The sequence below is a fragment of the Schistocerca nitens genome, chromosome 3 (genome assembly GCF_023898315.1).
Source record: "Schistocerca nitens isolate TAMUIC-IGC-003100 chromosome 3, iqSchNite1.1, whole genome shotgun sequence".
NCBI lineage: Eukaryota > Metazoa > Arthropoda > Insecta > Orthoptera > Acrididae > Schistocerca > Schistocerca nitens.
The window spans coordinates 591,880,009-591,952,097 of NC_064616.1; positions in this window are offsets into that span (position 1 = coordinate 591,880,009).

The window sequence follows — 72,089 nt, forward strand, 5'->3', positions numbered from 1 at the left end:
TCTGACATTCCTACAACAAACATATCCTTACATTGGTGAATAAAGTCAATAGGGTGCAGATTTTCACCAGGAAAGCATTTCACTTGGATGTGCCCATACATTATATTTTGATTGTAAAACATTTGTTTTGAAATCAATGTATCTTCCAATTGTGTATATTTAGTGTGTATATTTTCTACTTTTGTATCTACATTAGTGGTATACAGGTTGTATTCTTGTTTAAGGTTTTCTGATGTTTTGTCTATTCTCTGATCTAACCTTTCAACTTCAGTATCTACTCTGTTGTAGATGACAGCAATGCTGCCTGTGTTAGCTTGTATGTTTTCATTTAAACTTTCAACTTTAACTTGAAATTCTTTTCTGAAGTGTATCAACTGTTCTCTAGTGTCCTTACTGAGGGTAGTTTTAATTTCTTCACACTTCTCATTGAGATGAGTATTTAATAGATAAAAATTCAAACTTAACTTATCCAGTCTATCTGTGTTTTCTTTAAGTTTCAAACTTACTTGTTCACTCGATTGTTTAAGTTGTGAGCTTATTTGAGTTGCAAATTCTGCTAGCCACTCTGTTAAGTTTAATTGTTCACCACTCCCTGGTTCAATTTTTACATTTCCTACGATCTCATCACTCTCAGGTAGAGACATGTTCATTATTAATTTTGTAAATGACAACAACAACAACAAAATACCTTGCTTTATGTAGCTATGCTATGATGTCGTGGTTGGTGTTCTTGTTGGCTTTCTTCACTTTTATTCGATTTTATCGAAGCTGAAGTCTTGATTGATGAATTCCATTGACATAATCCAGACGTTAATCTTCCGAGCGGTGTGATGATTGATTTTCGTAGTCGCACATACACACTTTTTTTTTCCACTTTGACATATTTTCACTGTGGCCACACTGCACAAATAAACTTTTTTGGAGTGCTAAGCACTTACGAAATTTATCGCTGCACTATTATCATCGATGCACTTAAAGATCCCGGACGAGCCCCCACTTTTGTAATGGTCGCCTAGTCGTAGATATATCTAATTGCTATAATCGCACTATTTCACTCCAATTTACGGAGCTTGTTAGCACTTGATGTTAGGTTGGCGCCATTAAAATGCATTGTAGTAATCGCTGCTGCTTGCTGGATCGCTGCTGTGTCTCGATGCTGATGCTGGCTCTAAATCTGGTTGTCTAGGGTAAAAACATGAGGTCCCGTGTTTTTTTATGTGCTTTTGATGATAAAGAACGAGCGAAACCAACACATGTAAACATCAAATATTTATTACTCTGGTGGCCATCTTAATTCCACTGTCCACCAAAGACCATGACAATACAAAGTAGTACTTCCTTTACATGTTCTTTGCATTGTTTATCCACCTCAAACAATAACACACAAACACACTTTACCAAAGTGATGTTCCGACTGTCTCCCGACACTTCTTGCTGCTTGTATTTATAACATTGTCAAAGAACTACTAAAAAGAGATATAGTTTATAAGTCACATGTACATCTGTTATCATAATTTGTGCAGATAAGTTATTAATTTGCATCGAGTGACATAATTTAACATGTTATTAAAATGACAGACAGATTTGTTGACTTGACAGAATAATTCTTTGTTACAAAAAGGCCGTTTTTTAGAAGTTTGTCAATTGACTTCTCTAATTTGCATAAATAAGTAAGTAACATGAATTATTAAGAATTACATTGGTTTTCGTCTAAAATAGGATTGATTACGTGAATACTGAGTGAAAACGCTCCTAGTGAACAAATAGGTTTCACTGGGTGATTTTTATTTATGGAGATCCAAAATACCTAAGTTGGCAACTATTTTTCGTACTTCATATTAATTATTTAAGATGAACTTAGTGTTTTTACATGATGAGATTTGCTGTATCAGTGGTCAAGTGATATTAACTTTTGTGTGGGTCAGTTATTCAGTATAATTCAATGGGTTGACTGTTTATGGAGACATGTTATGCAATCATTGTTAACATACACAATAACTTTTCTATAATCATAAATACTCGTTAAACTGGTTGAATTTGGAGGGTATCGCATACTTCATTAAAGTAAAGCGTTTATTATGTTCCGTTACAAACTGTAGAAGTGCAAAAAGATAGATTTGAATGCGGGATTCGAACTCATTTCTACGCAGTTTTGTTGGAATGAGACACGATTAGAGCTAAACTTATGCCTATGCCAAATGCTCCACACACTGTGAGTGCTTATTCCAGAATCGTGTGTAGTCTATCGCACACTCGCCTCAGAACTGTGTGCTACAGCAGCCAGAACAGCAATTTCGTTGTCATTGTTAGTTGCTGTGTTCGCACAATGACGCTTTCTAAGTGTCCAGCTGCCTGTTTCCATGAGACTTGTGCAGATGTTAGAAATGGTACGATATGAAGGGCGCTATCGATCTGAGTGGTGCTCAGCGTACACTGCTGTAACTGTAGTTGCATTTCTGTGACATTCGCCATAAACTGACATCATCACTGAAGACCGGCATATCGACAAGACGACCGCAGATGCCACAAGCCACACCAAAACAAGTAATACGCTGTCCAAAACGTACATGAAATGTATTACCGTGTATTTTCCTCTTGGACGCCGACAGTAGCACAGCAGAACCAAGCAATAACCAATAGTTGACTGAACGGTGTAGGTAGAACGTGCGTACTGATAGTGGTCTGTTTACAGCAGGCTGCAGGACTGTGCACGCAACCCTCGCCCTGTGCATTAAGGCACAAACAGCTGCTATTTCAACTTTTCTTTATACTTTTTAAATTTTTTTTCATTTTACAAGTACCTTTTACAATATCTTGAGCATTGTCGCCACCAGTTCATTTCAACGTTTACATCAGTGAAACCAAGTCTGCCATCACTAATTGTACCTCTAATTTTCATTTCTGTAGAAAAAATATACGTGTGCCACTTAAAAAAATTTTAACTTCGTGTTGAAAGTGGTGTTCGTTGACCTTTATGGATTACATATTCCTGCCCCTGACATAGGTGCCTGCCTGGTCAGTTGCATTTTTCACATTTTGTTTCTTTTCTGAAATATGAGGCTGCAGAGTTAAGTGGGATATCCTGTAAATATTGGTTTACCTACAAAGCTAGTTTTACAATTTTTGAAGACTTATGTACATTACTAATAGCATCAGGTGAACAAAAAACTAGTAAAAGGAAGAAAAAGTTCAATACCTCATATCACAATGAATATTTACTTTGTATTTGGTTTTTTATTTGTTTTTGTTTTCATTCAGTATATGGTATTTACGTTTTAATCACTGATTGGTTTGATCAGTCTATATACAGTACATGGAAATTGAAATTCTGTCTCAGTTATTGACAAAATCAGGAAAATCACCGAATTTCAGCTAAATTTCACGAAAAGGTCTAAAAATTCATCAAACAACACGATTTTGAAAAAGTCAATTTTAAAAACAAAAAATGTGAATTTCACTTGAACGAATAACAATAGTCATTTTTTCAAGCTTTTTAACCATTCTTCAAACATTTTCACAGGTTTTTTTAAATGTTTCATCATTTTTCAGTATTTCTTGTGTTTTCAAAAATTTTTCATCGTTTTGTAAGTATCTTTTACATGTCGCTACCAGTTTCAAATGTTCATTCCAAATACGAGGTCTGTTCAAAAATTCTGGACCCTACCCCACAAAATTTTTCTACACTTATCTTTTACTTATTGTGCATGGTTTCCTTCGAAATACTCTCCTCCGCAATTGATACACCGCTCTCAACGCCATGTCCACTTCTGGAAGCAGTCTTGGTACGCCTCTTGCTGGATCACCTGAAGCCCCTGTCTACAAATTGTCTTTTATCTCGACCATCGTTGCAAAACTTTTTCCTTTCAATGGAGTTTTCATCTTTGTAAAAAAATGTTTGCAGGGGCCAGGTCAGAAGAGTATGGAGGATGAAGCAGCACAGTGATTTCGTTTTTTGTACAATAGTCATGCACCAATGGGAATAAATGCATAGGTGCATTATCTTGATGCAAGAGCCATGGACATTTCGCCATATTTCAGGCCATTACCTTCTCACTTTTTCTCACAGGTGTGGCAGATAGTCGCAATAGTACCATTGGTTAACAGTTTGTCTATGTGGCATGCATGCATGATGTACAAATCCTTCAAAGTCACAGAAAACTATCAGCATGTCTTTGACATTTGACCTGACTTTTAACTCCCATCCTGCCATTTTTAAACCGTGAGAACCATTCGTAACACTGAGTACCGCTCAAACACTCATCACAGTAGGCTTCCTATATCATTTGGCATGTCTCTTGTCAAGGTATCCTTGAGTTTCACACAAAATTTAGTGCACACATATTTCTCCTCTAACTCTGCCATCTCGAAATTCGCAAACCGTGTGACACAATGTTACACTCAATACAGCACTGAAAAATAACTAACAGACACACAACAATGAAAACTCCAGCAGTTACACATTAAATACAGGCGTGTTCATGGATGCCAACCGCATTTCACTACAACACACCATTGACAGGAAATTACGAAAGTTCCGGAATTTTTGAACAGACCTCGTATATCTCAAAGATTTCAAGGAAAAATTCTGAAATCTGAAGCAAAAATATTCAAAAAAGTTTGCAAGCATAAAATCCAGATACAAAAGTTTGAAATCATCTCGAGATTTTCATCTCTTTTTTCCTTAAAAATGTGGATAAGGAAGTGGAAAAACTCAGTAAAACAGGAAGTAATTTTTTCATTTCACTCATTTTTTTATTAAAAATTTTATGTTAATAACATTTTTCCAATATGAATGTATCTTTTCAAAGTTTTGGAAGAGTCAGAACATTTATAACATAGAACGTATTTTAACAGAATCAAAGATGTTATTTGATAAATCTATGAAAATCTTAATTGTCACATACCCATCTATACTGTGAATAGTAAGAGATTTTTTCAGATATTAATGATGTTATGAATTCAAAAGATGATTATAATGGCTGGGAATATAGCATAGGAATCAAAGATGATATAACTGATTTATTTTTTAATGGAAAACATAAATATATTACAGGTTATTTTTATAAAAATTACTGATATTTTAAATTTTATTAAATAATTATTTCCACATGATAATGTATGTGTTTTATTAAAAAAAACATATTTTATCATTAGGGGGACTTAATGTTTTTTAATTAACCTCAACAGATTAAATTATGTGTTTCTTACTTTGTATTAAATTCATATTTCTATGTTCAATATCATTAAACAAACACTCTTTTATTTTATTTATTACAAAGTATTTCTCAATTCCTTTAGATTTTTCTCCAAAATATGACGAATTTTATAAGCTTACATTTTTTACCATAAACGAGATAAGTTCCTCCATTATTTTTTTGTTACATTCATCTTTTTTTACCAAATAACTTTTTAATTACTTGAATAATGTTGTAAATATTTTCCTTTGGGTAATAACTTGTATCAAATTACCAAATGTTTTCTTCATATCTGCATAAAAATCTTGTGTTTGTATATTATAAAATCGATTGTCAGTATATTGACACAAAAGATCAATTTTTTCAACATAACTCTATAATGAAAATTGTACATTAATTCTTTTGCTGAATCAAGTGTGCTTATTTCAACGAAAATTGGTTTCTTTATCGTGAGTTTAGTTTTATTCATGTGAATAGCTACAAGAACTTCATTAAATATTTTTCTTAATTTGAAATAAGGTTTTGCTACAATTTTTTCACTTTTTGTATCTCAAATTAATTTTATATCTACTTTATTTCTAATATTTTCCATCACTTTTCTAAATACTGAGCTATCCTTGACCTTGAAAAAAGCTTTTTTAAAATGATTTATTGCATCTGTTCTCATTCCTGTATTCAGGTCAATATATTTTTGTAGCCAATTACCGTTGTTCAATTTTAATGCTTCATATATTTTTGTTCCCTTCATTCCTAGAAATGAATGTTAAGATATCCACAGTGCATGATATAAATATTTTTGTCATTATTTTTGTCATCTTAACTCATTTTCAGCAGCTAATGTTAAATCTCTGTGTATCATATATTTCTTGTGGATATTCTAAATCCACTTCCAATATACATCTGAACTGAGAAGTCTCTGAAGTTTCATTTACTTTCTCTATTACAATAAAAATTATTTGGATTATCTGAATCAAATCCACCATATGGCAAATATTGACTAGTAGGCCAGCGAAATAAATTATTTGAAACATAATGTTTCAAATATTTTCTATTTGCTTTGTCTTATCTTTTAGGAGATTGGGAATACCACCTCTACCACCTTTTTCAACCACTAATATCATATCAAAATCATCTAATAACTGTAATTTAATTTCAGTCATTTTATACAGGTAAATTAAATTGATTCAAGTTAAATATATGTTTAGAGTTAAGAAAATGAATTGAATTCAACACAAAGCTAAATTTAGATTTTTAAATTAATATTAATTGCGTTGAGACTGACGTTTATCAGCAAATCTCTTATTTTTGTTATATTCTAGAATACAGTATTCACATTAACTCGAATATTTGTCTTTAGACAATGGATCTGTGTAAAATCAATCAGAATCTATAATTTCTTGGCAGTTAATATATTAGTTTTGTATCACACTCTGTTTACTATCCAGTTTTAATGATACTTGTTAAAACACCGTGTTCATATTAACCGGTAGCCATCTGTTGTTTATGTATGTAAATTAAAATATTTACAAAATAAATTTATCTTTGTTTACTCAACTGTTATGTGAATTATCAAATCCTAACCATTTGACAAACTGTCTCACCTTTTTTCTTAAAACATTATCAACTTCATATGTACATAAAATTTTATTTGTACTTCTTGCTCATAAAAATTTTCTTTTCAATCTTTCAGTTTGTATGTAACTGGGTCTGAAGATATAACATGTTCAGCTCTAAACATTTCTGTTCACTAGTTTGCAGTATAACTTTTTCAAAAATTCCTTCAATTGTCTGATTCTCACTTTATCTCCTATTTTAAATTTTGGTTTATTATTAATAGATCCAATTTTAGTCAGATTTAAATTAAATTTGTGTACTTCTTTAAGTTTCATTTTTACTGTCAAATGTTTTGTATTATTACATTCTTCAACTATTTTTAACTATACCAATCCACTTGTAATTACCTTGAACTAATTTTTTCCATTTTTTCCCGTCAGTGTTCTGTGAAATCTTTAAATAACTGGTGCTGTTACTATGAAAAAGTTGATTAATGTTTCCTGTTATATTTTTTCATAAGTTCTTGGAAATCTTTCTTGTAAAATTCTTTTCCATTATATGTTCGAAGATTTCTCACAGCTCTTGCACCAAAGATTTTTTCAGTAACTTCTAAAACATCTTAACAAGTTTTACATTTAACTGGTATTGCCCAAGAAAATTTTGAAAAATATCAGTTACACTTAATAAATATTTAAATTCTTTATTTATTTTTTAAATTCCTTTTAATTTTTCAGAATACATTTTTATTAAATCTGCTTGAAAAACTAAATTATTTGTCAATGTTTGTTTCCAATATTTATACATTTTTTACCACTTTATCTTTTTCTTTTTTACCTATATAGATACCTTCAATCTTTTGTCAACCATTTTTAGTTACTGTTATTTGATGATCATAAGATTCAGTAAATGTCTTACAGTTAAGACACTATGTATGTTCATCCGTTTATATAGGTTAAATTAGACCTAACGAAGCCATTTTTACATCTACTGGTACAATTTGAGGTGTATCTCTTAATCTTACAATTTGATTTAGGCAGAATTATTGATTGAGTATTATTATTTATTTCATATAGATTATCATATATACTTAATCTAATATCAAAATTATTTAATGTTAAATCTTTGTTTAAATTTTTACCTCTGAGAAGTGTGAAATCATTGTAAAAATTTTATATTTGTTGCTCATTGGCTATCGAAAATGAAAAATTCAGTTATTCATCTATATTTCTTTCTGGTACATGAATAAAATCTTTAGCACAGACTTCTAGTTCTATGTTTAGCTTATTAATTTTTTCATTAACATATAGTCATGTAATTATGATTACAAAGCTGATTAATATTTTTATTAAGATGTGTTTAGTAATATAGTTATTACACTGTATTAAAATACTTGTTATATAGCTTTTTTAAATTAAATCATTTAGTTCATTTTCTATTTATCTTTCGTTCACCACAATTTTATCAGCATTTAATAAGTTAATTTGCACCTAAATATTGAATTAGTTGCTTTGGTATATTGCTAAAAAAGAATCAAAAATGTTTGTATTGTTTGTTTTGTAGTAACAAATTGAGTGTGTGCCAATATGATTTGAAGTATCTAACTTAACTATTTGAGTATAATTTTTGGTTTTTCAGGTAATTCGTCAGTCCTAGAAACTCAATGAAAGTGTTTAATCTTCAGTTGTATAACTCGATTTACTATGTCAAAATCTGACACTGCTCTGTCATCTTTCTTAATCATTCCTCTGACTTTTTTTACTCCTTTACTTTTCTTGTCAATTGTTAAATTATATCTTCCTTTTTCTTCTAATTCAGCATAATTTTCGTTTATCCTGAACTCATTTAGCAATAGCTCCACCAGATAATAAACCAATAGCTGCTAGCACTGCTAATAAAATCGGTAAAAAAGCTCCCTCGCTTTTTGTTAAACCTGTTTTCTTCTTTCTTTTCTGTTAAATGTTCAAAAACTTTTTCGTAACATATATACTGGATATTACAAGCCAATTTATATCGATTTTTAGCACCCTGCCTCTGTTTGTTTTTGAGCATCAGTTAAAGAATTATCCTTATTATGTAAGTGATTATTATTGACTTCAATTTTAATTGATTTAACTTCAGTTTAGTCACCCACTAGTGCACAATAATTAGTGCAGAAATTAATCGCCTGTACAGATTCTTAAAAGAATTTAAAAAATGTTAAATCCTCAACCATTATCATCAAATTCAAATCCTTGTTCTAATCTTCTTTCTCCACACATGATTCCTCTAACTGCTGTTGCAACTAATTTTTCTTCAAACGATGTATCTTACATTATTCCCTTTGTGATATTTCTAAAGTTGTTTATCCGTGTCATGTCTAAAGTCTAAATATTTATGATCTATGTAAGAAATGTTATGTTTTTGCATGCTTCTTCTAACTCATCTATCCCTTGATCTCCTCTCAGTAATCATTCTTTTAACTTTGTTCCTGGACCACAATAAGTATAGCCTAAAACATGCATTTCAAATGGGAATTTGTTAATGTATGTGTTAATTAATCCTTTTCCACATTTATCATTTTTTCCAAAATATGAGTTATAAATTGTTCAAAAATCTTATTAAATAAAGTACACCTTTTGTATTATTACTAATAAAATCATTGAACTTGTTGGTTAACATTTTTCTTGTGTCAACATTTTCATGATTGATTCTTATTTCTAGCTAATTCTTCACCATGCGTACAGCTAATCTGTCTATTAAATCCATAAAATCATTTATCCAAATATAACCACCTGCATTTTCTGCACATATTTTTATTAATCCTTCATCTGCTAATTTTGGATAACAAAACTTGAACAATTTCTTTTATCAGGTTATTCTATCTAATACCTCTACTTGATTTGATTTTATTTGGATTCTTGTCAAAATAGAGAGCTCCTCAGATAATACATTTGCATAATGTGATAAATCGACATAATAAAACTTTTTATTTATCTCATCTATAGTATTATGTTTTTTAGTAAAAAGATTCATCAAAACACCTGTACCTTTATATTCTCTTTCATCAAATTTTACTGGAAAATTACCAATATATTTACATACCAACAGGTCTAAATCCAGAATGTTTGTCTTAACTATTGTTAATATATTTCGACAGTCTATCACTAATATTTATTTTTTCAGGGTTTTGTTCTTTTTGATTGTTATCCTCTTCTTAATATGTGTTTATAATTTTTTGTATTTTTGATTAGTCTAACGTTTAATCAATTGCTGATATATGTCCGAAGTTTTCTAAACATTGATGATGTAAGGAATAATGTGCTTTTCAACTTTTCCCTTTTCTTTTGTAGCTTTTATGTGTTATCGCCTAAAACTTTGATTCATGCTTTAACTTTTTCAATTGCATCATTAACAGTTTGGTCTTTTTTAGGTATTTCTAATATTCCATTCCAGGTTGTTTGTTCAATTTTTAAATTCTTCTTTTGATCCTACAATTCTTTTCTATTTTATTTAGCTTGTTTAACAACTTTTGGATCAAAAGAAGTTAAATTCGTATCAAATTTTTCTAGATTTTAATTAAGAAAATTCATTAACAAATAATACTTTTTCTGTTTAACATTCATGTTTGTTTTTTGTATTGATGTTTATTGTTTATGTTTAATGACTAATTTAGAACAGTAAATATTTAACTCTTTTACTATTCAAAATTAAATTGTGTTCATAGATCTATAAATATTTAATAACTGAATTCTTTTAGTTTTAAATTTATCTAAAAATAACAACCACAAGTACCGGGACCATATTTAGCTTCATCATTAGACCACAGATAAATTGTGGTGTTGACCATTTTTTTCTAAGCATTTATATTTTTCAAAATCATCATGATCTCTTGTAAATTCTTTCTTATGTTCATGTAAAATACGATTAGTGTGGTTTGTTAATAGATTTTAATATCTTTTAAGGTCACTTAATTTACTTAAGAAACAGTAACTGTTCATATAGCAAAGACTATACTTTTCAGAACATATTTAATTTTTAATTTTTTATTAATTTTTGGTGCAATGTCTGTTGTCAGAAATCTGAACTGATTCTAATTCCAATGTCAACTACATTTCTCCTTAAAATCATCCAAATTTAAATCTCCACCAACAAATTTGTGGTAAGTATGATTGAAATTTCTCATTTTGTCTAAATATATTTACAAAAATGAGATTATCTATGAGGAATCACTTTGCTATTTTTAAATACATCTGAGCTAGATAAAAACAATTATTCCTTAATGTCTATCTCTAGCAAAATATTCTGTAATTATATCCCAATTTTCAAAAATGAAGTCATCATATAAAGCTACTGAATTGTTTTCAAATTCTACCACTGGCATAATTTCACCACTATTTTCAATGAAAGTAACAACATTCTCTTTAACGTTTTGCACATTTTTAAAATTTTTTAGTGTTTTGTGTAAATAATAAATAAATAATTTCGAATAAGCATATAAATGATTGATTTTATCCTGGTTTAACCATACTGCAGCTGTAATATAATTATTAATCATTAATGTTGTACTTCATCTGATTGGTCCAATTATAATACATCAAATTGAACCAGGTAAATGTTATATTTTCTGATTTCTTCTCTTGAATTCTAATTCTTGTTTCCAATTTGTTTTCATTTAATTTTAATAATTAATTAGTAATAAATGAATCAGTTATTTCAGTTAGGTGGTAATTTGTCAGTTCTCATGAAAAGATTACTTGTACCTTTAACTCCAAGTGTTACATACAAAAATAAACTGTATAGTGATGGAGAGAGAATAGCAATTTGTGTTGGACAATATAGTTTAAAATGCTTAGAAAAATTTATTCATATAAAAAACCATATAGATACATTAAAGCAGATGAAAATATAAACTGAGTTGTTATTCAAGGTTTTCTTAAATTTTATGTGGAAATAAAAATAATATCACAAGTGTGTGAGGATTTAATATTCAAATTATTGCAGCTAATGAAACAAACTGTTCCTAAAACACAATATGACTGCAATTAATAAATGCTAATTTTAATGTAACTGATGGAATGTTCATAAAAATGATTATTTTCATAATGAAACTAATATTATTGTTTCCTTTAAACCCAGTATCGAATTTGTATCTTTTGATCCTCATTTTCAAAAAACTGAAGATTTTTTGTATCATGTCTGCTCTTTCCCACTGTATAAATTTGTTAAATTTTTTGTTGTTTTTGTGACCATTCATCACAAATAAAATTTTAATAATGATGAATAAATTTAAATTTTTATACTTATCATTCTTTCTATAAAAATATTCTTTACTTAAGAAGCCCAACATTGTATAAGAAAATTAATGAGGTAGAAACATATGTTTTACAGAATGTTACGGGCTGTGATTACTTAAAAGTTATATTGCCCAACAGATATTTGAAACTGGTAAGTGGATAGGTTTTCAATTTTTTGAGGATGGAAACATTAAACTGAGATAGAAAGGAATTAAAACAACAAGGTGATTATAATGAATATCATGATAGTGAGTTTGTAAGTTGGAATACTTTCAACACTTTTCAAATTTTTCTTGTTAATATTTTATAAGTTTTACTGTTTTATTAACATTTTTTGAAATATTGTCCACATTACCAAAAAAAGGAGGTGAAAATGAGGAGGACCGTGAAACCTTTATATCTAGATTTTATGCATGAAAACTTTTTTGGATTTTTCACTTGAAATTGCTCGATTTTTCCTTGAAATCATTGAAATATATTTAGAGCTATGAAACAAATGTTTGAAATTGATAGTGAAAATACTCGAAAATTGGAAAAATTGGAAAAGTTACTGTATATATTGAAAAACCTTTAAAATGCTAAAAAACGACAATTGTCTTTCGTTCTTGTCGATTTCACTGTTTTTTGTTATTAAAATCGACTTTTTTGAAGAATAGTGTCTTTTATGAATATTTGGGCCTTTAACAAGAAATTTAGCTGAAATGTAGTGATTTTTTCTAATTTTGTGAAAAATGGGACAGAAACCTCAATTTATATCTATAGATTGTGCCAACAGCCTTATCACAGTGGTAACATCAGTTCCCCCTGGTCACTGAAATTAAGCACTGTCCAGCTTGGCTAGCACTTGGATTGGTGAATGCAGAGTCTTCCAATCGCTGTTGGCAAGCAGGGTGCACTCAGCTCTTGTGAGGCCATTTGAGGAGCTACTTCACTGAGAAGTAGTGGCTCTGGTCACGAAAACTGACGATAGCTGGGAGAGTGGTGTGCTGACCACATGCTCCTCAATATCCACATACAATGACGGTATCTGTTGAGGATGACACAGCTGTCGGTTGGTACCGTAGGACCTTCCAAGACCTGTTTTAATGGAGTTTAGGTAATATGGTAGATTGTACGTGAACACAGAAGTTCACCTGCTTGCAAGATATTTTTGAGAAATAATCCGTGCGAAATAATAAGGTACAATTCTGTAGCATTCGACACACCTGTATGTGCGGCTGATAATCCTTATGGAATAACGCCACAAAACGAGAATGTCATCGACCTGACGAAAGACTAGGCGAATGATTGGCAGATGACGGAGTTTGTAGGCCTAGGTCAAAAATGTGTGTATACTGCGTAGATGCAGCTGCCACACAATGGAAGGCTACACTGTGGGTCGTGTCATCTCAGAGACTCTCACGAAGGAAGATTACAAGGAGTGCCTGCTGTAGGGCGCTGGCACCGCTCCACATATGATCGCCAATTAGTCTTTCGATCTCGAAGTAATGAGGTGCACACTGCACTGCAGCTGAAAGTAGGGCTGTCGTTCATGACGACAAACGGTACATCTAGTAGGGGTGGGATCAGCAACCTACCATACATACTCTCGGTATTCACTTGAAAGTGACTGTGTGTGTGGCCGAGTGTTTGCTTATTTCTAAATAGTGGTTGTGTGTGGGATGCTGGGATGCTCCGCTTCTCATAGTTGTATGTGTGACTATTTGTGAATAACTGCACACTATATGTGCGTGCAAATTACGCGCACTATTTGTGCATGCATATGTTGTACACATTTCTGTGTATGAGTGTATTTGGTTTTTCTTCACCTGCTGCTGCTAGTCCCATTTCCCACGTACAATGTGAGGCAGCTAAGGCAACTATCCAAAATAAATCAGTATATCGAGGTGCGGGTTTCGCCAAATTATAGCGGACAATATGGTAAATTACTTGACGTTCGCATCGAATTTTTATCTTTTAAAGTCGCCGAATTGCGACACCGACTTCCTTTTTTCTCTTTTGGAACTATATACTTTTCCTGTGTTATTTGAAAAATGTTTCTAAGACAACTTAAACGACATAACATGTGTGGGATTTGATGAAATACACTCCTGGAAATTGAAATAAGAACACCGTGAATTCATTGTCCCAGGAAGGGGAAACTTTATTGACACATTCCTGGGGTCAGATACATCACATGATCACACTGACAGAACCACAGGCACATAGACACAGGCAACAGAGCATGCACAATGTCGGCACTAGTACAGTGTATATCCACCTTTCGCACCAATGCAGGCTGCTATTCTCCCATGGAGACGATCGTAGAGATGCTGGATGTAGTCCTGTGGAACGGCTTGCCATGCCATTTCCACCTGGCGCCTCAGTTGGACCAGCGTTCGTGCTGGACGTGCAGACCGCGTGAGACGACGCTTCATCCAGTCCCAAACATGCTCAATGGGGGACAAATCCGGAGATCTTGCTGGCCAGGGTAGTTGACTTACACCTTCTAGAGCACGTTGGGTGGCACGGGATACATGTGGACGTGCATTGTCCTGTTGGAACAGCAAGTTCCCTTGCCGGTCTAGGAATGGTAGAACGATGGGTTCGATGACGGTTTGGATGTACCGTGCACTATTCAGTGTCCCCTCGACGATCACCAGTGGTGTACGGCCAGTGTAGGAGATCGCTCCCCACACCATGATGCCGGGTGTTGGCCCTGTGTGCCTCGGTCGTATGCAGTCCTGATTGTGGCGCTCACCTGCACGGCGCCAAACACGCATACGACCATCACTGGCACCAAGGCAGAAGCGACTCTCATCGCTGAAGACGACACGTCTCCATTCGTCCCTCCATTCACGCCTGTCGCGACACCACTGGAGGCGGGCTGCACGATGTTGGGGCGTGAGCGGAAGACGGCCTAACGGTGTGCGGGACCGTAGCCCAGCTTCATGGAGACAGTTGCGAATGGTCCTCGCCGATACCCCAGGAGCAACAGTGTCCCTAATTTGCTGGGAAGTGGCGGTGCGGTCCCCTACGGCACTGCGTAGGATCCTACGGTCTTGGCGTGCATCCGTGCGTCGCTGCGGTCCGGTCCCAGGTCGACGGGCACGTGCACCTTCCGCCGACCACTGGCGACAACATCGATGTACTGTGGAGACCTCACGCCCCACGTGTTGAGCAATTCGGCGGTACGTCCACCCGGCCTCCCGCATGCCCACTATACGCCCTCGCTCAAAGTCCGTCAACTGCACATACGGTTCACGTCCACGCTGTCGCGGCATGCTACCAGTGTTAAAGACTGCGATGGAGCTCCGTATGCCACGGCAAACTGGCTGACACTGACGGCGGCGGTGCACAAATGCTGCGCAGCTAGCGCCATTCGACGGCCAACACCGCGGTTCCTGGTGTGTCCGCTGTGCCGTGCGTGTGATCATTGCTTGTACAGCCCTCTCGCAGTGTCCGGAGCAAGTATGGTGGGTCTGACACACCGGTGTCAATTTGTTCTTTTTTCCATTTCCAGGAGTGTAGTATCAAGATAACAGTGCCGTAAACCACTGTCATGCCGTCAGGATGGTTCAAATGGCTCTGAGCACTATGGGACTTAACATCTATGGTCATCAGTCCCCTAGAACTTAGAACTACTTAAACCTAACTAACGTAAGGACATCACACAACACCCAGTCGTAACGAGGCAGAGACAATCCCTGACCCCGCCGGGAATCGAACCAGGGAACCCAGGCGTGGGAAGCGAGAACGCTACCGCTGCCATCAGGAGGAGGGGCTCCACAAATATCTGCCGTGTTATACCAAATGTAAGCAAACAAGTAACTCAGGTATGACTGTTATGACAAGTGCTCAAAATGTTGATCTTGATCACTTCAACACGCAGTAAAGCGATTATGGAGAAAGAATACCGCACGTTGAAATTCATCTGGAGTTAACGTCAGCACAGGCCCATATTATAAGTCATTTCATGCCTTGGGGAGTCGTCGGTATTTCCTCATTGACCGGGACCGATGACATTGCTGTTTGGTGCCCCCCACCCCAAATTCTACCAACCTATCCTCATAGAACTCTTGTTCTAGTTTTCGCCACAGATAAGTGTTAAGAAGTGTTATGTTAAGTGAGTGTGTAGACCATTTTGCGTTTCCTGAATGACCATGTCAGTGCTCTCCGAATGTTCTCTTACGAGGGTATGTCATTACATGTGCAGAATGGGAGGGATATCCATCGTGTTGGTACCACACTGATTTCCATATGTCCAGTGGAATGTCCTTCAATAGCTGCGGCAACAGAATATATTAGGAACTCGGGATACTTGAGTGTATTCACATTGTCGTCAATAAAACAGGGACCACTTAAGAAACACGCACAAACGTTAATGGACCAAGAGCGTTGTCTTTATTCACTTTATTGAGTCAGTGTGTATTTTCAGCTGACGATTATTGCCTATTGCGAAGAATGACTTGCCCATGGTTTGTAAGAAACACTTCTTCCTTAAACAAAATTTTGCATTGATATGCCGCATCCCCCCCCATGAACCATGGACCTTGCCGTTGGTGGGGAGGCTTGCGTGCCTCAGCGATACGGATGGCCGTACCGTAGGTGCAACCACAACGGAGGGGTATCTGTTGAGAGGCCAGACAAACATGTGGTTCCTGAAGAAGGGCAGCAGCCTTTTCAGTAGTTGCAGGGGCAACGGTATGGATGATGGACTGATCTGGCCTTGTAACATTAACCAAAACGGCCTTGCTGTGCTGGTACTGCGAACGGCTGAAAGCAAGGGGAAACTACAGCCGTAATTTTTCCCGAGGAAATGCAGCTTTACTGTATGATTAAATGATGATGGCGTCCTCTTGGGTAAAATATTCCGGAGGTAAAATAGTCCCCCATTCGGATCTCCGGGCGGGGACTACTCAAGAGGACGTCGTTATCAGGAGAAAGAAAACTGGCGTTCTACGGATCGGAGCGTGGAATGTCAGATCCCTTAATCGGGCAGGTAGGTTAGAAAATTTAAAAAGGGAAATGGATAGGTTAAAGTTAGATATAGTGGGAATTAGTGAAGTTCGGTGGCAGGAGGAACAAGACTTTTGGTCAGGTGAATACACAGGATTATAAATACAAAATCAAATAGGGGTAATGCAGGAGTAGGTTTAATAATTAATAAAAAAATAGGAGTGCGGGTAGCTACTACAAACAGCATAGTGAACGCATTATTGTGGCCAAGATAGACACAAAGCCCATGCCTACTACAGTAGTACAAGTTTATATGCCAACTAGCTCTGCAGATAATGAAGAAATTGATGAAATGTATGACGAGATAAAAGAAATTATTCAGGTAGTGGAGGGAGACGAAAATTTAATAGTCATGGGTGACTGGAATTCGTCAGTAGGAAAAGGGAGAGAAGGAAACATTGTAGGAGAATATGGATTGGGGGGAAGAAATGAAAGAGGAAGCCGCCTTGTAGAATTTTGCACAGAGCATGACTTAATTATTGCTAACACTTGGTTCAAGAATCATAAAAGAAGGTTGTATACCTGGAAGAATCCTGGAGACACTAAAAGGTATCAGATAGATTATATAATGGTAAGACAGAGATTTAGGAATCAGGTTTTAAATTGTAAGACATTTCCAGGGGCAGATGTGGACTCTGACCACAATCTATTGGTTATGAACTGCAGATTGAAACTGAAGAAACTGCAAAAAGGTGGGAATTTAAGGAGTTGGGACCTGGATAAACTGAAAGAACCAGAGGTTGTAGAGAGTTTCAGGGAGAGCATAAGGGAACAATTGACAGGAATTGGGGAAAGAAATACAGTAGAAGAAGAATGGGTAGCTCTGAGGGATGAAGTAGTGAAGGCAGCAGACGATCAAGTAGGCAAAAAGACGAGGGCTAATAGAAATCCTTGGGTAACAGAAGAAATATTGAATTTAATTGATGAAAGGAGAAAATATAAAAATGCAGTAAATGAAGCAGGCAAAAAGGAATACAAACGTCTCAAAAATGAGATCGACAGGAAGTGCAAAATGGCTAAGCAGGGATGGTTAGAGGACAAATGTAAGGATGTAGAGGCTTGTCTCACTAGGGGTAAGATAGATACTGCCTACAGGAAAATTAAAGAGACCTTTGGAGAGAAGAAAACCACTTGTATGAATATCAAGAACTCAGATGGAAACCCAGTTCTAAGCAAAGAAGGGAAGGCAGAAAGGTGGAAGGAGTATATAGAGGGTTTATACAAGGGCGATGTGCTTGAGGACAATATTATGGAAATGGAAGAGGATGTAGATGAAGACGAAATTGGAGATAAGATACTGCGTGACGAGTTTGACAGAGCACTGAAAGACCTGAGTCGAAACAAGGCCCTGGGAGTAGACAACATTCCATTAGAACTACTGACGGCCTTGGGAGAGCCAGTCATGACAAAACTCTACCATCTGGTGAGCAAGATGTATGAGACAGGCGAAATACCCTCAGACTTCAAGAAGAATATAATAATTCCAATCCCAAAGAAAGCAGGTGTTGACAGATGTGAAAATTACCGAACTATCAGTTTAACAAGTCACAGCTGCAAAACACTAACGCGAATTCTTTACAGACGAATGGAAAAACTGGTAGAAGCGGACCTCGGGGAAGATCAGTTTGGATTCCGTAGAAATGTTGGAACACGTGAGGCAATACTAACCTTACGACTTATCTTAGAAGAAAGATTAAGAAAAGGCAAACCTACGTTTCTAGCATTTGTAGACTTAGAGAAAGCTTTTGACGATGTTAACTGGAATACTCTCTTTCAAATTCTGAAGGTTGCAGGGGTAAAATATAGGGACCGAAAGGCTATTTACAATATGTCCAGAAACCAGATGGCAGTTATAAGAGTCGAGGGGCATGAAAGGGAAGCAGTGGTTGGGAAAGGAGTGAGACAGGGTTGTAGCCTCTCCCCGATGTTATTCAATCTGTATATTGAGCAAGCAGTAAAGGAAACAAAAGAAAAATTCGGAGTAGATATTAAAATCCGTGGAGAAGAAATTAAAACTTTAAGGTTCGCCGATGACATTGTAATTCTGTCAGAGACAGCAAAGGACTTGGAAGAGCAGTTGAACGGAATGGACTGTGTCTTGAGAGGAGGATATAAGATGAACATCAACAAAAGCAAAACGAGGATAATGGACTGTAGTCAAATTAAATCGTGTGATGCTGAGGGAATTCGATTAGGAAATGAGACACTTAAAGTAGTAAAGGAGTTTTGCTATTTAGGGAGTAAAATAACTTATGATGGTCGGAGTAGAGAGGACATAAAATGTAGACTGGCAATGGCAAGGAAAGCGTTTCTGAAGAAGAGAAATTTGTTAACATCGAGTATAGACTTAAGTGTCAGGAAGTCGTTTCTGAAAGTATTTGTATGGAGTGTAGCCATGTACGGAAGTGAAACATGGACGATAAATAGTTTGGACAAGAAGAGAATAGAAGCTTTCGAAATGTGGTGCTACAGAAGAATGCTGAAGATTAGATGGGAAGATCACATACCTAATGAGGAGGTGTTGAATAGGATTGGGGAGAAGAGAAGTTTGTGGCACAACTTGACTAGAAGAAGGGATCGGTTGGTAGGACATGTTTTGAGGCATCAAGGGATCACAAATTTAGCATTGGAGGGCAGCGTGGAGGGTAAAAATCGTAGAGGGAGACCAAGAGATGAATACACTAAGCAGATTCAGAAGGTTGTAGGTTGCGGTAGGTACTGGGAGATGATGAGGCTTGCACAGGATAGAGTAGCGTGGAGAGCTGCATCAAACCAGTCTCAGGACTGAAGACCACAACAACAACAACATGCCACATCACCTTGCACTATCCGTAGATAACATTTGGGTAACTGTAACCGATTTTGGACGTCATTCCTATCAAACTACAGATGCAGCGAAATGTGAAGGGGATGAAATGCGAAGCAATGTAGTGCTCACAGAACACTCATTTAATGAATCCCCCTCGTACTTCCGAGATGCCTCTTACTGACATTTGCATTAGTTTAATTTTTTCATCATTTACTCTTCTTTTTCCTTGGCGTATTTTATTGTCCAAATCTTCAGGTTCTAGAACATTTTTATAACGTTTTTAAAGACAATTCCTTAGTAACATGCACAATCTGGATGTCTGCAGCATACAACCGCAACGCTGCTCTAATAGTTTGGCGACATTCGCCATGAACAATATTCACTCTTTCGGCTGTTGTATACATTATTAATGTCTCAGTAGCTTCATGAGCAAGTTATCTGATAGCTAAAAAAAGCAGAAAACACACTGAATGACTTCAAGCGAACAGGTAAACACAAGAACCATACCTCTTTTACATGTTTGCTTACATTTGATGTAATAGGATAGATGTATGTAGAACCTTTTCTCCCGACAACAGGACAGTGGTTTGCGACAATGTTGTCTTGATACTATTTGATCAAGACCCATACATGTTATGTCGTTGCACTTCTCTTAGAAGCTTCTCTCAAATACCACAGGAAAAGTGTATAGCTCCATTATAAAAAAAAAAAGTCGGTGTCGTTATATGGCGACTATAAACGATAAAAATTACTTGCGAACGTCAGGAAATGTACGATATTGTCCGCTAAAACTTGGAGAAAACCACAGTTGATATATTTATTCATTCTGGATATATTTCGGGTGGCCCGTCTTAGCTGGCTCGCCCTGTATACAGTATAAAGCAGGCTGTTCCAACCGAGCTCCAGGGAGCCGGAGCGCTCCGGAGCGCTCACTGCGGCAGCTCGGAGCCCGCGTGGAGGGGGAAAGCGAACTCACTGCCCCCCGGCCGCATGCAGCCGCAACAGACGCAATAATCCGTGTTCAATGACTGCTATGACTAGCCGCGGGAGCCCTGTACCTCTATTGGAGAATACCTTTCTATTCATTGAGAGGGATGGTCGTCCGCAGTGTGTTGTATGTCATAAAGTATTTAATTCTGCGAAGAGGTACAATATACAACGACATTATACACGTCTTCACGCAGCGCACTACGATCGGGTAGAAGGCGTTGCACGAAGAGAACTTGTAGCCAGGCTTAAGAACGACATACCAGGAGACGTAAGTTTATAAACGGTTTCGTAATACAGAGGGTATCAAAACATGCAACATAATTCGTGTTCTGTAATGCGTATATAATTTTCAGGTGAATGTGAGCGGAGGAAACACTACTGAATCTGCAATTCGAGCAAGCTATAGGGTCGCTCACATCATTGCGACGAGTGGTAAGCCGTTTTCGTTGGGACCACTCGTAAAATCGTGCATGGTAGCAGTTGCAGAATGTTTGTTTCCAAGGGAGGTGCAGGCAATTGAAGGGGTCTGCCTGTCGAAGCAAACAATGTCTCGTCGAATCCTGGACATCGCAGCGGATTTAGAGATACAGCTCACGAAAAAGGCGGAGAGCTTTGTTGCATTTTCGCTAGCGCCTGACGAAAGCATCGACATATCGGACTGTGCTCAGCTTGCAGTCTTCGTGTGTGGTGTCGACATGGAGCTGCACGTAACTGAAGAACTCTCGGATGTGGTACCACTCGATTACACCGCAACAGGACGTGACCTTTTTGAAGCTGTTTGTGAATCAGTGGACAATACGAATTTGCCGTGGGATAAGCTCCATTCTGTAGTGACAGACGGTGCACCACAAATGATCGGGCGTCACCAAGGTTTTGCTTCTCGTTTGAAAAATAAACTCAGGGACGAATTCGGGAAAGACATTTTGACTCTTCAGTGTTTTATTCACCAAGAGGCACTGTGTGCTGAAACAATAGAGCTAGGTGGCGTAATGAAAGATGTCGTGAAGTGTGTGAATTTTGTGCGGCGTCACGGTATGAATCATCGCCAATTCAAAGGATTCCTGAAAGATGTGAAAGCGGAGTATGGGGATATACCTTACCATAGTACAGTTCGTTGGCTGAGTCGGGGAAAAGTTCTTGATGTTTTATTTGCCATTCGTGAGGAAATATCCGTTTTTCTCGAAATGAAAGGGGAAGAAATGCGTTGTCTAAAAGATATAAAATGGATATCAGACCTGGCGTTCCTAGCTGACATAACTATGCATCTGAATAATTTAAATCTGTTATTGCAGGGCAAAGGGCAGCTAATCGTTGACGTGCACGACCAAATCAAAGCATTCATGGAAAGGTTACGTTTATTTGAGAGGCAGATGAGTAATGGACATTTAACGTTCTTCAATCGTCTTGCTTCTTTAAAACTACCTGAAGGTACTACTTTCGGCGATTGCCAAGCAAAGTTAAAGCAGCTCGTCACGTCGTTTGAAACAGGATTCCGGGACCTCACTAGTTTGGAAATGGAACTTAAGGTGTTCAGCACTCCTTTTTCAGTTTCCCCCAATGACTTGTCATCGTCACTTCAAATTGGAGATTATTGATTTGCAAAATTCAACTTTGTTGAAAGAGAGGTACTACAACTCGTTGGATTTGTCACGATGGTATCGTTCATTACAGCAAAAAAAAAAATTTCCAAGCGTCACAACAATGACGCTCAAATTATGTGCATGTTTGGATCTACGTACTGCTGTGAGCAGCTTTTCTCAGCAATGAAACGAGTAAAAAGTAAAGAACGATCGTTTCTTCAGGATGCAACAATGAAGACCATCCTCCGCATTAACGCTGCGAACACTTTGACGCCTGATATTTCCGATCTTGTAATGAAAAGAAAATGTCAAGCTACAGGGGCCCAATAAATTTAGTATGCAATTAATTGTAAAACAGTTGTTTCTTATTTATTTCCTGAACATGGTATTTCCTGATGTAGCATGTCACCACGTCTTAGCAGCTAAAAGTATGAGGTTGTCGATTTTGTAAGACGCAGGTGGCACATCAAAACGCTTGCCTCGCCGCCTGCCTCAGCCAGCCGTGCCACGTGCCGGCGTGCCGGCCCACTTGAATGGACACAGCGAGCGACACGGCTCCCTGGAGCAGGAAGCGCTCCGCGGCTCACAACGGAGCCGAAGAGCTGGAACATCCTGGTATACAGGGTGAATCAGCTGCCCCTACCGATTTCGTTTTATGCAGTCCACAATGTTATAGCTGGCCTTCATAAACCACGCACGAGATTTTAATATTCTCCCGCTCGCTACATGCAAAATGAACAGGATCCTTTTGTAGGAAATTCAATGTAGTTCAATTTTGTACTGGGGTACGTTTTCGCTAGAGGTCGTATTTTTCAAGTGCCTTTGAAACGCACTCCCACTTCCACCGTCAGTCAGGATTTTAGTATGTTGTTCATGGCACTCTACCACTAACAAATATTTGTGACTACACGAATTATTTCACACATTCCACTTATTTGGTCTTCGCTAACTGCCCTTATTACGCCACCGGCTAAGTCTAGCACTAACAAATTGTAAAACAGGCGTCTGTGTAAATTTTACCTAACAATGTTCTGATTTTTAACAGCATAAAATAAACATTTACATCGTTGTATTCGTCAGTCCTTCTGTCTATGTAAGTACTGTGTTTGTAAGGATTAACTTTCGGTCGATTTGTCAACAAAATTACTTTTAGCGTACTTTCACAAAAGCTGTTTTTCGTTCATCGCCCCCAAGAGCACATTTAAATTAGTAATGTCAACGAAGTAGTTGACTATGCTGGTGGCGTAAAAGCCCAACCAGTAGAGACAAAAAAGGGTCGAATGTCGGGAATAGTTCATCTAGTTGGATATTTTTGTACAGTGACAGTAGGAATTGCCACGAGCAACATACGCGTTCTAGAAACCCTGACTGGTGAGCAATGAGTGTGAGGTGGACATGCGTTTCAAGGTCAGTTTTGTAAGTTTTTCTAGAATAACTCTAAAACCGTGGCCTCCAACGAAAACGTATCGCAGTACAAAATTTAACTGCATTAAATTTACTGAAAAAGGCCTTGCTCCTTTTTTCTGTGCGACTAATAGTTTGCACGTAGCGAGTGAGAGAATACGAAAATCTCGCACATGGTTTATGAATACCAACTGTAACATTGCGGGTTGCGTGTAACGATAGTGGTAGGGACAGCTGAATCACCCTACGTGTGTTATATAGGAAGACATAATTAAAATATAAATACTATATGTAGAATGATCAAATCAATCAGTGATTAAAATGTAAATATTGCATGTAGAATGAAAAAAATTACAAAGCACAAATTTAGGGGGAAACATAGTATTTAAGTTCTTTTTCCCTCTACAAATTTTTAGAGTGCCTGATACTATTAATAATGTATATAAATCGTCAGAAGGAATTTAAAAAAAGTCATTGCAAATAAACCAATGTATATACTTGTATGTCATCAGAAAAATAGCTTTGCGAATTATTGTAAATAAACAAATGTATATGTCATCAAAAATATTTATTGTACATAACATTTGTAAATAAAAGCATTAATAAATTGAAAAATCGTTTCATAAGAAAATCAAACGGTACTGTTAGAAATTGTATTGCAGAAAATATTTGTGAATGATAAATCAGTTAATTTGTTATAGACTTATTACTATTTCCTGAACTTTTCACTATAGAACTCTAGAGAAAAGATTATTTTAATAATAATCTGTTTATAACAAACCTAAACCTCTTCTTATGATTCACAGATCTCGAACGAAGAGGTCTATGCAACTGAACTGGTAATAAGAAGAGGAGGATGGGGGTTCCCACCAATTCAATGTGTTCCCATTGGTCGAGAGAGACAGAGATTTTCCGTGAATTTTATGTCACACAACTGTCCAGCGACCACATGACCAGTATCAGACGGTGCTTCCCTGGGGGTGGGGGGTGGGGGGTGGGGGGGGGGGGGGGTAGGGAGGTGTAGGTGATTTCACCCAAATGCTTCAGTACGTAACCAGACATTAGAAGTTGTTGTCAGTGACCTCGAGAGATCTTCATCGCCGCCAGAATCTGTCCTGATACCCTACTACTTACCAGTTACAGTGATACCTTATGACCGGAAGTCCTTATCTTATCGGCGACCCTTCTTGAGCACTGCTGGGGTGTTTTGTAATGCAGAATGAAACCCACCGTGCTACTCTTGTCATCCTTCTATTCATCACAGTCATTTGAACAGCTCTACAATCTTCTCGTGTTGCAATCCTACTGGAGGTAACTATGCCTAATCTTCTTGCCACACAGTTTTCCTCAGCGCATACCGACATCACACATTCTGCAGTCATTGCACTATATCAGACTGTATTTTGCCCCTAGGCCGCCATTGCCGATACTTTTACCTTCCTCAGTCAGAAAGATAGCAATACGCTGCGCGAGTTTCCACTGGGCTTGCTGTGTTGCGATGGTTCCAGTAACTTTAGACACATCGAGTACCCATCATGTCCCCTTACCATTCTCCTTCCGTAGGAATGGCTTTGTTCTGCACTGAAAATAATTTCGTATAAGAATGAAAACTTAAGCAACATTACCCACAGCCATGTAAATAACTGAACTACCAGTTTGGTAGCGTTAGGTTAATGTGTTCCTAATGTAACACTTTCCATTTATGTTAGATTATATGCACAGTGTTAAAAATTATACCGACAAACCGAGGCGGTGTAGGTGGAGTCTTGAGGAACAAAATGAGGATGGGAAGCCATGTCCAGGAACGTTATCCAACAATGCTACAGAGTATGGAAGTTACAGGCACCGGTGCCTTATGCAGGTTGTTTCTTATTAACGTTAAAAAAATCGAATCGAAGTAGATGACGCTGAGACAAGTAATTTAACATAAGACACATGGGGCCGCAAATCTCTGGAAATACCCCATGTTGAACAAGTGACGTCAAGCTGATCTAATTTTATATTTCTTCCCTTTGGTCTCTCTCTTTTTTTTTTTTTTTTTTTTTGCAGACTTTATTTAGTAAAGAACACGTACGTTATTTACTGCTAACTATGCAATTTTGGAGCTTATACTTATTTCCTTGTGGCGCATTACGCTAGGTTTAGGCCCGGAACCACACGGACGTGAATACTTGGGTTGGCATGATCAAGAGCGACAGGTCGACAGGCTCCACCACTGCACGTGCGGCGATGCTGGCCTACGTCAACTGGTCACATAACATGTTCAACATTTGCCATCCAGTTTTGAGATATTTCCCGACATTTACGGCTCCGTGTTACTTGTATTAAATTACTTGTCTCGATGTCATCTACATCGCTTTGGGATTTTTTTAAACGTTAATAAGGATTACCCTGAGTGTTTGTATAAACAGGATGATCCCGTGTTCATGTTACAAACTTTCAGGGATGATGCAGAAGCATAAATGTATCAATTTGCGGTAAGGAACGCTGGTCCGGAAACGAACGACTCGAATTTTATAAGCGAAAATCATTCACATACCTACGACAGTGGAACACATGTACTGGTACTGTTGTTGCTAAGGTGGTAGGATAGGAACTTCCAGAGGTGGTAGTATGGACCGAAACAAGAAAAAATGTCTAGTAAACGGGGGCTCTACACTTCACACCTTAGGAGCAATTAGCACTTGTTCAATAGAGGAAATGTGTTTCACAGTAGCGAAGATAAAGAAGGGCTCAAAGCTCCTTAGGTACGCATTTTAGAGCCCATGTTCACTGAACTTTTCTTCTTGTTTTGTTCCACACTACCACCTCTGAAACTTACCTGCCCTTCAATCGTGGCAATAGTACCGGTATATCTATTGCACTGTCAGAGGTATCAGAACGATTTTCGCTTGTAACTTTCAACTCGTTCATTTCTGGACATCGGTCCCTAGCCCAAAATTCATGCGTTTATCATTCTCCATCATCGCTAAAAGTTTGTTACATCATCACTGTATCACCCTGTATATATACACACATACAGGCGCCAGCGTCTACAACTTAGACGCTCTGTAGCGTCGTTGGATGTCGTTTAGAGACACGGGTTCCTATCCTCATTTTGTTCATCAAGACACCTTCCACGTCCTCTCAAAGTTTGTCGGTGTAATTTTGGAACACCCTGTATAGCAGGGGAAAACTACAAACATTGGTTTACTCACTGTGGGTTCAAAAACCTGTCAAATAATTTTCCAGCGATAAGGGATATAGAAATGACTTGGGCTATGAAACGGTTAGCACTCCGCCACACAGCGAAATAGAATACAATCGACGTCGCACCGCCGCTGCAGCGTCAAGTGCCATGAGGAAGCCTGCCGGCCGCGATTAACGAATAAAGGGGTCCGTAACTCGCTCTCTCGCCAGTTCTAACGTCCCTACTCGCTTGCCCTACTCGGACCACGCTTAAGGGCATTCGTATTTGTCATACATACGGGGTGTTTCAAAGGGATCTATTCTATTTCACAAGACAACGCGTCTAGATTGAAGTCCCTTTGGCCTGAATACATTACGTATCTGTCTCTCAGAATAACCGTTTTGTCAGAACTCTGTCTCCAAATATTGTATCTCACTCGACAGGCTTTCAGGATCAGATACCACACGCGCTCTATCAACTAACGCACGTAATGCACTATCGCATTGTGCAGGGTGACGGCAGCTTGTGGCTTGCAAATATAGATCTACCTTCATTGGCTTGCGTTAGACACAGTGTCCCAAGGTACCATGTCCTTTCCTTCGTACCAAAACATCGAGAAAAGGAAAAGTACCATCTTTTTCCACTTCCACTTGTGAAGTTTGTATTGGGATGGAGCGAATTTAAATGGTGAAGAAACGTATGTAGAGTATCAAGTGCATGTGGCCATACCACACATGTTTCATTCACATACCGCAGAAAACAAGAGGGTTTGAGAGTGGCTGACTATAGTGCTTCCCATGGGAAGCCCTCTGCCTCCTGTGGTGGCCCATTATTTTATGGAGGACTTTGAAGAAAAAGCAGTACAGTCAGCCACTCTCAAACCCTCTTTTCATGGGAAGGTACCATTCGTGGTCAAATGCAACTGCGCAACATGCAGGCTTTGCTAGCATCTGCATTTATGTTTAAGCATGCTTTTCTCTTGGTGATTCCATATTTTTGTCCAACCCCGGAAGATGACAGAAGGCTTCCAGTTTTTGCTGATATTTACCAACTGAAGACTGGCATGTGACGCAACGGTGGAGGAAATAAGGAAAAGAGGTGGAGACGAAATGCTATATATTTGTCCCTCCACCCAGTACTTATTCTGCTCCCAGGTTTCGGTTCCCACTTTCAGCGAATTAAAAATAATAAAAAAAATACTCTTATGATTGAGTATGGTTGAAAGTAGGCTGTGAAATGTAGCTGTCTTATGGACAGAATACGACGCAGCAGGTGAACTTGGGTTCTATGACATAATCTATTAATTTACTTCAGTCAGTGCAAGGAAATGCAATGTAAAATTATAGAATAAACGTAATTCCTGGAAACGCGTATTTTCTCAGCCCTTAAGCACAGAACCTTTTCTTTTAGGTTAACAATTTACCCACTATTAATAATTTATGATGAGCAAATAAAATCTGTCCTTTATTACATATCATAATAAATCAATGTACAGTGGCTGGCCTAAACAGTAAGATACAGATTTTGTTTTACTTTCAATTTATTTAGAAAGTTTGTTCAGTTCGTAATTTCTTTGCTACAAATATGTATTTAATTTTCGGTGTGCCATATTTTTCGTCAATATAGTTTAGCTACATTTGCTAAATCTGTGTATAAAATAACTGCAAAATTGTGGTTTCACAATAGAAGAGGGGAGGAAGGGGTGTGCAGTCTTCGCAGTTTTGCCAAGGGTGCAGAATAGAGGGCTGCATCAGAAGTGTATGGTCGCTTAAAGTGGTCGGTGCAAGTAAGTCTGGCTGATGCCAATACAGCCGCTTTGCCCGGCGAGGGGCAGCTGCACTCGACGTCCTTGGCGCTCATTGGAACATCACACGCTCGAATTGCCCGCTCGTGTGCTATAGCCACCCGTGCCCCGCTTAGTTGCCGCTGTTGGATCATGGCGCGTGAAGGTGAGATGACAGAGAGTGCGAAAGCGAAACTTGATTGAAAGAAGATATCCCGAGTGTGAAAGAAGGTGGTCGTAGCAATGTTTGGGAAAGATTTTCATTAGTACTGACCAGGTTGTCGGTTACATGTACTGTGGCAAGTGCCCTGCTCTCCTGTCTTACACATCCATCATCACTCACTTGAAGGCACATTTCTCCAGAACACGTCAAAGTGTAAGCTCTGAAGCATTACCATTTTCACTAAAAGCTACAGTAAGTAAAAACGTGCGTAGAAATGTGTGCCAGAGATCTTCGTCCACTTACATTAACATTAGATGTAGGATTGCGCGCTTTATGTCAGGAGCTTCTAAACACCAGTTCAGAATGGATGCATCTAGACGTTTGCAACATTTGGTCTCATCCTATGACAGTATCGTGAAACACTGAAAGACAGTCTATGAAGCCAGTATTATCCAGGACATAGGCGTGAATGCATATAGATGTACAGAGGATATATGGACTGGTACATATCGATAAATGAAGAAAATTGTGTTATATGATATAGCGTCGGCTTCAAATTTGATTGTATATGGTGATAACATCGATTATCCAGGTCTGCGTGGCGTATACCCTTGGTAAGTCAATCTTATCTACTTTTCATGGATATATTTATATTTGTACTATTTGCTGTAACTTCCTACCTAATGGCGTGCATAGGGGACGTTACAGTGTTGCCACGACTGAACCTCTGCTAGCACTCATAGACCACTGGTCCATTCCTGGGAACGCCGTAGAATTACTTACGGATATCATCTGTACAAACAATTTTAGGATTTATTTATTTTACTGGCAACAAATACGTGCAAGAACCATTCCTGTTCCTCTGATAGGTACATAAATATCATTTAAAGTACAAATATTGCATATTGTAAACGATTACTGCAGTTAAGTATTTAACAAATTATAGTAAATTATTCTAGCGCGTTAAAGTTATTCCTGTAAATTGAGTAAAAAACAATCGATAATTATATTTAGTACTACAATACTGCTACATTGCTATACACTGGTTCCTGCCTGCAGTTCAGTTCGGTCCACGCAATGAAGAGTAACCAGTAGTGGCAGAGACGACACCACCACAATCAGCAGTAATGGAAGGGGCATTAGGTTCAACGTCATGCTTATAAACCTCAACAGGGCTACCAACAACCACAAACGACATCGAAAAAAATGCTCTAGGCTGTTCCTTTAACAGACAATTCTCCTATAACCAAAGCTGCCACGTCACTGAAGCCCAGGTCAAGAACAGGCCCACAAAACGTTTAATATTGACAAGTTCACCATACAAGGATGAATTGGGACGTAGCGCTAAACCTTTCGCTAACCTAAAGAGAAAGCTGCCTATAGTGAGTCAAACGAAACGAGTGAAAAGTATCAACACCAGTGACTGGTTTTGCGAACTGTGTCAAAATCGATCAGTGGAAGCCATGCTTCAGTTCATGGTGTGTAGAAATGGATGCATGAAAACAGCGCTGGAGTTAGAAAGAATACTAAAAGATATATTTGTTTTAATTGCAGATAGACTGTATCCCTGTGTTATGGAAAAAGAGTTCAAACTGCCTCATAGTTCGTCCACAATTATACGCAATGGCAATTATTTTATGAAGTAGCCTAAATTACACTTAATTTCATAATAATGTCAATTTATAATTGTACTGCACTTCAATATTAGTCTAATAAATTTTATTTTATATTCAGAATCAACATATTAAAATTAATTTCCACTTAATCATCCTTCTATTTTCTTAATTATACTGTGTAGCCATATCCAAATACACATAACCCCTGTACATGCGAATAAGAGGTGTTTAATCACGAAATTTCGGATATACAGTCATAGATTTCAACTGTTCCGTTAATGGAAACATGAATCCACGAATGGACACTTACGGAAAATAATTCAACATTTTTCTGGATAGTATTAAAGGTATTTTAGGAATAACCGTTATACACTGCAATGTAGGTTACCTGAAGAATTCTGACATTACGTTTCACAGATTTTGAAACATTCTATTTCCTTCAATTCGAGACAAAAGTCATCTGGTCCACTGATGCCAACCTTACCCTACAGTTGAAAAAGCCTACTATTAACATATCAAAGCAATCTCTCTCAAAAATACACGGAAGGAGTTATGCAAATTTGTGACAAATTGATATTCACACAGATATTGGCGGAAAATGCAAAATTGTAAACAAAGGTCAAAATTTTAATAACGATTGTGGTGTTGCTCACGCTGCTAAATACTGCATTTTCGGGCAACATCAGTCATATTATGTGGCAGGTGTCATTCGAGCACAGTTAATAGTCATTTCATGTAATAATGAAAAAACTAGGCACTCATCTTTTTGTGTTTCCCACGCTGGTCTCGTATTATCATGGCTCAATCGTTGAAAATCTAGGTGGTTATGATTCCAAGCTCGGATGCAAAGAGGCCTAGGTTTTATCCTGCTATATTCAGAAGTTTTGTAGATGCGCTTCACAAACCATTCTTGGAGATTACACTTTTGCTGGACAATGGTGATGTAAAAAAAATAATCAGCACTCCGAAATTAAGTTTCACTTCCTTTTAATTGCTTTTATTGCAATATCACGTAAACACAAAACATCACTTCACAATACAAAACATACTTGAAAACATCTCTCTCACAGTCACTGTTAAAGTTCACATTTTATAAGGGGACTACGTTATGACGTCCAACACTTGACTTTCTCAAGGTCCGAGTCTCTAACAACTCAACAATCAACTAACTATCGCTTACGCGCCCAAAAATCAGAGTTACAAGTACGTCAAAGATCATAGTGACAAAAGAAAGAATACAAATAAGAATAATATCATTGCAACATAAACATATCGATGTATCAAAAATGAAATCAAATCTGAATGTTGTCTCAGAAATATGTCAACTACTTTGCAAAAAAATGGCTCTGAGCACTATGGGGGTCATCAGTCCCCTAGAACTTAGAACTACTTTAACCTAACTAACCTAAGGACAGCACACAACACCCAGCCATCACGAGGCAGAGAAAATCCCTGACCCCGCCGGGAATCGAACCCGGGAACCCGGGCGTGGGAAGCGAGAACGCTACCGCACGACCACGAAATGCGGGCAACTACTTTGCAGAAACACAGTAGAATATTACCGGTATCGAGAGGTTCAGGTGAGGTGCCGTAATGGTTACGTAATTCAACTACCATTACACCGCGCACTTCGCTTATCGACATTAGACACTGCGAAATATTGTATTGGTGACAATTCACTATTCTGAGAAGAAAATATCTGGGAAATTTATGAAGACCTACGCCGACAAAACATTATTCAAATTGTTAGGAGTAAATCCTCAGCATTTTGATAAGATTTCTCTATTCACTGACGTACGCATTGATATGTGCAAGGCATTCCAATCTTTTCAACCTTATCCATGTATTACACGTTTTGAGCACAGTTTTGAAAAACATGTTTGACGACTGTTACTTGATAAATGAGACTGCATTGGTTTATACCGCGACTTATGCTGCCAAAGATACTATCCATTTCATAAACAAAAGAGACTTGAATTCGAAACAGACAAGCTTGAAGCAAGAAACGGATAGTAGGTGGAACAGCTTATTTAGAATGCTACAGTATGTAGTTAGACAGTACGAGAAAATCACGGAAATGCTTCTGGAGAAAGACATCTCTGAAAAACTTATTGGTTACGACAAGAACACTGGAAAAGAACTCATGCCATTTTTAGAGCCATTCAAAGATGTACTGGGACTTTTGGGAGGCTATATGTTCCCAGCAATTCAGTTTGTTTTGTTATGGGTGCACCAACTCAAAAGTCATTGTAATACAGGGCCAGAAGATACAGAGATACGTTCCGGCTACTCCAGACACAGTTTCCTTGTTTACGAGTACTACGTGCGGCGTGTCCAGCAAACGAAAATTGTGCTTAACTGCAAAATGTCGGTTTTAGTGTCACCAGCGTATTTTGGCAGTAAAGTACAACTGTCGTATTATCTGTTAACTGTAGATACTACAGGTGCTACAAGACTGCTGTCTCCGTCTGACAGATGAGAAGGTCGAAATTCGGACGTTGCACAGAATAGCAACATTTCTATGGTCGCCCCACCGATTACTCGAAATAATGACTGTTTCTGATAGTGGTGAGACGTTAAATACTGCGTGTCAAATGTGTGTTGAAGTATCAGTTCCTGATAAGCCAAAACAAAATTATAAAGTGGCGGTAGTACCTTACTCTGTTTTTGTGATATCTGTAAATATTTATTTAGGACCGTTCAGAGATGGTCATTCGGGCTCAGCAGCCAAAAAAAATGAAGTCTCTGTTTTCGGAGTGACTAGAATGTGGGACATTTGGTAGTCCATCTACCGATGAGGTTAACTTGTATTTAACCCGAATGACTAGTGGTGAGAGGTGAAAACGTGCCTCAAGTCTCTTTCCCAAGCTATCTAATTTACCGAGAAGAATGTTTTGTGTTCCAGGCTCAATATGGCATGGAACATTAACTGCGAGGGACGAAGCGAAGTCGATGAGAAACGAGTCATTTCACTGTAACTATGCCAATAAGGAATAATTTGTAGACAATTTTGTTCGTGTTAGATTTGTAATTTCTTAGATGGTCAAGTTCACATGTGTACGTTTGAATCAATAAAGCAGATGGTGTTCCAAAAACCAGCACTGTGATTTTTCATAACGAGACCCCAAAAAGTTGGCAGTTACATAGTTTTCCTGTGAAACTGCAGACTTTTACTAATTTTCGTTGTTGCACATAGCAAGTTATTTTCTCCTGTGGATCACAATGGTATCACGATTAGATAAACCAACCCAGGAATGTAAGTCTACAGCTAACTAAAGTGATGTAAGTGTAGTTTCATCAGCTGGTGGGAGTATGACACCAGCCTCCAGACACACAGAGCTGCTAGTAAAGTGGTCCCAGCAGCAGCGCTGGGAGCGGGCCAGGCCGCCCTGTCTCTGGCCTCCCCACGGCGCCTCGTTCGCCCACGGCCTGCTCTCTTCGAGTATTCGTACTCTGTCAACGCCATGCCTGAGCGCGGTGGGCTCTAGCGAGCATGAGCGAACAAAACGCCTGTTTGCAGACCTGTAGTGCAAAATCAGCTGGCTACGAATTTGGCTCGCTCGAGGTGCCGAGCTCATTCAACAGAGATGTACACGTGGTCGACGGAGGCCGAATGGTCGTGCCACCAGTAGTGAACCATTCTTCATGTTTTTGTCTGGTGCGTTTTGTGGCGTCGTTTATGTTTCAAACTGCTGTAATCCATACCAAATAAATACAGACATTTAGATTTACACTACTTACTAATCATCAAACAGTAAAACAATTTAATTCGAGAGATCTTCGTATCCGAAGTAATTTAACGCCCACAAGAAACTTCAAGTGCACAGCTGCAAAACTGAAAGCGTTGTTGCCGTGAACCACATGGCTGTTCGAAGACGGTTTTTCTGTGGCTACGTAGCACCTGATTCCGCCACTGCCCATTGTTATTCGCACAGCCCATCACGCACAGAACCAGTCTTAAATATCACTCTTTATACAATGAAGAGCGAAAGAAACTGGTAGGTCTGCCTAATAACCTGTAGGGCCCCCGCGAGAACGAAAAAGTGCCGCAACACGACATGGTATGGACTCGACTAATGTCTGAAGTAGTTCTGGAGGGAACTGACACCATGAATCCTGCAGGGCTGTCCATAAATCCGTAAGAGTACGACGGGGTGTAAATCTTTTCTGAACAGCATGTTGCAAGGCATCACAGATATGCTCAATAATGTTCATGTCCGGGGAGTTTGGTCACGAGCGGAAGTGTTTAAACTCAGAACAGTGTTTCTGGAGCCACTCTGTAGCAATTCTGGACGTGTGGGGTGTCGCACTGTCCTACTAGAATCGCCCAAGTCCGTCGGAATGCACAATGGACATGAATGGATGCAGCTGATCAGACAGGATGCTTACGTACATCTCACCTGTCACAGTCGTATCTAGGCGTATCAGGGGTCTCATATCACTCCAACTATACACGCCATACACCATTACAGAGCCTCCACCAGCTTGAACAGTCCCCTGCTGACATGCAGGGCCCACGGATTAGTGAAGTTGTCTCCATACCCGTACACATCCATCCACTCGATACAATTTGAAACGAGACTCGTCCGACCAGGCAACATGTTTCCAGTCATTGACAGTCCAATGTCGGCTTTGACGGGCCCAGGCGAGGCGCAAAGCTTCGTGTCGTGCAGTCATCAAGGGTACACGAGTGGGCCTTCGGCTACGAATGCCCATATCGATGATGTTTCGTTGAATGGTTCGCACGCTGACGCTTGTTGATGACCCAGCACTGAAATCTGCAGCAATTTGCGGGAGGGTTGCACTTCTGTCAATTTGAACGGTTCTCTTCAGTCTTTGTTGGTCCGGTTCTTGTAGGATCTTTTTCCGGCCGCAGCAATGTCGGAGATTTGATGTTTTACCGGATTCCTGATACTCACGGTACACTCGTGAAATGGTCGTACTTGAAAATCCACACTTCATCGCTACCTCGGAGATGCTGTGTCTCATCACTCGTGCTCCGACTATAACACCACGTTCAAACTCACCTAAATCTTGGTAACCTGTCATTGTAGTAGTAGTAACCGATCTAAGAACTGCGCCAGACACTGGTTGTTTTATATAAGTGTTGCCGACCACAGCGCCGTATTCTACCTGTTTGTATATTTCTGTATTTGAATACGCATGCCTATACCAGTTTTTTTCTTTTTTTTTTTTTGCGCTTCAGTGTAACATCCGTATCATACTGTTCGATCAAAATAGTTGTAGCTTCTTATAACTACAAAATAGACCTCCAAAACAAATTCATGGTTTCTGTTATATGTATATCCTGGACTGAAAAATAGTTATTTTAGAAAAATCGTAAGAACAATTTTTTGTATGGTGAAAAAAAAAACTTCTGTAACTTGAGATTTCCTCTACCAATATATGTTCCTATAGCCTATTAAATTTGCATTAACATCGGATAGATCATTTCCAGATATATAGTTTTGATGTGAGCAGTTCGTAACGAAGACGCCGTGAATCGGAAAATCCTTACTACAATCTAAAATATAAAACATATATTCAACTCTAAAACCAAATTGCTCCATATAGCCTAACGCAGAAAGAAGACAAGAAGAATATTGTATAGCTCATTTTGCGATAGGTCTATTAGTACGCTTGTAATTAAAGATTAAATTCGAGTCTCCATGTTAAAAAAGCCGATAGTAAACGAAGTAGGAGTTGATTCATGAAATTCGAGAAGTTCACCTTCTGTCACAGAATACAGTAAGTGAAACTTGATAACAACGTAAGTAAGTTCAAAGTTTTCCACGTGATATTATCCGGGGTAGCCAAGATATCGCGAGGAAATGTTTCAGAGTATATCACCTGCCGTCGAGCGCTACTGACAAAGTCCAGTGGTAGTACAACAGAGGGAAATGACAGATTCGGCAGGGGCCAGGAGATTATGCCGTGATAGCCCCCCATCTTCAATTATGACGTCAACTGTGTTCACAGGGATAAACGCATACGTTCCTCGTTTGACGAACACAGACATTCTATGACACCTCGGCTGGCCCACTAAATCACCCTATCTTAACTGCACAGAAATTTTCTGTGATTATTTGAAACAGCACATGAAACACAGCTTTAAACAGCCCCATAATTTGATAGTTCTGTAGGATCTAAACACCAATGAGTAGCTTCAGCTGTCTATAACTTACCTGAAGACACTTGTGCACTCTCTTCCTCGCCAAATGAAGGCCATTATGAAGGACAGAGGCGGTATTACACGGTGATATCTTTTGGAGGTGATTAATTTCCTGCCATGTCTGCTTGTTTGTCACGGATAAGATATTCTGTCCTAAGTAACCACCATCTAACCCCTTATACAGGGTGTTACAAAAAGTTACGGCCAAACTTTCAGGAAACATTCCTCACACACAAATAAAGAAAAGATGTTATCTGGACATGTGTCCAGAAACGCTCAATTTCCATGTTGGAGCTCATTTTAGTTTCGTCAGTATGTACTGTACTTCCTCGATTCACCGCCATGATTTCATACGGGATACTCTACCTGTGCTGCTAGAACATGTGCCTTTACAAGTACGACACAACATGTGGTTCATGCACAATGGAGCTCCTGCACATTTCAGTCGAAGTGTTCGTACGCTTCTCAACAACAGATTCCGTGACCGATGGATTGGTAGAGGCGGTCCAATTCCATGGCCTCCACGCTCTCCTGACCTCAACCCTCTTGACTTTCATTTATGTGGGCATTTGAAAGCTCTTGTCTACGCAACCCCGGTACCAAATGTAGAGACTCTTCGTGCTCGTATTGTGGACGGCTGTGATACAATACACCATTCTCCAGGGCTGCATCAGCGCATCAGGGATTCCATGCGACGGAGGGTGGATGCATGTATCCTCGCTAACGGAGGACATTTTGAACATTTCCTGTAACAAAGTGTTTGAAGTCACGCTGGTACGTTCTGTTGCTGTGTGTTTCCATTCCATGATTAATGTGATTTGAAGAGAGGTAATAAAATGAGCTCTAACATGGAAAGTAGGCGTTTCAGGACACATGTCCACGTAACATATTTTCTTTCTTTGTGTGTGAGGAATGTTTCCTGAAAGTTTGGCCGTACCTTTTTGTAACACCCTGTATATCATAGTTATACAGTAACTTTGATTATACGTCTCATTTTGTGTAGAAATTATGACTTATTCCTGGAACAGCAATCGGAATCTATACATGACTGTTCAAAGACAGTGAAGTATTGCTACCCGCTAAAACTAGACGCTGTATTAGTACAAAGAGAAAGAAAGAGACGTATGGCCACGAGTAGAAAGAAAGGGTCGTATAGCTTTGTTTGCTGGGTGACCATGAGGTACTGTTCAGAGGCCTAACAGGAAAGTGTTTTCTACCTGCTCTCACACCGCCTCCTTTCCACGCAGGATATGTGAGTAGTGTGTGTGTGTATGTGTGTGTGTGTGTGTGTGTGTGTGTGTGTGTGTAATTCACGCGGCATAGACATAGACATCACTGTGTGTCATGTCGCAAGCTGTAGCTGTGTGCGAATGGGTTCGTGTGCGACATTTTCTATACGGCAGCAGTACATTCGAAATTATGGAGTGGCTGAATGAGTGGTTAGTGTTCATAGAGGACTACAGGAAGGCTGAGGTTCTGTGGAACGCACGTAAAAGTAATTATAAAAATAATGTAGTGAAAGAGACGTTACCGGTACGCGAAATCTCGCATCAAAATAAAAAATCGATGAGGACGCTGTGAGGACGAAGATTAAAAATTTGAGAAGTGCATTTCATCGCGAACAGACGCACGTAATGAATAAAAAAAGCGGCTCAGCGCCTAACACGGAAAAAAGTGGTTCGCATATGAATCATTAAAATTCATCCTATATGTGACGGAACCACGTGCAGGAATGACAGATCAATTGTAAGTATCTCGATTTCAATAACTACTCATATTTCTTAACTGACGTCTGTAGTATACCAATCCATGCCCAGAAATTTATCAGTAAGTATATTTATAAAATAGGAACCTTCATACTGTTCTTAGAAAGTCCCCATATTTTTAAATTGTTGTAATGAACAGGCTACATGTAGTACATTCTACCAAATGCACTCGAATAAGTACGTAATCCATAGATGTAAACAATAGTTTCTAAATTCATTAGCTATAGTAGACCACACAACCTAGTTTGTAGGAAGAAGGTAACTAAATGTTTAAGTAAATGAATGTGCGTTGTAGTACGAACATAGTTAATATAAAGTGATGCAGGATGATACCATTGGTATCCCTCTTGCCACTCAACTTTACCATGTGGTGTCATAAAATATTCTTTGAATTCCTCTCGTACTGCCTATGCATCACAGGAAGGTCTTCGAGGTACGTTTGATAAATTCTTTAAATCTATATAACTGCGAGTAGCTTCTCTCCGCTCTCCAAGAGTAATTACACCATTATCTACGTCTTCTGTGTCCAGACTACTTGGAGGTGAATAAATAGTTCTGGACGTTGCATTTTGTCTTAAAAAACTGTGGAGATACATACAAGCTTTTGAAACTTTTTCAGAATTCTCACCTTTAAGTAACATTGGCTTCGTAAACACTCTAAAAAGCGGGTACATTACTCCGAAAGCGTTTTTGACCATACGTGCAAGTTGGTAATTAAATATTCTGTCCTCCGACCTTGGTAACTGTGCCAAATTTTCTCTTCCGGAAGAGCTTCTGGGGGAGAAATGTTTAATTTATTTTCCGTTAAAGCTTTGTGAAACGAACTGCTCTTAAAAGCTCCTCAGTCTGATATCCGGCCCTGTCAACCAACATGCACATGTTGAAAGCAGTAATTTGCGTCTGCAATCGCCATAAGGACAATACTAAATGTTTTTTGTAGTTAATATGTTCACTTCCAGTACTGGCAGGCCATGTAATTTGCACGTTTGTCATCTATGGCTCCTATACAGAGAGGAAAGTTCCGCTTCACATCGAAATTAATGACAACATTCTTCCATTCTTCAGCATCCTTTGGAATCTGTAAAGTAAGCAAGTCACCCTTCTAAAGAAAACGTGTCTCAAACACCAGCTACGTCTCATGAGGAAAGTGAAAGAGAGTTACACCACTGGACATTAAAATTGCTATACCACGAAGATGACGTGCTACAGACGCTAAATTTAACCGACAGGAAGAAGATGCTGTGATATGCAAATGATTAGCTTTTCAGAGCATTCACACAAGGTTGGCGCCGGTGGCGAAACCTACAACGTGCTGACATGAGGGAAGTTTCCAACCGATTTCCCATACACAAACAGCAGTTGACCGGCGTTGCCTGGTGAAACGTTGTTCTAATGCCTCGTGTAAGGACAAGAAATGCGTACCATCACGTTTCCGACTTTGCTAAAGGTCGGATCGTAGCCGATCGCGATTGCGGTTTATCGTATAGCGACATTGCTGCTCGCGTTGGTCGAGATCCAATGACTGTTAGCAGAATATGGAATCGGTGGGTTCAGGACAGTGTGCGATTTGCAGGATGGGGATGGGGGGGATTCCCCCCCCCCCCTCCGCATCAGACTATCCCCTCCTCTGGTTTTAGTTTATGCATCCCTACCTGGGATGTTTATTTCCCACGCACTGGAGTAAAACTTTACATATAATTTAAATTTGTGGAGCCGAACACTGAAAGTTTTTAATAAGTCTTACTATTAATACTATTAATATGTTTCAGCTTTCTATCATCAGAATAGGTACAACTTTTCACAAATGTGCCTCTACTTTATTAATTCCCCTTGCATATCTGTACCCTATGTAGATGATTTTGTAAATAAGCTTTACTTATAATGTACTTTTAAAGATATAACAAGGGATGGCTCTTCTGATAGTGCATACGCGTCGATACTGAGTTACGGCATTAACATCTATTTATAAATAGCTGTTTAACCATGCGTAAGGCCACGGTCCAAGCTAGTAACATACATAATTCTACTAACCCCCTAAGACATCCCCCCCCACTGGTAAAAGCACAAATCGCACCCTGGTTCAGGAGGGTAATACGGAACGCCGTGCTGGATCCCAACGGCCTCGTATCACTAGCAGTCGAGATGACAGGCATCTTATCCGCATAGCTGTAACGGATCGTGCAGACACGTCTCGATCCCTGAGTCAACAGATGGGGACGTTTGCAAGACAACAACCATCTGCACGAACAGTTCGACGACGTTCGCAGCAGCATGGACTATCAGCTCGGAGACCATGGCTGCGGTTACCCTTGACGCTGCATCACAGACAGGAGCGCATGCGATGGTGTACTCAACGACGAATCTGGGTGCACGAATGGCAAAACGTCATTTTTTCGGATGAATCCAGGTTCTGTTTACAGCATCAAGATGGTTGCATCCGTGTTTGATCCGTGTTTGGCGACATCGCGGTGAACGCACATTGGAAGCGTGTATTCGTCATCGCCATACTGGCGTATCACCCGCCGTGATGGTATGGGGTGCCACTGGTTACACGTCTCGGTCACCTCTTGTTCACATTGACGGCACTTTGAACAGTGGACGTTACATTTCAGATGTGTTACGACCCGTGGCTCTACCCTTCATTCTATCTCTGCGAAACCCTACATTTCACCAGCATAATGCACAACCGCATGTTGCAGGTCCTGTACCGGCCTTTCTGGATACAGAAAATGTTCGACTGCTGCCCTGGCTAGCAAATTCTCCGGATCTATCACCAATTGAAAACGTCTGGTCAATAGTGGCCGAGCAACTGGCTCATCACAATACGCCAGTCACTACTCTTGATGAACTGTGGTATCGTGTTGAAGCTGCATGGGCAGCTGTACCTGTACACGCCATCCAAACTCTGTTTGACTCAATGCCCAGGCGTATCAAGGCCGTTATTACGGCCAGAGGTGGCTGTTCTGGATACTGATTACTCAGGATCTATGGCCGAGCAACTGGCTCATCACAATACGCCAGTCACTACTCTTGATGAACTGTGGTATCGTGTTGAAGCTGCATGGGCAGCTGTACCTGTACACGCCATCCAAACTCTGTTTGACTCAATGCCCAGGCGTATCAAGGCCGTTATTACGGCCAGAGGTGGCTGTTCTGGATACTGATTACTCAGGATCTATGCACCCAAATTGCGTGAAAATGTAATCACATGTCAGTTCTAGTATAATATATTTGTCCAATGAATACCCGTTTATCATCTGCATTTCTTCTTTGTGTAGCAATTTTAATGGCTAGTAGTGTATGTGTCAGTCTCTCACTGTCTCCTTTCTCCTGCTTTGGCACAGTCTCCTGTGTGCCTCTCCCACTGTCACTGTCTTCATTCCTTTCTCTCGCTCTTCCTTACCAGTGCCTCCTTCTCTGCCACTTTCACTGTCTCTCTGCCCCATTGCCGTTGTTCTCATCCCATTGTTTTTCTCTCCCACTGCCACAATCTCTTTCTTTCTCGCTTGCAGCCTGCTGTCTTTTTCTTCAACCACCTTTCTTTCCTCTCCACACACGTCCTTGGTTTGCTTGGGCTCTTAACCCCTAAACCAGTGAACTGTAACACATGGATCCAGGGGATTGGGTAACTGGGAAAATGTTTTCGTGCTTAAGTTCGCCGGTCTGAGAGGGTTTCCAGATCCCCGAAGTCTATATAGAAAGATCTCCGGTCATCCTTCTTTTTCATTTACACTGCCTCCTCTTTTTCTTGCTTCCACTGCTTCTATCTCCATCCAGCTCTCTTTCAAATCAGAGGTAAGGTTCGCCGGCACGTATATGCACTGAAACGTACAGATAATGGCATACTGAAGCTATCAGTTTCTGGATGTCGTGAATTCGTATTTCAAGTGCAAGCGCATGAAATACAAATTCATGACATCGACAGACTGATGGCTCCAGTTTGCAGTCAAGTCTTCAAAGAAAGCACTTGAAATACGAATTCACGTCATCCACAAACTGATGGCTCCAACATGCCAACATCAGTACCTTTGAGTGACTACACATGACATGCATGTGAGGGCTGAAGGAGGCATATTGTTTGTGAAAATAAAATAAAATAACTTTTCAAATTGCACAATTGTTTGGCGATTTTCCTTGTTAAATATTTTATAGAATTTGGTCGGTAAGCGGAGTTTGACTACCTTGTTCATCGTAATAATAATACTGATCAAAACATTATTTATTCTTGAGCGTTTTCTATTATCTCATTGTTATTTTTTTCCCCGGAACATAAGCCGTACCATCAACAGTAAAGTCGGTAACAATAATGGTACGATTCAGCGATTATACGCAAATACATAGCGCTTTATCGGCATAAGTGCATTTTGATGACTACTGACTAACGAGAAATGTTGATTTTAACAGCCAACCTGGCTCACAAAAATAATTCGCAAATCCAGATTCAGAATCTTATAATAACATTAATAATTCAGCTCTTAGTTCCATAACTCGTGCCAATACCTTTCCTGTGAGAAGCCACCTGACCTTTCAGTGATAAAGGAGATTTTGATGCAGCAAACCCATGTCTTCACAAACGATTCTAAATAATCGAGTTTGCAAAGCGTTACCCTTAATAGAGTTCACAATTTTGATCACCTCTTTAAGTACATTATTTAATTCAGAGGCCAAAACCGTGGCTGCCAGAGCTTGTCGATAAAGAAAGCAATGTGTTCATGAAGCGTTTGGCATTAGTGATCTTAATTTCGCAACGAGCACACTTTTATTGCCAGTCACATGCTTAGCACTATCACTACAAATAGAGATAGAAATGCTGATTGAAGCTAAGGTTTGTTTTATTTTTCGGAAAGGACAAAAATAGTTTAAGTCCCGAAACACTGTGGTAATCGGAGACAACGAGTATATCTTAGGAGGGAAAAAAGAAAATTACGTTCCAGCGTAAAAAGAGGGGTTGAGTACATTATTTTGCTATTTACCGAAAATTAGATTTGAAATTTGATTACCAAACGCAATAACCCGAGAATATAATGTGCTTTTCCCTTAAAAGCCTGTAAGGAAACCGTAGTATTTATTTAACAGTGGAACATCTGGATTGACTGTATTAGTCGATGAATTATACGAAGAATAGTTTAACTTCATTGCTGTTTCTACATCTGCAGGCAGTTGCGAACTGTTGTGATTTTACTGTACTGTGTAATTTCATTAGTGGAATGAAAGTGAACGTTTGAGTTGTGATCACAGTGTTAATGAACTTAAGATTTCACAGTGAATGTTAGCAAAATTTTACGCTGTCGAACTTTAAGACTTGGCCCCAGGCTTTCGTGATTTTATTGCCCGGCTACAAGTACTCATTTCGCATTTCGACAGTCTGTGAATGTTCTACTTTGATATCTTGAATCACTGTTCTGTTAAATTATCTATTAATGTGAGGCCACCATTCGCATATTTGTACACTTATTTGAATAAACATATGGTCATAAGTTTAAACCATCCGTTTCAGACATTATTATGCCATAAGGTTATTTTCGTATTGTTTACCTTTTAATTTTTATTATTAATTTATTGCTTATTTATTTATTTCATCTTTGTTAATATCTATGCTAATAAAACGATTTCTTGGTTGATTTATTATTCAGTTAGTGCTAAAAAGCAACAGTGTATGACCGACCCCTTTTGATTCAGCTAGCCACTGTGAAATTAAACGTTGTGCACTTCCTCTCAGCTGGTTTCGTTGCAGTTTGTTGGTCTCAAATGCAATTGTAATACCTAGCATGTAAAGTTGCATGACGTTCAGAATACAAATGGCATAATTCTAGAAACAAAACTAGCTTCTAAGTAATACAAGAGCTCAGAGTGGAAAAGAAACAAGAAATCACGAAAGTGCTTCTAGCTTTGATTTTAACTGATTTGTAGGGAAAGGCTATGTTTTGCTTAACCAGCAGGAAAGAATAACTTACAATTTCGGTTAACAAATGGTAAACTACAGTTGGTTGGTTCTGGGGAAGAGGACCAAACAGCGTGGCCATTGGTCCCATCGGATTAGAGAAGGATGCCCTTTCGAAGGAACCATCCCGACATTTGTCTGAAGCGATTTAGGGAAATCATGGAAAACCTAAATCAGGGTCGCCGGACACGGGTTCGAACCGTCGTCCTCCCGAATGCAAGTCCACTGTGCTAACCACTGTGCCACCTCGCTCGGTGTAAATTACAGTAACAGCATTATTATTTATTATTATTCCAAAGAAAATATGTAGTATCGGCCTACCTATGTACGTGGGGGACATAGAAAATCAGTCTACCATCATCTTCGCTGTATTCATAGACTAGACTAAGTTACGACTGACAGGTGAAACCTTTGGCAGTTCGATGAAGGAAGTATTGTAGATAGGACAGAAGACTACATTTCACAGTTTATTCGTTTATTTAGTTATTTAGTCCATGGCTGCATCATTAATAATTACTTTTCACAATTATCCTAGTTTACGAACTAATATCCAGGCAACTATCGTAGTCTATTGATCCCTCCTTCACCAACGGGACCTCTCTTGGATCGCCAAGTAAAGCTATCATAGAACATTTTTGGACCACATGGTGAATAGTCTGCTTTTCAGTGTCACAGTCACAACTTGGAGATCGTTCTACCTTTACTGATGGTTGCAATGTCTGAGTGAACTTGAAGGTGAGGGTTTTGCTGTAATTTTTTGTACTCCCGTACAAGTGCACTTTCCCGCAACATAGATGTGTGTAGCTAAGTGTGGGTAGCCGAAAATTAGGTGTAGGTCTGGTTGTACCAGTTATAAGACGCAAGATACGGTAGAGCTGTGTGTCAACAAGTGTTGAGTATTATTCATTCAAGGTGGGGAGCAACATGATGTTCCACAGAGTTTTCGGGGAATTTTATTTCGAGTTTTGATTTATGTAGCTGTTCTTGATAGATGTTGTTTGTAAGTGGGCGTACTGTCAAGCTTGACCCCTCCATATTCCGGGTTTCTGTTATGTCTGAGTAGCGTTCCTTCGAAGTAGACAGTGAGCTCTTTGTTGGCCAATATTTTTTACGCTCTTCACTTGAAACTAGTTTCGCTTTTCTACTGCACCATGCGCCAAGTTGTCGTATCCGTATAAAGTATAGCCATCCACTGGATAACTAATGAAATATGGACTGTTCCGACAAAATAACGTACCATAGAGCATATTTATACGATACTATTATTTTGCTAATTCCTGGCATTCCACGGCGTGTAATTTAACTCTTTATTTGACACAGTTTTAAAATTCAGAGAAAAATTTTTGTCACAAAGGTTCCTTAACCAGTCGGTAAAAACGGAACTCTTGTAAGATCACTTTGTTGTCCGGCTGTCTGTCACTTAAGAACCCTTTTTCTCAGGAATGAGTAGAGGTATCAAGTTGAAATTTATGTCAGTTACTAAGATCTACGGTCTGTTGACGGTGTCAAAAATGTATGCATCTAAGTCCATGAAGTCAAAAGATACGGCCATTTATGCCACATATTTCGACAGTCGCACATTAACTCTTCAAAACCAACGGATGAGCTGCATACATAATTAAATTTGCACGTAATGCTCAGAGTGCGAGTCTTACTCGCACTCGTCCAAGCTTTTTTTTCTAGTATACGATACTTCCTAAATGTGTTTAAGTAGTTATAACAATCTATTTTTATTTATTTTAAAGGATATAGAAATTTCTTCATGAGCAATTAAATCGTTCCAGACCCTAAAATCATAGTTATTTTTCAAATCAGTGGAAACATGTCTGTATATACTTTAAAAGACTGAACTGACAAACTCGACGGGAAATCTTCTCCCTTTCGTGATCAATATAACTAAGGAAAAAGTGCTTACCATGTGGCAGTTCATAGTTCCAATGCAACCCGCTTTCTATATTCTATCTACTAACATGATACTGCGATACAAATATAGACGCTGCCAACTGTGTGTAGCCAGTAAGTGACGGAGAGTAATACTGGCATTTAAAAAGCATTACGACGCTTAGTGTCCGTACATTGGCTACTGACAATCATTTTTACTTTAGAGCAATTGTCCCCATTAAAGGGCAAAGTGTTTCATACGATTATCGATGTACGGTGTAGTCCGTATAAATGAATTAACGCGACAAAAGAGTACGCTGTACAAAAAAATTAACAGAAAAGAGAAATTTCGAACATAAGATCGTCGGCTGATGGGAGACTGTGATCGGTCCGCGAAGGCCGTCCACTCTCCCCCACCGCTCTTCCTTACACCCCTAATACTTCGCCCCCTGCAGCGGCAACATGGACTACGCATCAAAGTAGCACTCCACCATGTTGGGGTCGCTGAGTCCATGAATAGCTGCCAGGAATCTAGATTCTCGAATCTGCTGCCTTCGTCATTATGAGGTTAAAATATTGTGTGCAAATTTTCCGATATGTAAGAAAATTTGGCTTTGCAGAATGATTATGTGTGTCGGTGGCTGAGTGGATATGCGTCATAGCACAATTTCAGATGTTTTGAAATCAGCCCTTCTACATCTACATCTACATAGATACTCTGAAAATCACATTTAAGTGCCTAGCAGAGGGTTCATCGAACCACCTTCACAATTCTCTACTATTATTGCAATCTCGTATAGCGCGCGCAAAGAACGAACACCTATATCTTTCCGTAAGAGCTCTGATTTCCCATATTTTGTCGTGGTTATCGTTTCTCCCTACGTAGGTCGGTGTCAACAAAATATTTTCACATTCGGAGGAGAAAGTTGGTGATTGGAATTTCGTGAGAAGATTCCGTGGCAACGAAAAACACCTTTGTTTTAATGATGTCCATCCCAAATCCTGTATCATTTCAGTGACACTCTCTCCCATATTTCTCGATAATACGAAACGTGCTGCACTTCTTTGAACTTTTTCGATGTACCCCGTCAATCTTATCTGATAAGGATACCACGACGCGCTGCAGGTAAAATAGGACGGACAAGCGTAGTGTAGGCAGTCTCCTTAGTAGATCTGTTTCCATTTTCTAAGTGCCCTGACAATAAAATGCACACTTTGGTTAGCCTTATGCACAACATTTTCTGTGCGTTCCTTCCAATTTAAGTTGTTCGTAATTGTAATTCCTAGGTATTTAGTTGAATTTACGGCCATTAGATTTGACTGATTTACCGTGTAACCGAACTTTAACGGATTCCTCTTATCACTCATGTGGATGACCTCACACTTTTCGTTATTTAGGGTCAACTGCCAACATCGCACCGTCCAGATATCTTTTCTAAATTGTTTTGCAATTTGTTTTGATCTTCTGATGACCTTATTAGTTGATAAACGACAGCGTCATCTGCAAACAACCTAAGACGGCTGCTCAGATTGTCTCCCAAATCGTTTATATAGATAAGGAACAGCAAAGGGCCAATAACACTACCTTGGGGAACACCGACCCTTAGTGTCAAAATGTAGCTCCCCCCATAAGTGGCCGGGTCATTCAGTTTCATGGGAAGGCCAGACCATGCCCGGAAAACCACTGTGATGATAAAAGAACTTCGTGCTGATGACAGCTTTAGTTAAGTTTAAACATCATTAATTGAAACCATATACTGTATATTAAAAGTATTAGTGCTTGATATTGAATGGGAACTTTTGGAGAGAACCATGGCTGCAATTCTCGCTCACTGTGGGGTGTACTTTTCTGTTCGATTGCCAAAACGAGAGAGATGCTTTTCCAGTACGCTGTCAGCATGAAAGCGGAAGCCCATTGCCCCAGCCATATGTGAGAAAGTTCTTTCTTACTTCCGACGTGATATAAATACATGAAGTGCACGTCCTGCATTTCCATTCCATACGGATATTTTTGAAACGCTACAAGCATCAGTGCAAAGTTTACATCACGTAATGATGAAGAGGAATAGTGATTATTTTAAGAGGTTGTAGTACGGTAGACACTAATTTGAAGCAAACATTATATATTGTGGTAGAAGCAGTAGTAGTAGTAGTAGTTTTATTTATTCATAGAACACTTTTGCAAGGCTATTGGACATATCTAGTCATTGCAGTTTAAGAACAACAAAAATAAGTAATTCAGACGTTTGGATACTTACAAGTCTAGTTTGACAAGGATGGAACATGTATTCGGCCGTGGCCTTGTAGTAGAAACCATCGTGGCATTTTGCTGAAGTAATTTAGGGAAACGACGGAAAACCTAAATCAGAATGGCTGGATGAAAACTTTAGCCCTCATCCTCCCGACTACAAGGCCACTCTGTTTAAAACAGTGCTACCTCATTCATTCATTAATATGATGTGTGTCAGGTTTTTATAGGTTACAGAGATACAGCTGTTATAATGTAACACAAACAAATACCCACACAACTCATCAAACAAAGGCAAATGATTAAGATCAAAGTTGATTTTCATAAATGTTACCTCCTACTTCGGTGCAGTTTAGAATTCGCTTGATATCACCATGAGCAACTCTACTAAGGGCGTCTTGACGGTCTCCTATGTGGACTGCGCTATTCATAATCCTAAGGATCGATTCGTCTCTTGTGTTTACTTCTTCTTTGTAGATTTCGCCTTTCAACCATCCCAACAAACAAAAATCTAAATGAGCAAGGTCCAGGAGCATTTGTGACTACCATTTCTGATGATCCATCTAGAATATGCGGAAGTCCCTTCACGCTGGAAAAATATATCCATCCTTTTGACAAATGAAACCCTTGCAGTAATACTAGAAGGTCGTTTTTAAGGAAGTCTGGATTGCGGGGCGACGTAGGACGATGCGATAACACAACAGGCCGAATCAACTGATTGTCTGTCATACAACACCATACATTTACTGAGAATTGTTCTTGAAAGTTTCTTTTTATAAAAGTATACGGGTTTTAGTTGGACCGATGAGAGTTAAGAGTGTTCTTGATAGCGTCGCAAGTGATGGTTGTATCAGCAAATATTAGTAATGGGTTTACTCGGCAACTTGCAATTAGCCAGTTACAAAAATTCCAATCGTCTACCTTTGTCTCAGTCTCGAAAGTGCTGAATTTGCTGTAAATGATAAGAATAGGGTCCGTGCATACGTAATTCTGCCATTTTGTTGAATGCTGAACGCCATTAGGTGTAGAAATTCCGTGCGTGTGTGTCGAACGTCTACACTCTACCAGTTGAATAATGTCTTTAACTTCATACACACTCTGTTCATTTGCACGTTCAGATGAAGTATGACTGCTGAGCTCTGCTCCAGTTCCACACAGTTTAGTGAAAACGAAAGTAAACGCTATTGAATCACGTATCTGCAGTTAGGAAATCGTCTACCGTATTCTCTACAAGTAGCAGTAGCATTTCCATTACAAAACTCGTGCAGAAACATTATACCGGCATATTCAACATTTGTATAGCATCGGACAGAGGACATGAGCTCTTTCTAAGCTCTAATGAACCACAGCCATGTGAACTATAGGGAACAAAGGATTCTAACGCAATTTTCGTTTCGCTGTGGCAATAAATTATCTGTTTCTAAAGAGTCTTCCGGTGCATGAACTTCGGAGTGTTGGGCTTGGTTTGCAGGTAATACTACATTTTTTATTGTATCTAAGTGCATCTGATGATATTCCCAATATTATAATGTCTACCCCAAGTAATTAATAAAAAGCACTCTGTCTTCAGGCCACGAGTGGCCTACCGGGACCATCCGACCGCCGTGTCATCCTCAGTGGAGGATGCGGATAGGAGGGGCGTGGGGTCAGCATACCGCTCGCCCGATCGTTACGATGGTATTCTTGATCGAAGCCGCTACTAATCGGTCGAGTAGCTCCTCAATTGGCATCACGAGGCTGAGTGCACCCCGAAAAATGGCAACAGCGCATGGCGGCGTGGATGGTCACCCATCCAACTGCCGACCACGCCCGACAGCGCTTAACTTCGGTGATCTCACGGAAACCGGTGTATTCACTGCGGCAAGGCCGTTGCCCCCAAAGTAATTAATGACAATGAAAATGTTCGACTAGCACAGTTGTACGTTCGGGTTGTAAAGGACAAAGCAGTTTCGGGTTCTACGGAATGAAACAGATACTACAAAAACTGAAAGATTTACAATTATTTTCCTTTAACAGGAAAATATGGAGAAGTCACGAAATAAATAGGATGAAAATAAAAAGAGGAAAATGTTAGAAAAGTCAGACTTCTTGAAATGACAGTCATGGAAGCGAGTGAGGCATATTCAGTTCTAAGAGGTATAGTACATTAGATGATAGACCTAAAGCTTTATGGGAAAGCAAAGAGGTGAACGTGAAAGCAGTTTTAGGAAATAACAAGTTGTAAGATCCCTACTAGGTTTTGAACACAGGTCATCAGTGAGAGTAAGCAAGGTTATTGACCTTTGTAGCAGCCTGCTGCAACTCAGTCTCCTCCTGAATTTGATTTACAGCTCCCTTTCCTCGTATTGTTCTCGTCTTCCTCCAACGCTATCCTCCTGTTCTTTCACTTCTTTTAAACTAGTTTCTAATATTCCTTATTGTCTAATATTAGTCTTCATTTTCCCCGTATTAGCCGTTATTTGTTCAGTATTAACCCTCGTCTGTTAATCAGTTCTCCTATAAGAAACCTCATGCATCCCTCTACGTGTTTCACTAACAAATCACACGGGTTCCCGGGTTCGATTCCCGGCGGGGTCAGGGATTTTCTCTGCCTCGTGATGACTGGGTGTCGTGTGATGTCCTTAGGTTAGTTAGGTTTAAGTAGTTCTAAGTTCTAGGGGACTGATGACCATGGATATTAAGTCCCATAGTGCTCAGAGCCATTTTGAACTAATAAATCAACCATTTCATTTGTAAGTATACTGGTGCATGTTGAAAAAACACGTTGTGCTGGCAGTTTATCCGTATCCATCGTCACTAAGCAAAATGACAAGAAGTACTGATCAATTACACCAACAAGTTCTACAAGAAATGGAAAAATAAATCATCGCAATATACTCTCCAATAGTAAATTCACTTGTCATTTACACAGATGAAAACCATAGAAATAGAACGTTATTCCACTGTATAATAAGCTAATATGAGTCCATCTGATTAAGAAACATGCCTCGAACTACGTTGTACCACAAACAAAGAAAATTCCTCACGAAAACCATCACTGTTTCGATGCCCCTGCCCACACATCATTATTGCAGCAAAATCTAACGAAATTCTCAAACGGCAAATTATTTCAAAATAATAACCAGCCACCAGTGCTGTTTAATTTCATCAAGCAAATTAAATAGTCAAAATTTCAAATGTAAACTTCCAAAATTTTTTTCGGAGAACTCTCAGTGCTGAACTGGAAACAATACTTTACGACCAATGAAACCATCGAAGAAGACTGGATTCTATATATATTCATTCCATGTATGAACCATAAATTTTTTTACATAGGCTTATTTATTTCGGATAGCAATGACTATCTACAGGCCTCAGCACACACTATTTTCTAATTATACCGAGTCAACATGTGTAAGAACGGTACAGTCAACGTAATAAGCCAAACAATAGTAATATAAAATACAAGTACGACATACACTTACATTGTATACCAACAGAACGAACCTTATTTAACTTTGTAGTATGACAGTACCATACTTACGTAGGCTGACTCGATGTGGTTGGAAAATCGTGTGTACCCAAGTCTGAAGACTGTAATTACTGATCGAAATTAATAACGTCGTATAAGATAAAATAAAAGATGACACATCGGTGATGGTTGAGCGCATGAGATTTGTGTCCATATAGAGCCTAACATTCTTTATTGTACTGTACGTGTGATAAACGATGTTTCACTAAGTATTTATTTAATATTTTTATTTAAGACTATTCTGCTCCAAAGTTGTAGTTAATAACTTTATTCTGAATTTTTGCTTATTTGAGCCCACTTTTCCGGGAGAGCGGTGTGCTGACCACACGCCCCTTCTATCCGCATCCTCAACTGAGGATGACACGGCGGTCGGATGGTCCCGATGGGCCACTTGTGGCCTGAAGACGGAGTGCTGAGCCCACTTTTCCCGTCGTGGAAACTTAGTCCTAAGATGTATAACTTATATTTACTTTAATTTAATGTTTATAATCATATATGGTCAAATTAAAATTTTTTGTAACAAAAACGACTGTTTAGAATTTCATGTCCGTTGCAACCTTCTAAAAATTTACACGAGCGAAATGAAAAAGGTTTAAAAAATATGAAAAATGAACGAAGGTAAATTCTTAAGACACTGAGTGTTATAACACTGTTAAGTAACGTATCACGGTATTTTTTAATGTGAAAAATGTTCCGGTAAACCTTTCAGAAAAAAATTACAATTCTGAAAAAGCTTCCGTGTTCGATACTACTCGGCCTTCCCCTACATTGAGAAGCGTAGCATATTAACATGATTTGATATTGTTAAATATCATTGATAAACTATTTTAAAGCATGCAATATGTAACGACAATATGTAACGACAATATGTAACGACTTCATTTGAGTTCCCAATGCTGCGAAAATATTCTGCAGAAAAATTTACAAAATCCGTTTCTGTGATGGCGATAGAAAACTGTAACTCACGGAAAGTTTGTAGATCAGTATCAAATTTTCTTGCTTAAGAGACAATATTGACATCATAGGGCGACATCTCGGCCCATATGGGATAGCGGGGCCATTGAAAGAGGAATTCAGTTTTCACCAAACCATGGTTATTAATACAAGCTTACCACTTACACATTTTGAATCTAAATATTGTAAAGTATCATATTAAATACCGGGTGATCAAAAAGTCAGTATAAATTTGAAAACTTAATAAACCACGGAATAATGTAGATAGAGAGGTAAAAATTGACACACATGCTTGGGATGACATGGGGTTTTATTAAAACCAAAAAAAAAAGTTCACAAAATGTCCGACGGATGGCGTTGGACAGCAAAACGTCAGTGACTGCGCATGACAATCGTGTATGAAAGGAGCCGTAATAAGAGAGAGAATCAGATCCGCCAGCAGTCGCAACATGTTGACGTTACCTGAAAAGGCGCTTTTAGTGAAGCTGTATTATCAGAATGGGGAATGTGCTAGTTCAGCGTTACGATCCTATCAGCATAGGAAGGGGATTCGAACGGGTAAAGGTTCGTTGACAAATGCAACTGTGGCGAGAATGATTTCGAAGTTCGAAGCCACGGGTTGTTTAGACGATAGACCTCATTGTGGCCGACCGAGCACAAGGCGTAATGTTGCTGAGACAGTTCAGGAATAAATGGAGACTGTAGCGGGTTCGTCTATGCACGGGGAAGTCAGCGCTCGTGCAGTCGCACGTCGCACTGGCATTCCATACACGACTGTTTGGTTGGCACTTAGGCGTATCCTCCGATGCTATCCGTACAAAATCCATCGGCATCGTGAACTGTTACCTGGCGATTTAGTGAAGCGGAGGACATTTGCGGTGTGGGCGTTTCAAAAGATGGCGGAAGAAGACGATTGGTTGAGTAACGTGTTGTGGACCGACGACGCTCATTTCACGCTCCGAGGGTCTTGTCAACGCCCACAACTGCAGAATTTTGGCAACCGAAAATCCTAGAACTGTCATGGAAACTCCATTGCACGACGAGAAAGTCACGGTATGGGTTGGGTTTACCACATCTACCTTTATCAGGCCTTTTTCTTCGAGGAAATGCGTGATTCTGGTTTTTTAACTGCTACCGTGACGGGTGAGGGGTACGCCGATATGTTACAGAATCGCATCATCCCGAGCCTGGCTGATAAACACCTGCTGGAACGTACGATGTTTAGCTGGCCGGTGTGGCCGATCGGTTCTAGGCGCTTCAGTCTGGAACCGCGCGACCGCTACGGTCGCAGGTTCGAATCCTGCCTCGGGCATGGATGTGTGTGATGTCCTTAGGTTAGTTAGGTTTAATTAGTTCTAAGTTCTAGAGGACTGATGACCTCAGATATTAAGTCCCATAATGCTCAGAGCCATTTTTGAACGTACGATGTTTATGCAGGATGGCGATCCACCCCAGATTGCTAGACGCGTGAAAGATCTCTTGCGCGCGTCGTTTGGTGATGATCGTGTACTCAGCCGCCACTTTCGTCATGCTTGGCCTCCCAGGTCCCCAGACCTCAGTCCGTGCGATTATTGGCTTTGGGGTTGCCTGAAGTCGCAAATGTATCGTGATCGACCGACATCTCTAGGGATGCTGAAAGACAACATCCGACGCCAATACCTCACCATAACTCCGGATATTCTTTTCAGTGCTGTTCACAATATTATTCCTCGACTACAGCTACTATTGAGAAAATGATGGTGGACATATTGAGCATTTCCTGTAAAGAACATCATCCTTGCTTTGTCTTGCTTTGTTATGCTAATTATTGCTATTCTGATCAGATGAACCGCCATCTGTCGGACATTTTTTGAACTTCTGTATTTTTTTGGTTCTAATAAAACCCCATGTCATTCCAAGCATTTGTGTCAATTTGTACATCTCTATCTACATTATTCCGTGATTTATTCAGTTTTCAAATTTATACTGACTTTTTGACCACCCGGTATTTTTAAGTGAAAAAGAAAATACTGTAATGGAATTATTGCATTTTTCTGAAGGCTCACAGAGTAACCAATTTTTCCTACCTAAGCGGGTACTGTGGCCATTGTCATCGGAACGGATCCCACGTTTGTTTTTCTGATTTCCGGGCTCTTTTTCTAGGCATTTTCGCGCCCTGCTATCTGACAGAACACCAAACGGTTGCAGCAGCCCATTTGCAATTGGACTTTTGTGTTAAGCCAAATATAGCAGAACAGAGGCGGTTTGAAATAATATGACTTAAGTAACTGAAAACTGTCGCAAACGGGTAGAATGACGGATGGTAGCTCTCTGCATAAAACGGTTTAGAAGTTAGTTCTATCTGTTTATTATGCTTGTTTTTTGAAAGTAAATGACTCTTACTGGGCTGAACACCTCGGCCACTTTTCCCGTCATATAGTGTGAACACCTTTCCCGTTCGGTCGCCGTGTCAGCATTAGTGGTCCACACAAGCAAGCATCAATCTGAAAAAAATAACGACGAACTACATTTGTAGGCCAAAAGACGTTGTTTAAACACCGAATTCTAAAAAATTATTCTTCTACATTGAATTGAGGTGTCAAGAATAATGTAAATGACTTAATTTACATCAGACGACGGAAAGCAAAAATGTTTGTACCAAAAACTAATGGAACAAGCTCCCTCTCTCAGTCTCACTGCCAACAATGGCGACGTATTCTTTACCAAATCCTCCGTTACCGATCTTTCTATTAACTGTTAACCTACATAAATTAGTATATTATATTGATTAATAATAGCATCCGAAAAATGAGACACCATCACAAATGTTTAATAACTGTTCTGAATGTCATTTTCTTTTTTTGCATTGTGTTACACCAGCCTTAATTCGATTTCATATTACTTGCTACAAACAGTACCACATTTGAAGGTGACCATCTCTTTATTGCGCATTATGAATCCATGTTACTTCGGTCTGACATTTATACTACAGCAAATGGTCGGTGCCACTGAGTTACCTGCCCTGCAAGACAAGCAATAAAATATTCCGCTCCTCACTTCTATTTGTCCAGCAGTGGCCGCACTACATGCCACTCTGCCCCTGGTGTAAGCGGCAAATTTTACCCAGCTCACGGCCTAACTCACCAACCTCAATTAAAATTAAGCATATCTTATAATATTACTGTTTCTGTAAGTATTGTTGATTGTTACTGTGTTGTAACCGGGAACCTCTTTTGATGCTGTCAGTTGTCAGGATGAGCATTACTGCAAAGGGCATTTGATTCTAAAGCATTATGACAGAGTGAAAAAAACACTAAATAAATTACTTTTTCTCTCTTAACAACATGTGGGCAGGGTGGGTTCTTCCTTGGCTCGGGTATGAGGTAGAATGAAACAGCATTTTTACATAAGATAACTTTTATTGAAAGTTTGTACAACGGTTTTTTTAGTGGATTGTTCTGGCTGGGAGAGCGGCAGCTGTGTCGTTTGCGAAGCCTTTTGCTGCGTGAGCGGCGGCGTCTGATTACGCCGGTGTGTATCTCGTGTCGCCGTCTCGCCCAGTCGACTGGAGACGCGCATCGTTTGGTGGCCCGTTTAATTATCGAGAACGAAGTCGTGGATCGGATGGTGATACCTTGCTTGGATGTGGCGTCCCAGTGTTTCTTTTCTCTAAGCGGCCGCGTGTGTTGTGCGTCGGCCAGCGGAGCGGTGCGGCGGGGGAAGGCCAGTGTCCCGGACTCGAACAACGGACTCCAGTTTGCCAGTCTTCGGCTGTCAGATCTTCATCCCAGCTCACAGGTGACTGCTGATGTGAGGCCGTCTCCTTCCCGTCCTCACGAGTCACCTGAGTGCGTAAAAATCAGTCTTCAAATACCTTCCAGCTTCTGTCTTCTGGTGGCGAGGCTGCTGCTCGCTATTCCATTACAGCAGCGGACTTGGTGCTTCTGTGTACGATGTAGTCTCTTCCTGCATGACGGTCTTCAGCACCGAAACTGAACTGAAAGTTACTACTGTCGGGCCCACTGCGTCTCGCGTATTTATTCACTTCAGTTCACTGGAGGTGAACGACTTCACGGTCATTGCCTCTTCTGTCATGTTGAAAAGCTTCTCGAAGAATCTTCTTAACATCGGTCATTGGCTCTTGGAATATAGGCGAGGGCCTGTGATCACATGTGACAATTGAGAAACATGTGAGCCGTTCGGGCGATGCCCTGACGGCTGAATCGACAGCTTCTGCTTATGTGGGGAGGGCGATGGCTTCTCTCGAACGTGCTGACTTCCAAGCGCCGGCCGTTGCCACTGCTGCTTTGCCCGTTGTTTGCCAGTGTGTACTTTTATAAACTAAACTAAGTTTTTCATTTATTTTCCAATTTCTACTTCACTTTACATTAATTTCACTAATTTATTTACCTATCTTAAGTACCACTCAACGTTCCTCCACTCTTCGGAGAAATTCGCCCTGGAATAAAAATACAGCCTTAAGAAGCTCTTGACGTTAGCTGACGTTTTCGGATTCTGCCGTTAGTTGCTCGATTCATATTATTATAGTATTCGGCTGAGAAACATTCCATTCGGGCAGCCTGAGGTCCACGGGCCGCAGTTTGACGACCACTGACCTATGCTATGTTGTATTAAAATTTACTCAGGATTGTCTTCTACGTTTGCAGTCAGTGGCATGTAAATTATAAGCTCCGACTTCAGGACATTCGGGCCAAGCACAGCCTCCCGTCAGAGCTCCGTCGAACCGAATAGGATGAGGTGATCTATAGTATTTTGTCACCCCGGATGCTGATAAGAGACTTGGAGATGAGGATAATGGACTTGCAGATGCTATGCAGATGGCATTTCCCTTATCCGTGCATCTCTCTTGTCAGTATACTAGGGGTAGTCGCCTGAGAAAAATAAAGTTACGTTATTATTTTTTGATTATTTGCAGGTATACGCTTCAGTCGCGGTACACACTGAATCTCGCGCCACAGCACCACATAGCACAGCCAGAGTAGTCAAATGAATTGGCGCGGCCCATTGATAAAGTGGAGTATCGTGCAGTAACTCGTTTTCTGTATTTCAAGGGGAATAAGCTGTTAAGTTCGTGGAAGTGTAAGGCAACGATGCACCATTATACACAGTCCAGTCACATTAACGTAACCACTGCCATGATCGACGTCAACGTACAATAGCCACTCACAGACGGTAGGTAGCAGCACTAGCAGTGGAGGGTATATAAAGAGTGTTGTGGGATGCGGAAAATAGTGAAGTCGTTGTCATAATACGGAGACGGAGCGATTAATCTGACGTCCAAAAGTGCATGATCATTGGCTTCCGAGCCAAGGATGGGAACATTTCCGAAACGGATATGTTTGTAAACCGTTCGCGTGCCACCATGGTTGAAGTACACTGTGAATGGCCAAATAACGCTATCTAAGGCAACTGTGGTGCACTACAGGTTACAGATGGTAGGAGTGAGCGACAGCTGCGAAGATGTATACGGGCGAACAGACGTCCAACCAAGGGTATCAGCAGTGTCTCCTCAACGACGGTTCAGAGAACGTTGCTCGGCAGCAGGCGACTGGTTCATGCACCGATGCTGCCTACTGTTCATCGGCGACGAAGGCTGAAATTTGCGACCAGTACCGCGACTGGACATCCCCTCAGTGGCGCTAGATGGACTTTTCACGTGAATCACGTTTTATGCTCCATCGGGCAAATGGCTCTTGGTGTGTACGGCGTGAAACATCTGAAAGCAAACAAACAGGGAGCCCTACTGTCTGGCGAATGTTTTAGTCGCATTCCCTGTGTGATCTCGTCAGTAGTGGACCAAAGCTGTTTGTGGTGCAATTTGTTGGTGCGGATTGCCTATATCAGGGGCAGGTATGCACTCAGGGGCAAACCTATTGTTCTCCTTTGATTGACAGTTACTTAACGTATTGTTCTCCATTGATTGACAGGTACTTAACCTATTGTTCTGCTAAAAGGATCCTTCATTTTGACTGACAGGTACTTAACCTATTGTTCTGCTAAAAGGATCCTTCATTTTGATTGACAGGTCCTTAACCTATTGTTCCCGAGCCCCTCCCCCTGGGAGTTAAGCAGAATGTGTGGTGTCACCGCCAGACACCACACTTGCTAGGTGGTAGCCTTTAAATCGGCCGCGGTCTGTAGTATACGTCGGACCTGCATGTCGCCACTATGGTTGCAGACCGAGCACTGCCACACGGCAGGTCTAGTCTAGAGAGACTCCCTAGCACTCGCCCCAGTTGTACAGCCGACTTTGCTCATTTGCCGAGACGAAAGTTTAGCATAGCCTTCAGCTACGTCATTTGCTACGACCTAGCAAGGTGCCATATTCAGTTACTATTCTGAACAGGTAATATTGTGAATCATGTACCGTCAAGAGCGACGTTCATCATTAATGGATTAAAGTTAAGTATGAAACTAATTCTGTCTGCTTTCTGAATTCTAATTCTTGTGTCATGTTCCAGACCTCACGTCAGTATAGTTCTTCCCTCCTCACGCCAGCCTGCGTGAGCTAAAACGCGTGCATTTCGGCCTCCATTCCTAACACGGTGTTGGCTCTTCTGCCAACTACAACAGAATGTATGACCGGAAATCATGTGACCAGAAATCCAATCATCTCGGATCTTTAAAGTTTAAAAGAAGACTTCACAGCCACAACTGACCAGTCTTCCTCAGAAGTTGAAAGTGTCCTCATGGATTCCTGCAAAGTGCTAAACATCCCTCAGCTATTAGGGAGGAAGACAAGACCAATAGACGAATGCTTCAGTTTGTTGTTATTACAGCAGAACCTGGATAATCTGACTACTGACATTGCCAACATAAATTACACCGAAAATAGTAAACTACTTAGCGAGAAGAATGTAAAAGTGCTTACACCTATTACAGAACCGTTTTGCAAGAAACATTATGGTGATTAAATTCTGTGACTAAGTGGACTGTCAGGAATATTTAGAAAGAGGACGCTCTGTAATGTTAAAGAAGGAGATGTGTGTCTCATTTAGCTATTATCTACGTAGTAAATTCTGAAATTTCGTCACTGTAAGACATGGTGTCAAGGCGAAGCTGCCTTTCCTCCTACTCGGGAACGACGATATCACAGCAAGAGTGATATGGGATAAAAACGGCAAGGAAGCACTGGAAACTATTTCGAAGAAATACAAAAATCCTGTGGTTATACCATATAAAGTGGAATTACCTGACGTTAAAATGGTAATGGAGGAGTTTCCTGGAATATTACAACAGCTACGTGTAGACGGCTATTACCTTTTGGATTTGGACATAACGCAAGATTTCATCGGAATTTTTAACAAATTGAGATGTGCAATTACTTGATATCAACCCAGGATTTCTGCATGGGAGGAGGTCACCAGGACAGTAGCAATGTAATTGTGGACAACGATAAGACAGTTGGAATGGACTGTCTAACGTGGTTAAGCTGCAATTGTAGTGTAAAGATATATAATAAATTTATATGTCAGATCACAAGTCCAGGAGTGAACAAAGATATTGGTAACCACATTATAGATTTTATAAAATGTCCAGACATGCGACTACGAGAAACTTTTAGGTCTTCCTTGGCTGAACAGGATGGCTACCATGGCTACAATATACAACTACAGAATTTATCGTGTATTCGACCCTGTGCGTGAGTGTTTACGTGTATTAGACACCAATAAACAATATTTACAATGTGCTTCACTTTACTCTGTGCCACTTGCTTCCATGTGATGGCAATTAACTATAACGTACAGAATAACTGTTGTGTTGTGTTTAATGACGTTCTGCAGTTTGTGTATTGGGGTAATAAGAATACCCGAAAATTTACAGGTGTGCAAGTAAGTCTTCTAGATACTCCAGACAGAAAAAAGCTTATCAGCTGTGTTCTGTCTGTATACAGTTTTAATTATCTACCTATAAACTATGCGGAGATTCTTAACTCTGACTCGAATAAAAACAATATAAGTATTATACAGAAGTGTTATGTTACAGCAGGAGAAACTTATTTTTCTCAGTCTAGAACACTGTTCTCCACAATACCGTCCGATACAGATATTACGGAATTGGGACTGGTTGACACGAGCAACGTTATTCCACAAGTCCTAAGAAAAAGAATAAATGTATCACAAAGACTAAAACCATTTCCCATTAAAGAAATTACACCTTTAAGTACAGTTCATGTTTTATGTGCACAGAAAAGGAAACTGGAAATGGAAGACATCGAAGTAAAGAAAACTAGAGTATACAGAGAAGACAACTGCTATAAAGGAAGAATATAAGCTGCAAATTCGAAAGGAAGAGGCTATAGCCAATGTATAGACCAGGTTTACCTATGGCTTTAAACACGGTGTGTGGAGAAATCTAGCTACAACTGGGGAATACAAGATAATAGCGTTTACTGTAAAGAGAAGTGGTAAGTGGCCATATGTTGGAATTTTGGCCGAAAACGACGAACTGGAGCATGTTTACTATGTTAAAGGACACATGAAAAATCTGTTTATCAAACACCATTCCTCCTTAGAGCTGCTTAAAAAGGATGGATACATTATACTTAAATGTGGTGAGCTCGATGTCATACACTTAGCAACAGAACAACCGTTTGCGTAACTTAAAACCAACGGAATAACAACCTTTAATGGCAATTCGTTTGCAAAAGTTGTAGACTTAAAGTTCTGTACCAAACTACCACAAGAATGTGCAGCATAAGAACATGCAGCATACACCCAGGAGGATGTGGAGTGTTATAACAACAGTGTCATGCAAGAAATAAGAGGAAAAATTAAAGTCCCTGAATGTTCTCCTCTAGAAGAACTGCCAGAAGAAATAGAACTAATTGTTAAAGCCATAAAGGAGGTAGTTAACAGGAACAAAATTAGATATATACTGGAGTTCGAAGACATACGTTCTCTGTATTTTTCAAATTACTGGCTGGAGAAAGAAATAGATGATTCAGATGTGGATTTAAGTTATAAGTTAAAAATTAAATTGGACATCATTAAAGCTACACCTACCAAAAATAAGGAAAGAATTGTTTTCTGCACGTAAATGAATATGCAAAAGTTAATAAAGATTTGGTACTAGAATATTTGCTTGTCTTATTCGCTAATCTACCAAAATTCCTGAGACATTTCCTATATACAATGACCCATGGGCATGTATTTCGGTTGTGGAAAGTGGATAGTCGGATGACCTTGAAAGGTAGTTGAATCTAGGTTGTTGAAAGAACAGTGAGCCCCTTTTCGTACCTATATGAAGTTGTTTTTTCCAGTCAAATACCGCGACACTGAATATAGACTGTGATCACTGGAGTGTGTAGTATCAGATCAGCAGTGCGGTTACACATAGCCCACGATACAACCTCGTAATAAAATTACCGAATTTAGGAAGTGATTCGGCTAAGGAACGTGGTATGAAACCGGTATTTGCAACTCCCTCACGCAAGCGCCGCTAGATATTTCTCCAGTATTTGTAACGCAGTCTGTCTAGATGGCATGTCAAAGGTTCTGCCATATATCCACTGAGTTATAGACGATGGTTGATTGAGAAGGATCACACACAGTAGTAGATGGTGTGCTGATTGAGGTCGTAAGAAATGTACACTAGCTTTCCAGATCTCTAGTGCTACGCTTTCAGTAGAAATGATGTCTATGATTTGGAATCAAGTCTTTCCATTTAAGCACATACCTGCGTTGGATCCTATGGAGAATTCCTTTAATGATTACAGCCACTAGTGAATCATATTTCTGGCACTCCCATATCTCGAAACGAGCCACCTTTCTAGAACCTGTCTGCTACAGTAAAATTCCATCATGGTTTTAGGTAGTCCCTACACAACTTGCAACTGCCCCTCAGACTCTGCACTACCACCCATGCAGCTTTGCAATTGTGATCGTTCCAATTTAAGTCGGAACTGAGTAGAAGTCAGAGAAAGCTAAACCTACTACCTTCTGCAACCCGTGTAGAAACAGTCTAAGCTGAGTTAGTGCGACAGCACTGTGTTTTGGCCATTCGATGGAAATGGGAACACGTTGTCATAGCTCCGCCAACTATGCATGATGTGTCAGGTTAGCGCCAAACGAAGCCTGCTCCTGGAACACGAGGTAGCATAAAAGACAGTACAGGAACTGGGAGAAGGACGAGGATTTTGCTATTGCATTGTGGTGTCTCCCCAAACTTCATACAGATACTGCAGTCCGGAGCAGATCTGCGTCTCTCAGGTCCCATTCACATCTACCACCCAAACGTGCTATCATTCTTATTCTGTATGATTCAACAGAGAAAAATTACGAACTATAAAAGCTACACTAACTTTATCCGACAGAGAACTTCACAAGATTTTTACTGCATCTCTCTCCTCCCATATATCTAAATCAAATACCGCCTGTGTGCTGACATCAAGCACATGTGACGATCCTGTTAAATATACAGGCATCGATCCATTGCACAGACCAGTGTGAAGTTGAATCGCCTTTACTGTAGGAGGATGACAGTATCCCACAGACTATACAGTAAGTAGCGCTCCCTGTGACCCTGTGTCGTTATTTGAAACGTTGCTTTTTCTGCTGTAACACGCTTTGTACACTGCCCTACTTTTTCTTTTTCTGCCATGACATCGAGGTCTGTGTCAGGTTCTGAACTGACATTAACACGTTCTTATCCATTGCTTCTTACAGAAAACTAGATGTTGCATGGTACATATCATGTTGTTAATACTGCTACCACAATACGCCACACACACTGGGTGATTTTAAATAAAAGACAGTTACAACATAAGGAAACTGGAAGAGTTTGGCCGCGTTGTGGATCGTTTTCAAACTGCTGTCTGAAAGTGATTGAGGACCTCTACATTTAAACTCATCTGTCACAATGACGGAATAGCTGATGGCTCTGCGTCCCTTTTCGACTGATTCCTCATATTGGAGCCATGTACTCGATCACTGTTTCAGTGCTAGCCAACCTCGGAAGGTGCTGCACTCCCACCAAAACTCTTTCTCCAACTCAAACAATTGATGTCAGTCAATCGTTATGCGGTAACCAACAGCGCAACAGTGGATGGATGGGGTGGAAAAGACACCGTTGATGTACTTTAATAATAAGCATCACTGTTGATAGTGCGAACAGTTTTAGCAATTTTACAGTAATTTCAACACCGACCAATGATGCGACAGCATGTTTCCCAATTTCAATAGCATAGCTAAACGTCCCCTTCCCTACTTTGCGAGTATCATTGCGAATGTAGATAGATGACTGTGCAGTACGTCCATTCACTGTTATTCTCGAACATATGCATCATCAAAAGTATACCAGACAGCGCTCTACATATTTCTAGCACTTCGAGCATAGTGCATAATTTGCGATCTGTCTCTCTGCGGATGGGTGTCACAGAGCATTCTCGCAGTCTTAGGATAAAATTAGAGGCTGAAACACCCCCTCACATTGTCTTTGACCAACCCACTCTGCAGCACCGTTACCGATTTAATCTGCAGCTGACCAGAAGTAGACTGCTACATTCCGCGACTCGTGAATGAATGGAGCTACCCGAGTTTTTGCTCATCGAAGTACACAAGATTTCTCCGCGTGCGCCCATGTCGAGGAGGAGGGTAGCATCCGTTCAGTGTATAGTAGTAGATCTGAAAGTGTTGTGAATTAATAGCAGACGGTTAAGAAGAACAAGAAACGGGTGGTTTTTATGCGTGATGGAGCTCCAGAGGGATGAAGTTCAAAGCATTTTACGTAAATAAACTACGCTATCTATTTTAAAGTATTGTTCTAGTGTCTGGGATCGGTACCAGGAGGGTACTGGTAAGAGGAAACATAAACACAAGCACTCCTAAGGCTACTCGGTTCTGCACTTAAAACAGGCCACAGTGTTAGATCGTTTCAGTTTCTGACCTATCAGTCATGTGAGATGCAGTGCTGTTAATATTCCAAAGTAAGAAATATATTTCCAGCGCATGACATACATCCATCGTGCAGGTATCTCTACATTAAACTGTGGTAACAAACTGTAAAACGAAAAAACTACTTCCTTAAAATATCGATTCTGTTTGATATGTACACAACGTAGCTTTCCAGAGATGTATAGCGTCCACTGTTCACTCCGATCACGGTTCAGAAATTATACTATGCCCGCATTGTCCTGTATAAAATGATCGTTAGTAACGGAGAATAGCTCTTACAAGTCACACCAATATTCAGGAAAGGTAGTAGGAGTAATCCACTAAATTACAGGCACATACCATTAACGTCGATATGCAGAAGGATTTTGGAGCATATATTGTGTTCGAATATTATGAATTACCTCGAAGAGAATGAATGGTCCATTGACAAACAGACAAGAAGGGTTTAGAAAACATCGTTCTTGTGAAACACAACTAGCTCTTCACACACACGAAGTGTTGATTCTATTGAAAAGAGATTTCAAAATGATTCTGCGTTTCTAGATTTCCAGAAGGCTTTTGACATTGTCGCACACAAGCGGCTTGTACTGAAATTGCGTGCTTATGGAATATCATCTCAGTTGTGCGACTGGACTCGTGATTTCCTGTCAGAGAGGTCACAGTTCGCAGTAACTGGCTAAAAATCACCGAGTGAAACGGAATTGATTTCTGGTGTTCCCCAAGGCAGTGTTATAGGCCCCGTGCTATTCCTTATCTATATAAATAATTTAGGAGACAATATGAGTCCTAGGTTGTTTGTAGATGATGATGTCGTTTGCCGCATACTAAAGTCATCATTAGATCAAAATCAATCGCAAATCTATTTAGAAAAGGTATTTCTATCGTGCGCAAATTGGCAGTTGACCCTAAATAACGAAAAGTGTAAGGTCATCCAAATGTGTGCTAAATGAAATCCGTTAAACTTCGGTTATACGATAAATCAGTCAAATCTAAGGGCCATAAATTCAGCTACGTAGATGCCTAGGAAATACAATTACGAACACTTAAATTGGAAGGAACACACAGAAACTGTTATGGGGAAGGCAAATCAGAAACTGCGTTATACTGGCAGAACACTTAGAAAATGTAACAGATCTACTAAAGAGACTGCTTACACTACGATTGCCCGTCCTCTTTTGGAGTACTGCTGAGCGGTCTGGGATCCTTACCAGATAGGATTAACGGAGCACTTCGAGAAAGTTCAATGAAGAGCAGCACGTTTTATATTATCGCGAAATAGGGGAGGGAGTATCACTGACATGATACAGGATACGGGTTGGACATCATTAAAACAGAGGCGTTTCTCGTTGCGGCGGAATCTTCTCACCAAACTTCAATCACCAACTCTCTCTTCCGAATGCGAAAATATTTTGTTGCCGCCAACCTACATAGGGAGAAACGATCATCATAATAAAATAAGGGAAATTAGAGATCATACGTAAAGATGTAGGTGTGTGCTTCGTCCGGGTGTGGAATAATGGAGAATTATTGTGAAGGTGGTTCGATGAACCCTCTGTCAGGCACTTAAGTGTGATTTATGGAGTATTCATGTAGATGTAGATATAGACGACGAGGTGATTTTCGAGGTGGTACGTTTCCTGAACAGCCAAAATGTAGATCTCTACGATCAAGGTCTCCACCGGCTCATCCATCGTTGGGAAATATGTGTCACAGTGAAGGGTGGACGTACGTCTACATCTACATAGATACTCTGCAAATCACACGCAAGTGCCTGGCAGAAGTTTCATCGAACCACCTTCACAATAATTCCCTATTACTGCACTCTCGAACAGCGCGTGGAAAGAAACAAGCACCTATATCTTTCCGTGTGAGCTCTGATTCCCCTTATTTTATTATGATGATCGTTCCTCCCTCTGTAAATGGAGCCGGCCGGAGTGGCCGTGCGGTTCTAGGCCCTACAGTCTGGAACCGAGCGACCGCTACGGTCGCAGGTTCGAATCCTGCTTCGGGCATGGATGTGTGTGATGTCCTTAGGTTAGTTAGGTTTAATTAGTTCTAAGTTCTAGGCGACTGATGACCTCAGAAGTTCAGTCGCATAGTGCTCAGAGCCATTGAGCCATCATCTGTAAATGGACGTCAAAAAATATTTTCGCATTCAGAGGAGAAAGTCTGTGATGGAAATTTCGTGACAAGAGTCCGCCGCAATGAGATACGCTTTTGTTTTAATGACGTCCATCCCAAATCCTGTACCGTGTCCGTGATACTATCTCCCCTATTTTTCGACAGTACAAAACGTGCTGCCCTTCTTCGGACTTTCTCGATGTACTCTGTTAATCCTGTCTGGTAAGGAAACCACATCGCGTAGCTGCACTCCAAAAGAGGAAGTGCAAGCAGTCTGTATTATATCCGTTGCATCTTCTAAGTGTTCTAAAACGCACTGTTTGGTTCACCTTTCCCTCATTACTTTCTATAAGTTCTTTGCAGTTTAAGTCGTTCATAGTTGTAATTCCTAGGTATTTAATTGAATTTATGGTCTTTAGATTTGATTGATTTATCGTGTAACCGAAGTTTAACGGATTCCTCACAGCACTTACGTGAATGACCTCACACTTTTCATTATTTAGGGTCAATTGTCAATTTTCCACTACACAGATATCATATCTAAATCATTTTACAATAGGTTTTGATCTTCTGATGACTTTACTAGACGATAAACGACAGCATCATCTGCAAACAACCTAAGCCGCATGCCCGGATTGTCTCCTAAATCACTTATGTAGATAAGGAACAGCATAGTGCCTATAACACTTACTTATGGGACACCAGAAATGTAACCTCTCTGACACGAAATAACGAATTCAGTCGTGTAACTGAGACGATATTCCATATTCCATACTCATGCGACATGATTACAAGCCACGTGTGAGGTACTGTGTCAAAAGCCTTCTGGAAATCTAGAAATACGGTATCAGTTTGTAATCCTTTGTCGGTAGCACTCAACACTCGTGTGAGTAAAGAGCTAGTTGTGGTTCACAAGAACGATGTTTTCTAAATCCGTGTTGACTGTGCCAATAGACCGTTCTCTTCGAGGTAATTCATAATGTTCGAATACAATATACGTCCCAGAATCCTTCTGCATATCGACGATAATGATGCGGGCCTGTAATTTAGTGGATTACTCCTGTTGACTTTGTGTGACCTGTGCAACTTTCCAGTATTTCCATGACTAACGCCTTCGCTAAGTTTCACGAACACAGCTTAAATTTTTCGAGGTGATAATTAAAACTTCATGAGTGCTCCCCGAATATGAAGACTACTAGGACGTATCTCTTCGCACGATCAAGTAATCAGCCGAGTGGTAGCGTGTCGGGTGGCTGTAAGAAGGCAGGGCGGCAGACACGACTACTCTCCCCGAACGAGTTTTCCACGCAGACAAGAGACCGGACAGTGTGTCTCCAGAATGTGTCTTCAAAAGTCTGTTCATTTGGTTCATTTAGAAGACGATACAAATGTTGTTGACAACGTGACCAAGAAAGCATCAACCGAAAAAATAATACATGACGTTATTTCCACAAGTCATTAACTGGCTTTACATAAACTGGGCCGCTTTCATCATGAAAAACGGAGTTAGCGCACTTTCCTCTATAAAAAATTTGACATCTTCAATTAATGCGTTGTAACAACAAGAGATAATTAATTAAATAAAAATTTCTAAGTTTTTGGGCGTGCTCGTTAACGAAAAAATAGCCTTTAGGTTCAAAGGTTCAATTCCTTTTGCAATAATAATGAGTGACAACAATTGGAGCCGTAGATGTCAGTAATTTATCATGTTTTCTATATATTCATTTATACTTTACCAAATACATGGTGGGCAGCAGAGAGAACGATGACAGACTTTTAGATGTAGATGGTATAATCTTAAGAAAGTAATCACTGAAAGGAATGAAACAGACCAGGAAATAACGGGAAGAATTCAGGCAGAAAACAGGTCAAGGTTTGCACTCGGAAAGCTGCTGAAGTCCCAGCTTCTATAGAGCGCCACAAAGATTGTGATCGACAGGACAGTAATGCAGCCTGTTGTCCTATACTGAGCAAAGACCTGGACAATGACACAGAAGATAGCAAGAAAACTCCTGACATTTGACAGTGCCGTTCTGAGACAGAGTTTTGGACTGATGAAGGATGGAGACGACTGGAGAAAAAGGAAGAACCGCGAATTGCAGAAGTTATACGTGTCACTGGACGTAGTGGCTGTCATTAGAGAAGGGAGACTGAGGTGGTACGGGCACGTAATGCGGCGAGAAGGCCATATCACCAGTGAGGTGTTGGAAGAAGACATCAGAGGCAGCACACCGAGGGGAACACCATCTCTGAGATTGACTGACGGGATCAGAGGATATACTCGTATGTAAGATGGGAGTAGCTGGAGAAGACTCCGTGGACCGAGGAAACTGGTGGAGGCTGCCTGGCGAGGTCAAAAACCGACTAAGGTTTGTGTTGCCAACCTAGTAAGTAGTAAATAAGTTTATGCCCTACTAATAACAAGTAGTTATTGTAAAAACTAAATCAATTACAATACAGAGCAGGATTCGCACATGACCATATTACAAGAACCTTTTTAAACGATTGGATAGGTTAACTATAGTCTCACGTACATTTATTAACCAAATAACTGTGTTATGAATATGCACGAGGTTGAGAGTAGTAATGGTATTCACAATTTCACAGCATAGGGCAAATTTATTTCTATTATAACATAGTGACTCTTAGTTTAATACAGAATGTTATGAAATACACAGTTATAAAACGCGTTAACACTCTACTAATAGAAATAAAATGGCAGTCAAACGACAGACGTGTTCTCCTAGGAAACTCATCCTATCTCAATACATTACAAGAAAATATATGAATATGAAGTACTAGTTAACTGCAAAGGACGTAACCATAAAAACATAATTACTCAAAAAGTGTTTGGAACTTTTGTCTCGTCAGTCCGACATATCGACGCCAAACCTGAAGTTTTTCATACAGGAATAAAACACATTGTCGAAATTTTAGCTGCTAAGGCGCACTGCAAGTATTTTTTTAAAAATGTTAAAGTTACTCACAGCCCTTCCTGTCTGGCGCGCGAATCGGCGAATAAGCAGACGCAGCAGTGATAAGAGGCCGTAGCGGCGCGTAGCCTGTAGTCCAAAGTGCACAATTGTGAATGTTAAGCACTTAAACCATGCCAAAATATCTTAAACCACTAATTTTTTGAATAACTTGCAGTTCATATCGTCAGCTAAACTGTTGCAGATCTAATTGTTAAACAAGTAATAATGTAAATGTCGTGTGACTAGGGCCTCACGTCGGGTAGACCGTTCGCCGGGTGCAAGTCTTTCGATTTGACACCACTTCGGCGACTTGCGCGTCGATGGGGATGAAATGATGATGATGAGGACAACACAACACCCAGTCCCTAAGCGGATATCTCCGAGCGGGAATCGAACCCGGGCCCTTACTATTGACATTCTGTCGCGCTGACCACTCAGCTGCCGGGAGCGGACTGTTAAACAAGTGACTAGTAAAGGGAAGAAAATCGAGTCTGTGTATGATCTTACATTACACAGTACATTTTATAAAAATTTCCGTGTGTGTGTGGTCTTCAGTCCTGAGACTGGTTTGATGCAGCTCTCCATGCTACTCTATCCTGTGCAAGCTTCTTCATCTCCCAGTACCTACTGCAACCTACATCCTTCTGAATCTAATTAGTGTATTCATCTCTTGGTCTCCCTCTACGATTTTTACCCTCCGCGCTGCCCTCCAATACTAAATTGGTGATCCCTTGATGCCTCAGAACATGTCCTACCAACCGATCCCTTCTTCTGGTCAAGTTGTGCCACAAACTTCTCTTCTCCCCAATCCTATTCAATACTTCCTCATTAGTTGTGTGATCTACCCATCTAATCTTCAGCATTCTCCTGTAGCACCACATTTCGAAAGCTTCTATTCTCTTCTTGTACAAACTATTTGTCGTCCATGTTTCGCTTCCGTACTTGGCTACACTCCATACAAATACTTTCAGAAATGACTTCCTGACACTTAAGTCTATACTCGATGTTAACAAATTTCTCTTCTTCAGAAACGCTTTCCTTGCCATTGACAGTCTACATTTTATATCCTGTCTACTTCGACCATCATCAGTTATTTTGCTCCCCAAATAGCAAAACTCCTTTACTACTTTAAGTGTCAAATAGCAAATGCTGCATTGTTCCTAGCGTGATGTGTGAGACGCATCTAACTGTGCTTAACTGCCACAGCATGAGTTAACGCTTGCTTTCTTGTATGCACAGAAATTCTTGCCCTAACAGAACCTGTTTACGAAAATAGCGCAGAATAACATCGAATGCAGTCTTCCTAGCGCTCCTAACGTGGCACCCCGTCCATCACGCGTTACCCTTCCTGCTTTCAACACACACAAACGTTCCCACAGCTATGTAGAGACTCCTATATCCCAGTATAAAAGAATGTCTTGTGAATGAATCGAGCATTATGATTGGCTCTTATCGAATTTACCCGCCGAATTACTGATGCCGCCGGTATCGAAGCACCATCCGCCTTTTCTTTCTTACTGCAGACGAGGCTTTCAGCAGGAAAAAAAAGCTGTTTTACACAGATCGTCATATTGCACAGACAATTAAACCCTGCAAAGTGCCCCTGCATATCGTCAAATACGGAAAGACTGTTACTCAATTATACTGCTCTCCCACTGAGGACAGGAGCTTGAATATCAGAGCGATAAACTGATCTCCAACCAATAAATATATCACCGTGTACTGTGTCGATGTAGTACACATAGAATTCCTATCCTGCGCCATACAACATCGTCTCTTTTACATCATTCGTACATATACCGCGAAGACAGACAGCACTAGATATTTCCCTGTGAGGTCGGCGGCCATCCATGCCTGGCAGGTGACCAGAGCACCCTCAGTGGACTGAAGTCACTCTCAGAACTGTTCTACAAATTCGGACTCGCTTCCCCTCGGCACAAACGCGTTACTGGTTCTAGTCTGGACCTGCTTGCTTGCTTGCTTTTCTACACCCATCTCAAGACTCCAGGATTACAATAACATATGTATTTTCGCATGGTTTCCCATAATATTATACTAACAGAGAAAGAGCTCTCCGAATGTTGAGGTGACT